We start from the raw sequence: 60,948 nt of genomic DNA on the forward strand, positions 1-60,948 counted from the left end.
AGAAAGAAAGGCTTGGTGCAAGTCTATTTCTTCAATCATATCTACAAATAGAGACAGAAATAATCAGTAATATTCTCAAAAATGCCTTGTGTGAGAAGAGTTATAGGAAATTGATTAATAATTATTAGCTATTTTATTATTAACTAATATTATTTTTTCAATTTATTATGATGATTGTTATTATTTATTGCTGACTACCCTATAGCACTTTGAGACTTGCAAAGTTCTTTACCATACACTATCCTACTTGATTTTTCCAATAATTTTGTGATCAAACTATTGTAGATATTTGTTTTACAGAAGTAACAGAGGCTCAGAGATTCAGAGACTTACCCATAGTGATAAACCTAGTAAGCATCAAAGAAAGGGTTCAAGTAAGGTCTCTTCAACCCAACTTCAGCATTTTTCTCCACATGGTCTTTGAAAAGAGATTTCTTGCTTGTGTAGTGAAAGACGAGAGATTTTCCTCTCTCTGAGACAGAAGGGCAATGAAATGTGACAGACCTCTTAAGCAAGTATAAATCTTACTTTGAACTTTCCATCTTTGCAAGAAAAAATAACATAAAGAAAAGGTGTCCTTAAAGACTCAGACTGATTCAAGTGTCAGAGAAGACAGAGAAAAATGATCCATAGATGATCCAAGATGACACTTTTTTTTCAGAACCAAAGGGAGGAAACAGGTTTAAAGGACCAACTTAAGACTGTCCAGTGATGGAGGGAGTGAGTATATAACATTCATTTAAGAAGCCTAATAGGCTTCCCATGAATGAGACTAGTAAATGGAATTCTTATCCCTGAGATCCTAACAGACAAAGCCCATAAGTCATTCTTTGAGTGCTATAGTGGGAAGAGGAAAGTAGATTTAGCTTTGGAAGACTCTTATTTAAATCTGACCTCTCCTATTTCCTACTTGTGAGGCTCTAGGCTAATGCCTTCATATCTCTGGGCTTCAGTTTCCTCATCTATGCAATCATGGTTATGAGCTTGGTAAAGGGCTCTTGAATTTTTTGTGTATCATGGAACCCACTGGAAGTCTGCTAAAGTATATGAACATTTTCTCACAACAGCATTTTAATGAATAAAATAAAATGCATAGAAAAAAAATTATCCAAATTTAAAAGTTCACAGAGTCCAGGTTAAGAACATATAGGCTATATCATCTACAAGATCAGGGCCTAGAGTTTTTATGTAATGACTACAGTGAACTCCAGGTGAAGAAACACTCCCTACCAGTGCAGATTGTCAATTTTTCTGTAACATTCCTTGAGAGTTGCCTAAAGCACTAATAGATTAAGTGACTCATCCAGGATCATAGAGTCAATGTATGTCAGAGGCCAGACTTCAGCCCAAGTTTTTCTGACTTCAAGGAAGGCTTTATATTTGTTACTTCATGCTACCTCTCTACAAGATTCAACACCTCTAAGATCTGAAACCCATGACCAATTGGGAACTATTTTCATTTTCTTTCCTCAGGCTGAGGTTTCATTTCAATAATCAAAATTAAAAAAAACATACAGTAATAAATATCAGTTGAAAATAAGTGATATTAATTTGGCCAAAATGAAAGAACACATGCTTATATGTGAAAATACATAATACATAATTTTATTTTAATTACAAAAACATTTAGGTACATACTATACAAAGGGGGATAGGCACTGAAGATATAATGGTTAAGTAAAATAGGCTCTGCTCTCCAGGAGCTTACTAGGGATGTGGGGGTTGGGGGGGCATATTATATGTACAAAAATAAGTAAATACAAATTAATGAGAGTGAGATGTTAATACCTACTAGAGAGATGGATCAGGAAATATTTCATGGAGTTGACACCTGACTTGTGCCTTAAAGAAAATAAAAGGATTCAGAGGCAGAGACAAGATAAGGGTCCATTCCAGGCATAGGGGGATTATTTCTATAGAAGAGTGGAGGCTGAGGATAGAATGCTGAGTTCAGAGAACAACTAACAGTCACAATGAGGAGTGTGTGAAGATGTAAATGTTAAACCAAAATGGAAAGCTAGTTTAATGACACATATTGAGGGACAGAAATTGAATGTCAGCCTAAAAAGTTTGTGCTTTAAGGCAGTAGGGAGCCACAAAAGGTTTTTGAGCAAACTAAGGATATGATTGCACTTTTAACTTAGGAACAAGATTTGGGTAGCCACATGAATAATGAATTGGAAAGAGGAAAATTCATAAGCAAGGTGCCCAGGAAGACCATTATTACAATAGACTACAGGAAATGTGATAATGACATGAAATAAGGTGATAGTCCAGAGACTGGAAAGAAGGGGATGGAAATTTGGTGAGGGGAGAATCAGTAAGATTTGATAAGGAATTAAACAGGATTAGTTAGAATCAAGGTTCACTCTGAAGTTACGAATCTGTAAGGATGGGGGAAATGTAGAGCTCTCAATTAAAATGTGAAAAATTAGAGAAGCAACTTTTTTTGGGATGTGTTGAAATTTGGCTGCCAAATAGAAATAACAGTAACAACCAAGATTTATTTAATACTTTAAAGTTTGCAAAACATTTTATATATGAGAACATAGTTGATTGGTACAACAACCATGTAAAGTAGATATTATTATTCCTATTTCGCACAAAAGAAAATTGAGACGTGAAAAAGTGAAGTGACTTGCCAAGGATCACACAGCTAGTAGGTGTCTAAGGAAGGATTCAAAGTCAGGTCTTCCTGACTGTAAGTTCCACTTTCTATCTGTTGTACAATCTAAGCTACTATATCCTAGTAGAGTTTTCTACCTAGTAGATGACAATATAGGTCCAGAATTAGGAAGAGAGATTAAGTCTAGAAATTTATAATGAGAAATCTTATACATAGAGATAATGACTAAATCCATGACAAATGATTATCAAGAACATATAGACAGAAGAGATGACAGAGCACAAGACAGAGTTTTGATGGGACCTCATGCTTAAAGAGAAAGAGATACATAATAATGCAGAAAAGATTAAAAGGAAGAAAAAGACATCAGTAGAAGCAGGAGAGCCAAGTGTCACATAAGTCAAGGGTGGACTGTCTTTTATTTTTTCAAGTAACTGGAACTAACATTTGTATATCATCAAGTATCAAAAAAAAAAACCAAAACCACATGTATTTCTTAGAGCTGTATGGGATCTCAGAGTTCATGAACTACAACTCCCTCATTTTGCACGTGAAGTCCCAGAGGAATTGAGAATACAATACTGATATACCAAAGAAGGATCTATATATGATTTATGTGTGAAAGGTACTTAATTGAATTTGTCATATTACTATAATAAGAACTCCTAAATATCAAAACTGCCTGATATTAATTCACAAGGTCAACCAAAATCAGGAGAGATACTCCCAGTTAAGGAAATTTCAGAATACTGAGACTTTTCATAAATTCTTTGTAATAAAATATTTATAGCAGCTCTTTTTGTGGTGGCAAAGAATTGGAAACTGAGAGGATGCCCATCAATTGGAGAATGGCTGAGCAAGCTGTGGTATACGAATGTAATGGAATACTATTGTACTATAAGAAATGATGAACAGGCTGACTTCAGAAAAACCTGGAAAGACTTGTATGGTCTGATGCTGAGTGAAGTCAGCAGAACCAAGAGAATGTTGTACACGATAACAGCCACATTGTGTGATGACTAATACTGATAGACTTAACCCTTCCCAGCAATACAAGGATCTAAGACATCTCCATAGGCCTCATGACAGAAAATGCTATCCACATCCAAAGAAAGAATTATGGAAGTTGAATTAGCATTTTTTTCTCTTCTGTTGAGTTTTGTTTCCTCTTTCTAGTGGTTCCTCCTACTGGTTCCAATTTTTACTTACAACATCACTAATGTGAAAATGTTTAATAGGAATGATTATGTATGGCCTATATCAGATTGTGTGCTGTTTTGGGAAGGGGGTGGGGAGGAAGGGGGAGAATAATTTTAAACTCAAAAGCATATGGAAGTGATTGTTGATACATCAAAATAAATTAACAATTTTTTAAAAATTAAAATAAATTCTTTGTAATAAACTGATCATCTTTATATTTTCATAATTGAAATCTCTTGTTTTGGGGAAGTGAGAGTTGCCATAGGTTATTTTTGTGGCTCTTGGGTGTTAAGGACTATGTCAGAATGACAATTCTCACCATAACTACAATCAATCAGTTATTAATACATCAGAGGAGTTAACGTATGTTGTACTATTAACCACTTCTGGACATGAATTTGGAAAAAAAATTGAATTAGGGAACAAGTGATAAAAAGGAGAAAGTAATGTATCTTGATGGGCAATGAGAAATATATAGAATGTTTTAAACATGGGATCTCAGATCATTATAATAATAATGTATAGAAATTTTCCAAAATAAAAAAAAATTCTTGCATTAATTACTAATAAAGAAAATATCTGATATATTATATATCATATTTTGCCCACAAAATACATGTACTGAACTGATTATTGTAAGATATACTGAAGATCACCTCAAACCATCAATCAGCAAAAAAATTTTTACTAAGCATCAGATAGTAAAAATTGAGTTAGGATCCCTGGGGTTCAGAAGCTACAGAACCTGTCCTATGAATATAAACTTGAGCTACCAAACTTACAGTCTTGTAATTTTTTTTTGGGGGGGAGGCATGTGATTTCAGTGGTGAAAATTGCAGGGAGGAAATTCATTCTTCAGATGCAGACTGGCATCTACTGTGTAACTTAAAAGGTTTAAGGAGTTGTCTGGAACATTGATTAATTAGCTAAATTGCCCAAATATCTATAGTCAGGAGGTATCTGAGATGGGACTTGATCCCAAATCTCCATCCACCGTCCCTTAATTCCAAATTGCTATTCCAACCTTGTAACAGACATATAGAATTTGCTACCCAAAAGGTTGTATAGACCAAAAATATAAATGGATTCAGTAAAAATAATAAGTATATAGAATCCTGAATAATAGATCAACAATGAGTTATTAAAAGAGAGTTAAGTGTGCTCAGTAATAATAGCTAGCATTGACTACTCTGCAGTTTGCAAAGTGCTTTACAAATGTTATTTTATCTTCATAACAATTCTGAAAGGAAGGGGTTATTATTATCCACATTTTATAGATGAAGAAACCAAGGGGGACAGGGTTATATGACATGACCAAGGACATAAAACTATTAAGCATTTGGCTATTAAGTATCAGATTCAAACTCAGGTTTTTCTTTTCTTTGGGTCCAGTACTCTATCTTCCGTGCCACCTAACTGCCTCTCTACTGCATTAGGGGAAGATAGTAAACATAACTGTGCTCTCACAAATTACCCACTGTTAGATCCATGGGTTGGATAGACTATTGATTATATAGCCTGTACTTTTTTTTTTCTTTAAAAAAATAGAAGTAAGAGGAAGCTATACCTGTTGATAGATGGAATCACTTTGCCTTTAAGGCGGTTAGATAAGCTTTCTTGATGGTCTTCTTTTGATGCTTCATCATTACCAAGGCAACAAAAGGCTCTGAAAGCCTAAGATTTCTCCTAAACTGGAAAGGATTGCAGTACAGGGCTAGTGACACACAGTACATCTATTTTGTGAAGAGCAGTCATTGTAAAATTGGGACACATTCATTCAAACCCAGAAGATTGTCTACTAGGTTTTAAATTCCATTTGCTCAACAGGTACTCATGAATACAATCTACTAGTATAGAGGAGAGTTATGAGCTAAACTGACTGAGGGAGTTACATACGAGGAAATCATAGACCCTGGAGGTATTGCCAAGTGCATTAGCAAAAAGTATATTGTGACCCATATGTCAAATGGCTATAGATGTCATAGCTTATGTACTCATAGAATTTAGACATCAAAAAACCTTCAGGGATAATTTAATTTAAAAAAAAAACCCTTCATTTGACAAATGGGAAAACAGGCCTAAAAAGGATAAATGACTTTCCTCAAGTCACACAATTAGCCACAGAATTGATACTGGAATCCAGGTCACCTCGGAATACAATAAGGAACAAAATTGTATGCAAACATATTAAAGATTCCAATAGTATTTAAAAGAGATTGAGAGGACCAATGATGAAGAATGCTACCTACCTCCTGACAGAGAGAAGATAGGTTAAATATTCAGAACGAAACCTTTTTGGACAGTACCAATATGGAAGGCAGCTAAGTCACTCAGTAGTTAAAACACTGTGTTTAGAGTCAGAAGACCTGAGTTCAAACACGGACGCAGGCATTTACTAGGTGTGCAATCCTGGGCAAGTCAACTAACCCTGTTTGCTTCAGTTTCCTCATCTGTGAAAAGAGCTGCAGAAGGAAATGGCAAACCACTCCAGTATCTTTTCCAAGAAAATCCCAAATGGGCTTACAGTTAGACCCAACTGAAAAGACTGAAGACCACAACAGCAACAATAATGGAACGTATTTTGCTTGACTGTGCATATATACTACAGAAGTTTTTGTTTTTGGTTTCTCTCCAACAGAATGGGAAGAAGGAGAAAAAGAAATGGCTCTAAGGCAGGCTCTCTCTCCACTACCCCATATTACCATTTATTGAAAATATTATTATCTTCATTTTGCACTTAAGGAAACTGAGGGAAAGTAACTTCCACATGGAACCATACCTAGTAAGGATGAAAGCTGAGATTAAAATCCAGCTTTCCAGGCTCAAAATCTACTTGTGTTTTCTTTTCCATTGGAGTATATTGCTTCTATTATAACAGTTTGAAGTACTCTGCAAAGTGATATTCAAAGAGAATTGAACAAGCATAATCCATTGGCTCAAGGTAGCTTATGTTCTAAAAGAGAAACTGGAATATGAACAGAACCACTGAGGGTATAAGTTTAAAAAGGCGTAACAAAATAATTATTTTCAGTGTTTGAAAAGCTCCTGGACTGCAAACTCCATGACAGCGAATGTGTCATATATAAACTATTTCTTTGCTACAAATACCTGATATGGTGCTCTGCATCACCAGTTCTCCTATAAGTTTGTTGCATTAACAAGGCAATATGGAATAGAGGAAACAGTGCTGGAGCTGGAATCAGAAGAGCTGAGTTAAATCTTAGTTCTACTACTCACTCCATCTGAAATCTTGGGCAAATCAGTATGAGCTTCAATTTTCTCATCTGGAAAATATGGTGGCTGGACTATATATTTTGAGGTCCCTATCATCTCTAGGCCAGTGATCTTGTAAATGAAAATAAATCTGTAGTGCCTCTATTGAGTAGTAAATGAAGACAAAATAGTCTGAGGAGAACTACCAATATAACTTCAGGGAAGCTTCTTAAAACGGAGGAGGAAGGAGGCTGCATAGGGAGGGAAAGCATTGTTTGATTCAGAAAATGTCGATATCTATTGGAATGGCTGTAAGCATAAAGCTACTTCAGCTGACCCCCTAAGTTTGCTGTATATCCAGGAAGAAAACTTAGAGGTAGTAGTGGAGTGAATTTAGGAAGCTGTGCTTTTTTTTTTCCCCTGGGAAGGACATTGGTTTGGAATTTTAAAAGAAGACAAGGGAAATGAGATAATTGTGAGCATTTTATTCAGGACGTTTGGCTTTTGATTGACAGGGTAAAAGAAAGCTCTAGAAGCCTTAATGAGCTAAGGTGCTGTCCAGAGTTTTAATAAAACAAACATCTATCCGTGATCTGGAAAGACATTTCCCCAGAACTCTCCCCCTCCCCGAGCAAAAAGACGTAGTGTAACAAAGTGGGATTCTCCCCCACCTTCCCAAATCTCCCATCTCTCTCTCTTTCTCTCTCTCTCTCTCTCTCTCTCTCTCTCTCTCTCTCTCTCTCTCTCTCTCTCACACACACACACACACACACACACACACACACACACACACACACACACACCCCTTCCTCTCCAAGTTATTCTTGTGGTGCATTAAAAAGAGCGCACAAGTGCTGTTGTGAAATAAAATCAAATGGAATTGATGCCTAGCCCCTGGGACTGTTTCCATTTTCTCTAGGAGTAAGATTTGGAAATGAAAGCACTAGAGCCCCAATCCGCCTAGTGTGGAAAGGGGGTTAGGGGACGCCCCCATCCGCATAAACACACTTTTAGTTGGTCTGCCACCCTCTCCTCTAAGAGCTGGGGGTTCCCAAGCCGCATAGCTAAGGGACTTCAGTCGGGTATAAAATCAATATCTTTTCCTTTATTGTATCTTCTCCCCAAACCCCAACCCCCCATCCCAGTCCCTGGCAACCACACATAGTCCCATTTTCTTCTCATGTACCCAACGCCAGCTCCTTTAAAGGGCAAAGTGGTAAGCACCACCCATGGTCCCGAAGGAACTGTCAATCTGCGGGGCCGCGCTGCTGTGATTGGTGAGAAGGACAGTTTTGCCTGGTACCTCCCTCGCCCCCATTCGGATTGCCAGCGGTCTTTTGGTTTGGATTTTGCTGGAATGTGGAGAGCGGGCTTTGGGCTGACGCCTGAAACAGGTGCAGGAGCCAAAACAGAAGTGGGCGGCGGGGAAACCCTACTGCAACTGCGTCTTCTAGTCCAGTGGGCTCGGAACCCCGAAGTGGATCGATTTCCTTCCTTGGCGTGTACAGCTCTTCTAGAGCTTCAGGGAGCTGTTGTCCACAGTGAAGAGGAATTACAGACCCCTCCTCTCTGCCCTCATCACCCTCCCTTTCGCCAGGGACAGTGTATAAATCACCTGCGCTTCTGACACCTCTGCTTCTCTCCTATACTCCCTGTACTGAAAAAAGGGATCCTGTTGGAAATCGCAGGTGTAACTGGCTGTTGGGAGCTGTCTAAGGTTCTGAAGCTTTCCCAGGAGCCTTCCTTATGCAAGCCAGGAACTATTGGTAGTTTGTCTTTTCCATCACGTCCCTTCTTTTCCCCCATGCCTTGGATACTCCTGCATTCAGTAATGTAAATGACTGATTATAACATGGCCCAAGTGAAATATTTTCGGATAGCTGCTTCGGGATTTTACTTCTGGGAAGCAGCTGTGTTACTCAGGTGAGTTCACTTGTAGTTGGGCAGATGAATTCCCTCTGTCTCCCATCTGATTACAACCACTTTGTTGTTGGTAAAACAGAGACTGTTCTTCCTATGTAATACTAGCTGAAGGTGTCTCTCCTGCCTCACTTATTTTTCTAGCTTAATTGCCTCTGAGATTTTGAAAGAAAATTAAAAGGAGCTGAATGATTGAAGGTAACTTTCTTCTAGTTGCCCTTATCTACCGATGATTGAATTTCAGTAATTGATCTTTACCTTTCAGTCATTACTTTCCTTTGTAACGGAGGTATCCCTAGAACATTTGATCATTTGGAAAGCCTAAATTGTCTATTGCTTCCCCAATCCCAGATTTTCGATGGAGTTTTTCTTTCCAAATGGGTTCCGAACCCATTTCAGTTTTCCAAGCCTGCTGTTTTATGTACAAAAGTTACAGAAAGTTTGATAACTCACTGTGGATAACTTGGTATTTTTAAAAGTATAAATTAGAGTTCAGGAACATTTCTCAGAAAAGGACAGTTATTAAGGAAAGAGTAATACTGATACCTAGAATAACAGAGAGAAAATTAACGTAAAGAGGTTTGAATTCTCTGTAATGGGATTTTCCTTACAAGGAGTCTTTCATTATATTTACCAGGTCCAGACTTATTTAGTAAAAATGTTAACCTGATAACACACCTCTTCAAATAATTAGTGCTGAGAAATAAGCCCACTTTGTGGTTCCGTGACAATTTGTTGGCTGCCAGCTATTTCTTATAAAATTCTTGCTCCTTTTAAAAATCTTGCAAGAAGGGGCAGTGGGAAGAGTAAGTAAAGAGTGTGGACTCTTTATCATCTTTTTTGGTTCTCAATTTTACATTACAAATGTTCCAGGTTCTACTTATCAAAGTATTGTATGGTGCTTTCCTTTCACCAATGAAAGGTAAAATTCACTGGTATGTAATAGATCCCTTCAGTACTAATGAGCTTGCCATATTACTAACTAGAATTTTGTTCTATAATGAATTTTTTTTTGCATTTAAGGGTGCACTCATCAGCATGCTTTTATTTCTTAGTGTTGGAAATCTTTGAAATATACTTTAAAAATGTTGAAGAAATCATATCAAAGAATGTAGGAGTGGGTAGGGGGAGGGCCCCCAAGCACATCTGAATGTAAGAGGAAAGAATTAGAAAGAGCAAATATGAATGTGTACTTTTAATATCATTGCATACGCTATTTCTGAAATGAAAGGTTAAGAATATGTGCAGCAGGTGTTTGAAGCACAGCTTCAATTCATTCTTGTAAATTTCATACAACTTCACGCTTTCTTGAAACTTATAAGCTGTAGTATTTAAATGGAATAAGAATGCAAGGCTTTCCTAATTAAGACCACTGAGATAATACTTACTGTATTAGGAATCAGGTGATTCCTAATTACTATCCATTCTATTATATCAGGTGACATGATGAATTTTTATAACTGGATATTATTTTACTCTAATATTAAAATGTCTTTTTTCTCCATGAAAAAAAGAAGTGAACAATTTTTAAGGAAATTGACATTTTTTTTTCTGTTAGAAGCATTTTTTATTATTTGGAATTAAGAGGAAAGGATTACTACAATTTCTATAGACAATTAGATTTTTAAATGTGTGCAGTAACACTTTATTTGTGCATGCTATTGGGTCAAAATACCTCTTCAAAGATACCTTAAGTAACCAGGTTCCATGATCTTTATTGAAATAATTTATAATGTGTCATAAATTGGTTGTAGCTTGTGAAAGTTTTTCTGTTACCTGAAACTACTTTAGTCTTAAACTGAACCTATTGAAAAGATATAAAGGACATTTCTACATATATGGAGGTTCAGTGTGGAAGTATCAACTCTACTTTTTTTTTTTACTTCCTTGATCAAGTTTGTTTTGTTTTATGTGGGTTTTTTGCATGAATATGAATATGTTTTCTTGACCCAGTTACAGGTTGGTATTAGAGTAGTCCTTCATCCAATGAGATCCAACTTCAATAGAAAATGAAATATTTGCTGCTTCAGGGTGACCAATGAAGTACAAAACGCCCTTAACTAGTACTGAAAAGAAAAGCTCCCCCTAATGGCAACATCGTATTAAAATGATTTTCATAAAGAAATAGTTCTTAGACTAATATCTTTGAAAAGTAACTACAATTTTTCCTGATATCATTATTCCTAAAACAAAAATATATATAGTTGCCATATGTAAAGGTGAGCTCTAACTTTCGTATTATTGATTCAGAACTTAATTTAGTTGAAAGCTCCATTTTTAAAGACACCATTTTCAGGATCCTTAGGGGCTATCTCATTTGATAAATCAGTAGTCATATATATTAACCCAAAAGGAATTTAAAGGAATAAACTTTTGACAATATTATTTTTGATCACTATGATATGAGTGTTACGATTTATTTTATTTTATTACCATGCTATTCCCCTTTGTTCAGGCTGTCTTCATGTTACCCTGTACGGTGGTTTTATCAATCCTTGTGCTAATTTAATATTATATTTGATTTACTTGAATAAGTAATAACCTACTATAATTTTTAAAAATATTATTAGGCTAGGAAAATGTAACGGAGAAGCCCACTGTATTAATTTTATGTCATTTCTATGGTATTACTTATTCATTTATGGGTGTTTCCTTTACATTCTTGTATTTTTAATTATCATAATGATCTCCAAATTAGGAGTTGCTATGCAAAGGTAGTTATCTCCCCAAATGTCTTTCACAGATCTACAAACACTCTGTGTCTATAGAGTTGGATGGGAAGTTGGGAAGTGATCCTATTAACTGAGTCTTCAAGGCAAATAGAGACGAAGTGGTGGTGGTAAGAAGGAACACCATTCCAGGACAGAAGAAAAATGGAGTTAAATATAAGATAATAATAATAAGACTAGTTTGATTGCAGCATAGAGTGTGGGAAAGAGTAATAATTTATAATAAGGGCAGAAATGTAGTTTGGGGACAGACTGAGAGCTTTAAAATCCAAACAGAAGAGTATATGTTTAATTTACAATCTCAAATATGAAGTCACTTAAGTTTATTGTTGGACAACAGTGAATAATATGGTGTGCAATACAGTCAGGCCTGAACTTTAGGAATATCAGTTTGGCAGCTATGTGGACAATGGTTTGGATTAGGGAGAGACTTGGGATTAGAAAGCAATTTAGGAAGTTGGAGAAATTTTTTTAGGTGAGAGATGATGAGGGTCTGAACAATGGCAGTGGTTTTGTAGGTAGAAAGAAGGGGATGTTGTGGAGGTGAAGGTAATAATATTTGTCAACTGGATTTATATGTGGAATTAGAATGAGGAGTTGAGAATGACCCAGTAGATGTGAATTTCAGTGACTAGAAAGATAGTGTTGACTTCAACAGAATTAAATAAATTTGGAACAGAGGCATTTGTGGGAGAGGAAGGCTTAGTTTTGTTCTAGAAATGTTGATCTTGAGCTATCTGGTGAACATCTAGCTAAAAATGTCCAATAGATAATGATGTGGGACTAGAGCTCAATTGACAAAGAGCATGTTGAGATGATTAGATAATTAAAATCTCCTCTGTATATTCATTCTCCATTGAATGCCTCTACCATCCACCAGAAATGAATTCTCTGGGAACCTGGTAATTAGTATGCAAGACCAGAAAGACTAAGGGCATAATAGATGAAGTAAAATGGTGAGATCACTAATATGTCATCCACAGTATCTACCTGCTGACTTGAAATTTTCACCATTATGGTCACCAAAGAGCAAAGAGTAAAGATAGCCATTGGCTTGTAAAGGACAGATAAACTACATAATAGGAATGTATATAAACTTCACAACTTTTCTGAGGGTTCGCCCTAAGAAGGAGGGTAGGCTTGAAAGAACCTGTTTTAAGAATGGTCTGTGCCAGGTGGCATTTTTGATTCTGTGAAGATCAATAGAAATATGCCTGGTAAATGGGAAGTGAAATAAGGAATCTTTCTGTGTGAAAAGGTTTGTATAACATATATAATGTTTAGGACTTCAAGAATACCACTGTTTAGTTATCAGATGAAAACAATTATCCATCTCATGTAGATTAGAATGCTTCTAATAGAAAAAGAGACTGATGAGCTAATGAGGTGGTGAAATTAGTAGAGCTACAGGCTTAGAAAAAGGAAATGACTTCAATGTCTTTTCCTTTATTCTTTTATTTCTTAAAACTATACTTTTATTTCTTCCTGCTCTAATTTAACCTCCATATCTGCCAAAATGATCTTCCTCAGGCACAATTTTCATAACTGTTTTTTAACTCAAAAACAGAAAGGCTATTTCTTGACAATTTTAAAATCTAGGCTCTTCAACCTATTTACCTCCTCCACTGTGCTCAACCAGCCTTTCATCTTCCCCTTAAAACAATTCTTAAGGAAGCAAAATAAGCTGTTTGTCTCCCTCAGCACACAACTTAATTTCCCTCACTATGTCATTTATGTTGAGTTTAAGATATCTGAGGAGCAATTTCTCCTCTCTATACATGAGGAACACCCTTCCCTACAACAAACCCTCCTTAGAAGGATAAAAGGTTTAAATCGTAAGGATGTAAGGTGCAAGAATCACCCTACAATTTGCCATAAGAAATTTTACTTGATAAATCCCATCTGAACACTATAATTCTTACATTCTCAATTTGGGCAATATAACTTTTATGTATTGATATGTTTTCTTTTATGTGTTTACATTATTCATTTTGTATATACTTTGTCTCCCTCCATATAAGATAACCTGAGATGGCCTCAGAGATCCCTTATGGCCGGGTATATTTTTGTGTATGTATATACACGTAATATATGTATATGTGCGTGAGCATGAATATGCTCCTGGAACAAACAACATGCCACTAGCACAGCACTTAAAAGAAACTTTCTGAGTGACTGAATTCTGATTGTCTGTCATTTTCATAGTCTAGTATGGCCCTGGGAATGAATACGTCCATCATTAATAGATTCGCTTAGTTAAGTTTAAAGAATCTCATTATGGTTGTCATGGATATGGAATCATGGACATTTCAGCTGCAACATCTACTCTGTGACTAGAAGGAGCTCCAAAACTAACAAATGCATATCTCTTGAAGCTTTGAAGTAGAACTGGAAATGTTCAGAAGCATGAATATAGCTATAAATCAATAATCCCCACATATCAAGTATCTCTAATGTACCTCGCACTGCATGACAGCGACTAACTAAAAGGTATGGTAAATGTTTGGAAAGAGTTGGATAGATAGGTATGTTTAGGTTGAGGAGAGACTTAAAAATCATATAGAGGAATTTGAATAGGGCACTTCTATTGTTACATATGCCCTCACAGTTTGAGACCTTTGTTCTTTATGGATCTGCCATAAGTTCCTGGACAGAGGAGCAAGGTCATTTATAAAATAATGCTGTCAGATTGATTAAATGATTTCCATGTGAATGATCTAATATCACCACAACCAAATCTCCCCACACCTTCAATATATTTTTTTCTTCCCAGTTATTTATGTTGGTGATACAACCATACTATTATCTAGGCAGAAAATTTGGGGGTATCTTTGAACTTTTCCCTCATCTTTATACCAAATCACTAGAATCTCTTGTTATTGTTCCTCTGCAATGGCCCACAAATTAATCTCTTAACCCATTCCAACTCCCTTTCCTTTCCAATACATGGAAATCAGTTAATCAATCCAGGTTGTAATCCCAAGTGAGAGATAAAGTTTGGACAGTCATCTGCATAGCTTTACAGTTAAAACCACCAGAGCACATAAGTTCATCAAAGGTGAAATAATAGAGAATGGCATAAGGAAACACAGAATATAGAAGAAACATATAGTTGAAGAATGGAAAGATATAAAGGAAATGAGGAAAATGAATGGCAAGATAATCAGGTTCAAGGGGTTCAAAAAACACAGATATAGACAATTTGCCTTAGTACAACTATAAAGTTTGATGAATAGCATACAAGGTACTAGTGGAATATTCATTCATTCCAAAAGGGTATAAGATATACTGCTATGCATGTCATTGTCATACTTTGCCTCCCACTTTGCCCTGGTGGAGGGAAGCAAAGTCATACATAAAAGCTGAATATTTGAAAGGTAATTTTGTCCAGAGACTAGACTGGTCTTGGATGGACCCCAGATACTAAGAGACTATGGAGTTTTATCTTGCAATAGAAAAGGAAATTAGAATCTCGTACAAATGAACCAAGGGTAGATGTTAGTAAAATTCCTTTGAAGTAAGGGTCTGAAATAATGAATATTCATCATTCTTCCTTTTCCTATCTACGTATTCCCTCTATACTCTAGAAAAGAAACCTACTTCAGGTAATCAGAGAGGTAGGTGGAGACCAAAGTGTTAGAGAAGCCAAAAGAGAGCTTTTTAGGGAAATGTAATTAGTAATATCAAGTAGTACAAAGATTTCAAAGAGTGTGAGTAGTGAGGAGAAAAGATCATCATATTTGGCAAGAAGGGACATATTAGTGAACAATAAAAATCCAGTTCAGTGGATTGGTTGGAGTGAAAACAAATTAAAGGGAAAAGGATGAAGTCAAGGAATAGAAAATAGAACTAGTAGATGAGGGTGAGGAAAGTTGAATCACAAAGTTATTAAAAATTATACACGTTTATATAATGTTTTAAGGCTTATAAAATGAGCTTCTCACAAGTACCTATGAAGCAGGTATTGTTATATAGTACTATCTTAAATTTCAGACCAGGACTCAAGAGAGATAAGGGACTGATTCGGTTATGAAACAAATAGACATCTAAAGCAGGACTGGAATTCAGATCATCTGACTTTGAATAATATTCTAATTTGAATTATTTCTAATCACTATAACATTCTGTAAGGAATAGACGTAGAGGTCTGTGCCTGGCCAAGGCAGAAATGTGTTTTTATTTAATTTTTGGCATGTCTTCATGATGGGGTGGTAAAAAGAAAGATTCCCATAAAGAAAAGGAGTTAAAGATGCAATGTAGAGAGTCAACAATTGTGGAGGCTGTGTCCTTTAAAGGCTGGGAAGGGATGGGGTATGGAAATTAGTAAAAAGGTTAATTCTAGAGTAGGAGAAATAAATCTTTTCTGAAATTGGGAAGATAAAAAGGCAGACATAGGTACCTTTTGAAATGAAGATAGAGATACAAAGAGAAATGCAATGTGAACGCAATCATTTCCATAAAGCATGAAGCAGGATAAATATTAAATCAGAGAAGATGAATATATGGAGGTGAAAGACATTTTAACCATCAGAGTTCTACATGAATTTTTTTGGCACGGCATCACAATTTACAAAGAAGCATGCAATGTCATAGATCTGACAATGTCATAAATTTGGCACAATTCTGCCTACATGTAGTTATATCTTTCTGATTATGAAAATCAATATCATAATTAAAAGAATTTTAATCATAATTTTATATGTTATCAAAAGATACAACCTTCAGTCTAGCAGAATATTGGTGTTCATAATGTAGTGATTTATAAAATAAAAAATTGAGGGAACTCATATTTCTAAAAACTCACATGTGATATGGGTACTGACTAGATCAAGCTCTTAAATTACAAAACTTGCCTCTATATTTTCATCCATTGGCTAGACTCCATCCATTTGATGGCTAAACTGCAATCCCTATTAAAGAACCTGCTTCTCTTGGCTATATTCCTAGTGGACAGAAATCTGTAGTCACAGAAATCACCTTCATAATTAGCACCTTTACTACTTGAAGTTTCACCCAAGAGATCAAGAAATGAGTTTATATAGTAGTGGCAGTTTGAGAGATAGTACTTTTAGAAGACAATTCTAAAGTGCTATCAGATAAACTCACATTGCTGAATGTCATCGAACCTTCTTTCTAAGAAAAAGAATTTTAAAACTTGAGAATATCTCTCTTCCCCACTCTTCTCTTTTTCATTTCCCCTTCCCACTGATATATAAACATAACCATATCCCTAGCTGTGAGTTTCTCTTTTGCTATTTGCACACCTACACAAGTTGTATCTTAGCTACGTTTTATATCTCTCCTGTTGGCTACCACGGTTCTCTCTACATACATGGTTGCAGCTTAATGCATGCTTATTAAATTGATATAATTTCAATAACTTATTAGAAAAAATGCTTAAATTTCTTTTCTGTTAATTTGTTAAATGTGATAGATATTTTGTCATTTTCTAATTCGACATGATTTTATGAAAGATCCCTAGTGGGAAATGGGCTAATATCATGTCAGATATAGGAAAGGATAAAAAGGTATAGGCTTTCAAAGAAGTTATCTCTTGAAATAGGTCCAAGTGAAAGGCTCACAGAAATCAAGGTTAGAAATCTGAATATGGAAGTCTTACAATTCTAAAAAGTCTTCACTCAGTTTGGGGGAGAAAATGTCTCTACAAAGCTTTTCTTCACTTTGGTCTTCATGTTCTAGTTCTTATAGTAATAAAGCAAAGAACAAAGCTTCAGTGTTCAAGCTTCTTTGAAATGCAGATAAGTGATGATTATGAGGCAAAGGCAGAACAAATGACAGAAGGAGGGAAACTGCCAAAAATGTTTCATTTAATTTTATTATTTTCACAACATACAATTTTATTTTCCGTTATAACAGTTCCATATCAACACAGAGTTGGGATTTGCTTAAATTAGGATAAATAATTTTCTAAAAAGTTGAATGCATTCCATGTCAACCTGAATGTGCAAATTATCTGACTCTATCATAATGAGAAAGAAAATATTTTCTTGCTTTGTTTCAAAGCCTAGAAAGTGAATTCTGGCACAAAAGTTTTTTTCTTCATATCTTCTTCCTTGGAAGCAAATTATTTCTGGAGATTTTTATTAGTAATGTTTTTTGTTAGACAGTGAAGAAGATCATGCAGCTAGGTGACACAGGGACTAGAACATTTGATCTAGAGTCAGGAAACCTGAGTTCAAATCCAGCATCGGACATTTATTAGCTGTGTGACTCAGGGCAAGGCTCTTAACTGCCTCAATTTCCTCAAATGTAAAATGAGATAATAAAGCATCTACCTCCAAGGGTGGTTATGAGAATAAAATGAGATAATATTTGTTAAGCACTTTGCAAACATTAAAATGCTATATAAGTGCTGCCTATTGTTAAGAGACTGACTTTCAAGAACAAGAACAAAGAACAAACTTTTTTTTTACTACTTACTAGACTGCAGTCATATTGATAGTATTGCTGGGTGAGGTTTAGATGAAAAAGGATTTCTTGCCAAACACTGGGTAATAAATAGGTTAGTGAAGATCTTTCTAAGTATAATGGGAGGAAAGCCTTACCCTCACCTTACTGTAATTCTGAGAAAAAGCTAATGAATATTTCAAGTTATGTTCCCATGAAGCTTCAGGAATAGTCATTAGGTTTTTTTTTTCCAAGAGGTATAAGTGAAGAAAGATTTTTAAAGTGTTTATGGAATACTTACTATATGTATGGCACTGTGCTAGGTACTTTGGGGGAGTCTATACATGTGTTTAAGCATCTAGTTATGCCACTTCTCTCCTCAAATATCTCCTGTGGTTCGTTATGTCACTTTGCTGATTATAAAGCAAAATTATTTGTGTAGACTCAAGGAAAGAATATGGGACAAGATATATTATAAAAGAGATATAGAACAAGAGATAGATAGATAGATAGATAGATAGAAACATGTATATGCCTAGCTCCCCCAAATCCACCTAAAACAGCACAACTAAAAATCTTCAAAGAAAATAAATTCATATTCAAGGAAAAGGAATAATGAAAGAAATGAACAAGCAAGGGAAAAGAAATTCTACTACAGTGAACAAATTTTATGAAGTGAAAGGCACCAAAGACAAAATCATAAAGGAAAAATGCATTACCATTTTTCACCAAAGCTGGAAACATCACAAAACTCATCATGATGAATATATCATCTTTGATAAATATATCAAAATAAATTTTTTAAAAGTTCTGATTTCACTAAAAGAGTGAAAACAATGCAAGGCAAAATAAAACAAGGGGAGGAGGGTGACGGGAAGTCAGGGATAACTTTAGAATTATCCATAGATAATATAAACAAAAGTATGGGATCACCTGGAAATGCAGATGTTATTTCAGAACAGTTATCAAAACAAGCAAAAAAATTACTTAAGTAGATGCAAACTTATAAACTAGAAAAGATGACAGAACCAAAAAGTAGAGCTCATAGAGGGCATAAATATCATTGGCCTCCAAAAAAAGAAACTGACTACTATACATGTAGAAATTATGAAATAAAATTATCCATAATTACTGAACTCAAGGGACAAACTGTTGATCAGCAGAATTCAAAAAACATCAAGAAGGAGGAGACCTGACCAAGTGTTGTTAAAACTCAAAAGTGTAATGAGAGATAATTTCATAAATGGACAAAAAAACCCCCATCTTGAACAGTATCAAAAAGTACATTTAAATCATGTAAAATTTTCTGCTTAAAATGAGATTGATAAAATGGGCCTACGCTATATTACAGATCTACGTATTATGAGTTTCATTCCAAAATTTGCTACCCAATTAGGAGTATGCTTCTGTCCCCCCCCCTGAAAAAATGTAATTTAACACAACAAAAGAATTCCAATTGCAAAATTGTCGTATCTTAGAAAACTTTAATATGCATTAAAATTTATATAGGAAGATTTCACCAAAGAAAACTTAAAGTAAATATTAAAAATGTGAATAACCAATTATTGACAAAATAGAAATTCCGTACAGGGAAAGCAAAACAACAGTAGTGTAGGTAGTTTCAGTCACAAACTTTTTCAAAATAAACATTTATTATTTGCAGAATAGCACATAAATATTATTGATATAAAACATCTCAATGTAATAATCATGTGGGACATCAAAGCAATTATAAATTTGATTTAACAAATACCTCTCTGCAAACCCCACTGAAGGAAAGCAAAGCAGCTTCAGGATTCTTTAAACCATTTACTGAACTAAAAGGCTAGTAGTTAAGTTTGGTAAAGGGGATAATGGGTAACAAATGAATAAAAATAAACTTTTGAAAATTAATCATCATGGTCTAAATTTTAAGTAAAAAGGAAAGGTGGTGAGTAATAATACATAGAGGAAGGACATAGTGATTATGTAAGATAACCTTTCATATCTAGGGAAATGCAAAGCAAGAGCTAAAATTAAGGGGTATAAAACCTAGGTAGAGCAGAAAGTTGGGAAGTGCCCTATAAAATTTATTTTTATTAGTGGGAATAAATAGGTTATGTGTCTTTGTGACATGTGTGTTATACATGTATGTGTATACATACACATACCGATACATACACACATATGTAATATGGTCTAGGGAAAAAAACTCTTCAAGTAATGATGTTAGAAAAGAGACTATCTGATGAAAAAGTACAGTCCAACAATATGTTGCCTACGAGAAACATGTAAGACAGGGAGAAAAATATAGATTTAAAATGAAAGAGTATAATAAAATCTATTGTACTTACGCTTACTTGAGAGAAGTAGAAGTTGCAATCATGAAATCAGACAGACTACTGGATTTAAATTATTTTTTTTCAATTAACAATTAAATATTTATTTAGATCATCATCTCTCTGTCAGGATATATTTAGCATCATTCCACTTAACGATGTATCAGTTCATATAATTCTAAGGTTTCTTTGAAACTGTCCCCTTTATCTTTTCTTACAGTAAAATATACTCCATTACTTTCACACATCCTAATTTGTTTAGCTCTTCCCCAATTGAATTCAAATAATAAAGCATCAAGAGTTAAACATGGGAAATTATAGGTACCATCGACAAAGGAATATTATGTGTGTATGCATGCACCTAACAGCATTGCATTAGCTTTTTTAAAGGACAAGTTAACTGAACTGCAAAAAAAAAGTAAAAAAATAATAGTAAGATACTTCAATTCCCCATCAGTAGAATGTGACAAACAAAAGGAAAGCAAAATAAAACTGTATTTCCTACATGGAGAAAACAACTTGTGTACAATTGGGAATTTACTTTTTCGACAAATTTGTATCAAACATTATAGAAGGTATTCCAATAAAGTGCTTGAAAATGTTGCCTTTCAATATAAAAAAATGAAAATACATTTGCAGGCCATAATCTAAAAATATCATTAAGGGGAATCTTATCAATAGATACAAGCCCAGGTGGAGACAAAAAAAATCCTTTTCCAAATAAAATTCAGGAAAAAGAACAGATTACATGAACAATGAAAATTATGTTAAAGATAAGTATAATATTATTAAAACATATTGGGGCAGTTAGGTGGGGCAGTGGGTAGAGTACCAGCCCTCGATTCAGGAGGACCTGTGTTCAAATCCAGCCTCAGACACACATAAAACTTACTAGCTGTGTGACTCTGGGCAAGTCACTTAACCCCACTGCCTAGCCAAAAAAAAATATGAAAACATAAAAGATTCAGCAAAAGACTATTAATGATTTTTATTTTGGACAGGACCTGTGATGCCACTGGAATAAGAAATTCTAAGTGAGGGAATTCCCTCTACTAGTACAGATCAGTAGCTGCTCCCTATCTTGTAGTCTCAGAAATTAGTTAGGGTTCTGCAAAGTAAAGTGATTTACCCACAGTTAGAGAGCTAGTATGTGTTGTAGTTGGGATTTGAACCTAAGTCTTATTAACTTTGAGGCCACATTGTATCTTGTCAATCAATGCACATGAACACAGACACAGACACAGACACACACAAACACACACACACACACACACACACACACACACACACACACACACATGCACACACCCCAAAAGGTCTCAAGTGAATTCTATAAAACATTCAAAGAACAAATAACCTCTCTGTAAATTATTTGTAAAAATAAATATGGCACTCATTCTCTAAGTCAAATATCTCGCAAAGAATGGTAGAAATATATATTGGTGTCATTGGTTAATATTGATAGAAATTAGTGAACAAGAAAATTTAGTGATATATTTAAGTATTTATTAAGTCTAAGTTGGATTTATACCAGGAACATCAGGATTATTCAATATTTTAAAATATTATCATAATAAATCATGTCAACAGAAAAAACCTTTGATAAATGACTTCACTCATTTATTACACCGAATACTAGAAACCATGAAGATGAAAGGATTTTTAATATGATTACAAATCATGTTTTACATACCAGAGTCAGAATTATGTTACTGAAGAAATATCATCAGCTGTCTAACTAATACTAAGGGTGAAGTAAAACTGTTCCCTTTCACCATTATTATTTGACATTGTTCAAGAAATAGCTAAAACGATAAACTAAGAAAAATAAATTAAATGAACATCTTTAAACAAAAAAGTAATAACTTTAGCAGAATAATGGAATATAAAAGAAATCCACAATTCATTAGTAGCTATTCATTTTTTAAAACTTAATGATGATAAAAATATTAAATATCTGATTTTCCTCAATATTTTATTTTTACTCAGTGCAAGAATTCAAACATATAAAGAATAATGAAAGACCAGAAGAAGTAGCATATAATTTCCTTAAGGGAATGGAGTTTTTCCATTTTTGTTTTTATCTAATATCAGTTGGGCTTTCACTGTTATAAGGCAATTCCTTTATTCTTCCTTAATAAACTCTCCACTGCATTCCTTATAGAGGCTTATAATCTTCTTATAAACATTTTTATTACTCTTTATATAGATTATCAAGCTTTTCTGTACCCAAATTCTCCCACAATATTGTTTCTTCATTACTCTCATCAGCTGACCTCACCTCACATTTTACTAAGAATGTCGTTCTCCATGAACTCCTTCAAAGGTACACCCAAAGTACCTTTTGGCATCATTCCTTTTTCTCTCCTTTACTCTGAGATTAAAGAAGTGGCCCTTCTCATCACCAAACCAAGCCCTCTACTTGTGCCTTAATGCTCATATTCTGCTCTGAAAGCGATGGCCCTACAATCACTCTCTCTGTCTCTCTTATGCTCATCTTCACTCTATTTATTGACTTCTCTCCTATAACCTACAAATATAATCAAGTTATCCTCATCCTAAAAAAAATCCTCCATTGATGCTATCATTTCCTCAAGCAACAATCCTATATCTCTCCATTTTTTCACAAAGTAATAGGGTAGGGGAAAAAAACGCCTCTACTCATTGCTTCCACTTTCTTTCCTTTCACTTCTCACTTCTGTTTTTGTTTTTTAGTTAATAAAGTGTGAAAATGGTTGTGGTGCATTTTAAAGCTGTTAATGATCTTTGTTTTAGACTGGATCCATAATAATGCTGGTACGGGAATTTCCAATGAATAAACTCCCTCCTCCAATTGAGATCAACACCTACCTACTCCACAATCTGTAGTTTTAGAGAGGTGCCTAAGATATCAAAAAATTAAATGACTTACTCACTTTTCAGCCTCTTACATTCTGTCTTCCATCATCATCACTCACTTGAAACTTCCCTCTCAGAGTTATCAGTGATGAAATCTGATGGACTTTTCTCAGTCCTCATTTTTGTTGATTTCTGTGCAGCATTTGACAATGTTTAATTTCCTCCCCTCTGAGTTTTCATGACACTGCTCTCTTGGTTTTCTTTCTACCTATCCAGGCTCTCCTTGATATCTTTTGATGGCTCATCATCTATATCCTACCACCTAACTATAGTTATATGTCAATAGCATATAACCAGGCCTCTGCCCTGGGCCACCTTCTCTTTTCCATGTTTTCCATGTTGGTAATCTCATCACTTCCCATGGTTTCAATTATAATATTCATGCAGGTGACTCCCAAATATATTCATCTAGTCCTAGTCTCTACTGACATCCAAGCCCCATCACCAACTACCTAACAGGCATTTCAAACTCTGTCCTGCAAGCATCTCAAAATCACCATGTTCAAAACAGAGTTCACTATCTTTCTCCCAAATTCCATCCCTCATCACTTATTTCTGACAAGGTTATCATCATCCTTCTAGTCATTCAGGTTCACGGTCTCAGAATCATCCTTGACTCTTCATTCTCATTTATCCATGCTGTCATATCTGTTGGGTTGTCAAACATTACCATTTTCATGTCTTGTGTCTCTTTCTCTCAACACTTATAGTGACCTTTCTAGTTCATGCTCTATCTCTCATCTGGGCTATTGCAATAGCCTCCTTAGCAGAATTTATCTTTAAAGTAACATTAATATAGAAGAACATCATCTTTGAACATTAACATTATCTATAAAATAACATTAATATAGAAGAACAAGAAGATTATGTAAATGAGAGGGAGATCTATACTTCCAAATGTCTAATTGTATAACTAAAGCTATAATTATAACAGTCTAATAGTAGATTAAAATTTAAAATTAGATCAACAGAAAATATTAAACGTGATCTAGAAACAAATGGATATAGTTGACTAGACTTCTTGTTCTTAAGTTATTTCAGTCAAGTCTGACTCAGTGACACCATTTGGGTTTCTCTTGGCAAAGATAATGGTGTGGTTTGCCATTTCCTTCTCCAGCTCATTTTATAGATAAGGAAAACTGAGGCAAACAGGGTTAAGTGACTTGCCCAGGGTCACACAGCTATTAGGTGTGTGTAGCCAGATTTGAATGTAGGGAGATAAATCTTTCTTCCTGATTCCAAATTTGGCACTCACCCACTGCACCACCTCATGGTAGCCTTCTCTTTTCAACTGACTAAAATACTTTGCCTTTACTCATTTTCCTCTCCCCCACCTCTTTTTCATTCCCTTAAGACCTGCAAAGATTTCTTTGGATCTGACATATTAATCTGAGACAAAGGATGATTATGAATTAACATTTATCCTTTTAATTAACATTTATGTTGTTACAGGGCATTTGGGAGTAGAAGAGGGGTAGAAATATTAGGAAAAGATAAGTCCATCATTTTCTTGAAATCATAACACATAAAAGCATCTGTCTACTCAGCTTATATACATAGTGGTTTTCCCTATGTTCTATGCTAACCTTCAAACTCTCAACTTCCTTATTTCATGGGCTGTGTAACAAAGCTGTCCTTTCCACAGTTTGGGGGTAGGAGGAGGTAAGGAGGTTGAGAAAGGACTGGAATTATAGTATCAATATAAGAAACTCCTGATGAATCTTATTCAGCACTACTTTGTCACTGGACATCTTAGAAAATTGCCTGGAGATAATAAGAGGGTTAGTGACTTAGTCAGGGTCACACCGCCAAGTAAATGTCAGGCTAGAGAACTAAATCCTGTCTGGCCTTCCTAACAGCTCTCCACCCACAACGTCTCTTGCCCACTTCCATTCTTCATTTAATAAATATCTTTATAGCCAGGATGCCACTTTTCATTCTATATAATTGCATGTGTTTAAAAAAAAAAATTGCAAAGGAGTCATCTACCAGAACAGAATGAGAGGAGGCAAATTTAGAAAGAAAAGCTTCAAACTCGGCTATAAAAAGAAAGGAAAGGGAGATAAGGTAGTAGGCTAGTTAACAGAAGAATCATGATTACGCCTACTTCATGGATGGAGGTTTTTATTACTAATGAGACAGGGATAATGTGTTCTTTGAAGCATCAGGAACCAGCAACCTGGACTGAGTTTGGGCATAAGTACATGGTCAGAAGTAATCACATATGCATGCTTATGAACATACACCCACATACACACAACCTCTGTCTTTCCTTCTTTTTTTCCCTTCTCCCCAAAAGTGGATAGAATGCCAGGCCTGGAGTTCAGAAGATCTGAGTTCAACTACAATCTCAAACACTTAATAGGTGTGTGACCCTGGGTCAGTCACTTAACCTCTGTTTGTCAAAGGGTTGTTGTGGCGATCAAATAAGTTTATAATTGTAAAACACTTATCACAGTACCTCACACTTAGTAAGTGCTGTATAAATATCAGCTATTAGTAACTATTCCTTCTAACCTGTCTTTCACTCCCTGTTTCTCTCTTCCTCCTCTCTATGAGGATGAGGGAGATGTTGAAACTAGGCTGGATTTAGAAATGGAGTAGCCACTAGTTTGAGATTCAGGTTGAAAAACTTCCTACTAAGAGTTATCTCCTAAAATCAATGGGACTAGATTCTATAAGTATCCTATGTACCTGGAATTTTCCCATTGCAGGTACTTTTTGCTCCTCTTGGTTGTAAAGGTGACTGTAAGCATTTGACCTGAGTGTGATTTTAGGTGATTCAATAATAATCTTTATACCTTTTAAAAACTTAAAAACAGTTATGTTATTTAATATATATTATGTGGCACTATTGTTAAATGGTTATTGGTTGATTTGTAATTATATTTAACATACATTTAAGTGGCTAATACGTGCTCAGCAACATTCTACATGCTAGGATAAAAATTATGTAAGCAACTAACTTGGGAAGGCTAAATATATATTAAGCATTACATTGGTTATTCTAATCAAATAAAATGACTGTAATATTCAAGTTGTATATAATATTCATAATTGAGATTGTGCTACATGATATCTAGCTATAAACAATAGTCAGTGTGTACTATTACTGTTACTTTATCCCAGGTAAAATAATCATTGCTTGATTCAATTGGCAAATGTTAGGAGTGATACCTAGGTGATACCTAGGAATGGAGAAGAATTTATTAAGCACAGTGCTAGAGTAGAAACTGTTCTGATAACTCGGTAAAAACCCATGACCCCATTGGAAGAGAGCTACAGGTGATAATCCTCTTAGTTTTCCTAATAAAGAGCATTTCAAATAAATTTTTGGCCAAGGACACACTGAAAACCATTTTGGCTTCATGCCAAGGGAATAGCTCTCTTCACTATAATTATTCTTCACTGAGTGATTAAAAGAAGAAAGGAATCAAGACCACTTTGGCAAAAGGTTCTTCACAGACAGGGTATGGGGGATAGAATCAAAGAAGTTGGCACCACCCAATTTTTATCTCTAAGCACAGAGATACTCTATGATTTAGGGGACAGAATTGTATGAACATTACTTTCCTCCTTTTCTCCTGGTTTTAAGGATCCAAGTATCTATCAGATTTCAGAGCAGTTTCTTCCCCAACTGTTTCCTTAACTATTTTACCCAAGGTTAAATATGTGTCTTGGGAGTCACAAATGTTTCTTTTCCTCACCTTCTACAAGGATGGGATATTATGGGTCTGAATAATAGAATTTACTGGAAAGCCTACCATTGACCACTCCACAGAGTCTAATGTTATAACAATTAGAGACTGATTGAGCTTAATAAGTAAATGCCTACATAGGAGCTAAGATGGATATTGATGATCAATGATTCATACCTTAGTGTGGATGAGTTTAATTGGGGTGCTTTTTTCTTCACATCCTGCTAAGACACATGCTGGAGGAACAATGAATGTTTTGAGAAGATGGGGTGGAAGAGTATTCAGTAGGCAATTTTAAATCACAGGGCATGGTGAAAGAAGGTAGCCTGGGGTAGAATTCATCATTATGGGACAAAGAACGGTATTTGGTCATTAACTTTTGGAAGACAGTGGAGGAAGGACTAAGAAATGGGGACAATCAACTTAGGGTGAGCCTTTCTCATTCCCCTTTGCCAAGAAGCCAAGGACAACCTCCCAATTGTCCTGTGATCCCTGCAGCCTTTTACCTCTCATGCTGTCCTGCCAAAATTATTGATTAAAAAAAGGATGAACAGGATAGGTCAACAGTAAGAGCCTTCAAAGACATACTTGAGCTTCTCAGGTTTGGCTCTGGGGCTAGGCATGCAAAAACACAGGTCTCCGGAACATAAATAAAAATACACAGTCAACAGAAAACATGCACAGAGGAGGTTATTGTGTGACTAAGTACATAAAGCTATGTGCACATAAACAGATGGGCATAGAAGATGAAAATAAATTCGTAGTATTAGAAAACTGAAACAGTGATTCCACTGGTATAAGGGACTCCCTCTTCCAATGGTGTTCTTTACAAGTTATTACCTTTTTTTTAATATTTTAATTATTTATTTTTAGTTTTCAATATTCACTTCCATAAGATTTTGAGTTTTAAGTTTTCTCCCCTTCCATCTCTTACCCCCTCCCCAAGATGGCATTATATATAGAAGAATTATAAATAATGGGAGGACCACAAGAAAGAAGAAATAAAATAAAACAAAAAAAAAAAGAAAAAGAGAGCAAATAGTATGTTTCCATCTGCATTCAGACTCCATGGTTCTTTTTCTGGATGTGGATAGCATTTTCTATCATGAGTCTTTTGGAGTTATTTTAGATTTTTGCATTGCTAAGAAGAGCTAAGTCTTTCAAAGTCAGTCATGGTACAATGTGGTTGTTACTGTATACAATGTTCTCCTGGTTCTGGTCACTTCACTCAGCATCAGTCCATACAAGTCTTTCTAAGGTTTTTCTGAAGTTCACCTGCTCATCATTTCTTATAGCATAATAGTATTCCACTACATTCATATACCACAACTTGTTCAGCCATTCTCCAATTGATGGGCATCCCCTCAGTCTCTGATTCTTCACCACCACAGAAAGAGCTGCTATAAAAATTTTTCTTCATGTGGATCCTTTTCTCATTTTTATGATCTCTTTGGGATATAGACCTAGAAGTGGTATTGCTGTGTCAAAGGGTATGTACAACTTCATGGCCCTTTGGCTACAGTTCTAGATTGCTCTCAAGAATGGCTGGATCAGTTCACAACTTCACCAACAATGCATTAGTGTTCCAATTTTGCCACATCTTCTCCAGCTTTTATCATTTTCCTGTTTTGTCATGTTAGCCAATCTGATAAGTGTGATGTGGTACCTCAGAGTTGTTTTGATTTGCATTTCTCTAATCATTAATGCTTTAGAGCACTTTTTCATATAACTACAGATAGCTGTAATTTCTTCCTCTGAAAACTGCCATTCGTATCCTTTGATCATTTATCAATTAAGGAATTACTTGTATTCTTATAAATTTTCCTCAGTTCTCTATATATTTTGGAAGTGAGGCCTTAATCAGAAACACTGGCTGAAAAAATTGTTTCCCAGCATTCTACTTCCCTTTTAATCTTGGTTGCATTGGCTTTGTTTGTGCAAAACCTTTTCAATTTAATGCAATCAAAGGCATCCATTTTGCATTTCATAATATTCTCTATCTCTCATTTGGTAATAAATGCTTCCATTCTTCACAGATCTTATAGGCAAACTTTTCCTTGCTCTCTTAGTTTACTTATAGTATCAATCTTCATATCTAAATCATGTACTCACTTTGACTTTATCTTGGTATAAAGTCTAAGATGTTGGTCTGTGCATAGTTTCTGCCATACTATTTTCCAGCTTTCCCAGCAGTTTTTGTAAATCACGAGTTCTTATCCCAGAATCTGGAGTCTTTGGATTTATCAAATAGTAGATTATTATAGTCATTAATGTTGTGTCTTTCATACCTAACCTATTGCACTGATCCACCACCCTATTTCTTAGCCAGTACCAAGTAGTTTTGAAGGCTGCTGCTTCGTAATACAATTTAAGATCTGGTACAGGTAGGCCACCTTTCCTTGGATTTCTTTTCATTAGTTCTCTTGATATTCTGGACCTTTTGTTCTTCCAAATGAATTTTTTTTTCTAGCTCTATAAAATATTTTTTGGTAGTTTTATTGGTATGGCACTGAATAAGTAAATTAATTTAGGTAGAATTGTCATTTTTATTATATTAGCTCAGCCTACCCATGAGCAACCAATGTTTTTCCAATTATTTAGATCTGATTTTATTTGTGTGAAAAGTGTTTTGTAATTGTGTTCATATAGTTCCTGAGTTTTGTTTTGGCAGGTAGACTCCCAAATATTTTATAATGATTACAGTAACTTCACTTTCTATCTCTTGCTATTGGGCTTCATTAGTAACATATAGGAATGCTGATGATTTATATGGGCTTATTTTATATCCTGCAGCCTTGCTAAATTTATTTCAAGTAATTTTTTACTTGATTTTCTAGGGTTCTCTAGCATACCATCAATTTATCTGCAAAGAGTGATAGCTTTGTTTCTTCTTTGCCTATTCTAATTCCTCCAATTTTTTTTCTTCTCCTATTGCTAAAACTAACATTTTTAGTGTAATATTGAATAACACTGGTGATAATGGACATCCTTGTTTCACCCTCAATTTTATTGAAAATGCTTCTAGCTTACCCCATTGCATATAACTTGCTGATGGTTTGAGATAAATGCTACCTATCATTTTAAGTAAGACTCCACTTATTCCTATGCTCTCTAGTGTTTTTAATAGGAATGGGTACTGTACTTTATCAAATTTTTTTTTCCTACATCTGTTGAGATAATCACATGGTTTCTGTTAGTTTTGTTGTTGATATTAGTTTTTTCATCAAACCAGCTGTTAGTTTTATTTATTACTTCAATAGTTTTCTTAATCTCAATTATATTAATCTTTCCTTTGGTTTTCAGAATTTCTAATTTGGTATTTAATTGGGGATTTTTAATTCGTTTCTTTTTATAGCTTTTTTAGTTGCATGCCCAATTATTGATCTCTTCTTTCTCTATTTTATTCATGTAAGCACTGAGAGCTATATAACTTCCCCAAGAACCACTTTCACTGCATCCCATAAGTTTTGATATGTTGTCTCATTGTTGTCATTCTCTAGAATGAAGATATTGGTTGTTTCTATGATTTGTTGCTCGACCCAATCATTCTTCAGGATTAAATTATTTAGTTTCCAATTAATTTCAGTCTATCTTTCCATGGGCCTTTATTACATGTAATTTTTATTGCATCATGATCTGAAAAGTGTGCTTTAATATTTCTGCCTTTCTGCACTAGATTGTGAGGTTTTTATGCTCTAGGACGTGGTCAGTTTTTGCGTAGGTGACATGTACTGCTGAGAAAAAAGATATATTCCTTTCTATCCCCATTCATTTTTCTCCAGAGGTCAACCATATATAACTTTTCTAAAATTTACAAGTTCTTAACTCAAAGCATTTTCTAGGGCCTTGCAAAGTTCATTGTCTTACTTAGGCCTATACGGTTAATATATGTCAAAGGTAGGGTACTGTAAAGGCTTCAGAATACTTTAGCTGTCTGAAAAACAAACAAAAAAAAATGGGATTTCCAAAGACCATGACACATCTTTATGACATCTTGGAAGTTCTACTGAAGAGCACCTTAAAATCCTTAGATAGTGACTACAAAGAAAAGGTTTAAGAGATAGAAGTTTCATATAATGGCATTCCTGTCATTTTGTCACAGGTTACAAGGCCAAAGTTGCATTATTATGTTTGCTTATGGGTTGTCATCATATCATTTAGTGCATGGAAGTAATAGTTATCTATATGGTAATCTAGTGGTTTAATATGCTCATAATATTTACTCGTAATATGCTTTATTTACTCCCCTATAGGAAACAGTTCTGTCATTGAAATAATATTTCATGAACCATAAAATCTTTTATTTCATTGGTGTAGGTACTTCTTTTACTGACACACATTATAATCCCCTACCAGACACACTTCATGATTCTGGTGGCCAAAAAATTAATCACCTCTAGCCAATCTCCTGGTGCTGAGCTTGTCTTTATAAACTTGATTTTGCTTGTCTTTTAATGGCAGCAGCACAGCTTATTACCTAGTTTGGACTCAAAGCCTTTCCAGTTTGGTTGGACCAATTACAGCTTGTGATCCATCAACATGGCTTCGAAGAAGCAGAAAGAGTTGTGGAATTGGAATCAAAAGACCTGGGTTGAAGCCCTGGCTCCACCACTTACCATTTGTGTTACCTTGAATAATTTAATTAACCTCTACGGGCCTTAGTTTCCTCAATATTAAAATGAGGGAGTTGTACTATATGGCCTTAAAAGTCTATCCCATCTCTAAATCTATTATTGTATTGATTCAGGGTGACATGCATACCACATGAAGCATCAGACTATTAATCCAGCAGAAGATGCACTTCTGATCCTATAATCATTTAGGGATTTTGGTAGAGCCAAGTCCCTGGGCTCCTATTTTTCCTAACATTAGTATATGCCCCACACTGACTGGTATCCTACTTGATTCTATTTGATTTTTTTATTAACTGGAGTAGGGAAAAGAATTTACTCTCCTTTGTGAAGATTTGTGCCCAGGGGCCTATCATAACTAATTTCAGGATCAAAGAAATTTCCTTAGGAAATGTCTACAGCCCCAAGACTCACAGTGATCCAAATGTTGGCTGACAGTATCTAACAAAAAAATGACTATATTCTACCTCTCTTTCCCTCAGCCTTACTGAAAAATAAAGCATATATTTGATGATGGAACTGGTCCTTGTGACATTGCTTCTCCACATGTTATTATCCATTCCTTGTTCTTGGACAAGATTTAGTAAAAAAAAACAAAACAGAACAAAAAACCACTAATTTTTAAATGATGCTTTATTGATCTAGATACCCTTAGCACTTAGTTTAGGTGCAAGAATTAAGTTTGATACTTTGGAAGCTGCATTAACATGTCAGAGTCTCCACAGGGCACTTTAGCTGTCTGAAGGAGCTAATGGAGCTTTCAAGATTGCTCATTTATTCCCTGGGGAATCTGGTTCATTAATGTGGCATAATTGTTGAAAAAATTTGAGGGCTGGTAGTGAGGGCTTGAAGTCAGGGTCTTCTTATTGAATCTTAAAGATCCAGAGCCCTACTTTGTGCAATATTACTAAAACAAGATAAATTACCACAAGGAAAACATTCTAAATAAGGACATTTCAGTGTTCCTGCTTCTGAATGAGTGATAGAAGGATGGTAAACTTGAAGAACAAAAATAGATTCCTTTCCTGAATAGGCATATAGTGGTTTCTTTATAATAATAATAATTATTATGTAATAATTATTATTATCATAATTATCATCATCATAGTTACAGCATACATTTACAAAGCCTTTCAACACTGTAAAAGTAAAGACATAGCCACTCTGTGTAGAAGGTAGAATGAGAATGAATAGTCCCATTTTGCATATGAAAAAATAAAACCAAGGAAGATGATATGACCATGAGCATGGACTTAGGAAGATTTAGGTTTAGATCATGCCTCAGATATTTTGGTTTGATCATCTATAAAATGGAGTTTGACATAATTTCAATTAAGGTTTTCTTCCAGCTGTAAATCTAAGCCAATGGAAGGCCCATGTTCATACACACACACACACACACACACACACACACACACACACACACACACATATATATGCACACACATATACACATACACACACACATATGTATATATATGCACACACATATACACACACACACATATATATACACACATATACACACACACACATATATATATACACACATATATATACACACACACACACACATATATAGATATATATATATATACACACACACACACACACACACACACACACACACATATCTATTTATTTAGGGTTAGGATTTGAAAACACATCTCCCAGTCTACTTTTGTTTTTACCACTGTATCATATGGCTTCTCTTCTCATTTTGCCCAATAACAGAATACCTTTCATACAATGAACAGACTTTTTAAAAGTTTTTCCTAATCTGACAGTCTACATGATGATAGATTTTTTTTTGAACACTTCATGGACTTTGGGATATGAATATGAACCTCTTGGGATATCTTTGCCCTGAGGTAGAAATATTCAGATTATGGTGACAGTAGTAATTGTGAGAATGACATCACTAAGAATCACAATAGAGCTTAACTCAAAGAGTAAAGAGTGCCACACATTTTACAGTTGTCTTCAGAAGAGTTATACTAAATAGAGAGCTGAGATTGGAATGTTATGTTTTAGTTCAGGCTACCTTGCTATACCCTTGGATACTTCCCTAGGTGAGCTGATTACATGTATCATCCATACTGGAAACAGACTATATTTATAGGCACCATGAGAATGAGCTGGTAGGGTTTTTTCTTCCAGGAGAAAAAGCCCTTTATCTGAATACTAAGCTATGTGATTTTCCATGTATAGCATAACAAATTGAAAAGAAATTGGTTCCTTAACAGGGTGAGTTGTTTCTGGGTTTTTCATTTGTGTTCTTGACATGTTGACTGGATATATATTTCTAGCTGCTCTTGAGCCTGACAGGAAGGAGTAATGTTGGTAAATATAATTAGTTTTTGTTTGATGTTGATGACCAGTGGAGCCCTACATGCTTTGGGAAATGGCTAGACATTAACAAGAAAGGATACCTTGTAAAAGCAGACAGATATGAACTTATTTTCTGTTTTTGACAGAGTTGCAGGGTAAAGGTCAGAGAAATGTTATAAATATAGTATGCTTGGATTTCAGCAAAGCTTTTGAGAATAACACAACATTCTTATGGACAAATTGGAGTAACGAATTTAAATAAGAGTACATATAGGCAGAAACAGGACCCATGGATTGATGTTACTCAACAAGAACACATTAAGGAACTGATATCAAACTGGAGGAAGATCACTAGAGGAGGTTGAAAGAGATCTGTCCTCAGTACTATTCAGCATTTTAAAGGATATGAATTGCACAAGTGGCATACTTACCAATTTGTAAGCTGAAAGGATCTGAGATGTATAACTAGCATAATGGATGACAAAAGCAGGATCTAGACATATCTCAAAAGGCAAGAATAAGGGAAATCTAATTAGATGAAAGTAAATAGGGACAACATGGGAAAACCTACACTTGGGCTATGAAATCTTCACCAAAATACATGACTAGACAATAATTAATGTTAAAAAGACCTGAGGGTTTTATTGGACCTCAACACTAATCAAGAATGTGCCACAGTAGGCCCAAAAGCAAAGTTGATCTTTAGCTGTTTTTAACAGAAATATATTGTCTAGAACAAGGGAGTATACAGACATGCTTTTCTCTTTCTTGGCTAGATACTACACAAAGTAGTGTTTGGTTTTAAGCATCGCATTTTAGAAAGCATGTAAATAAACTGGAGCTTACCCCGAGTAGAACAACTAAAATGGCTAGAGGAATGAAGACCACGTCCTATGAGGATCATTTGAAGAAACTGGGGAAGGGGGGTATTTAGACCAGAAAAGAAGAGACTTAGGAAGCTGTCCTCATGTATTTAAAGAGTTGTCATGGGAAAGAATGATTAGATTGTTTTTCCTTGGTTGCAAGGGCCTTTTCTCAATCCTCACTTTTGCTTCTTTGAAGCCCTTGACACTGCTGATCATCCTCTCTACCCTGATATTGCCTTCTCTCTAGGTTTTCAGGACACCACACTCTCCCCTGGTTCTCTTCTCCTACCTATGTGACTGCTCTTTTGTTGGACACTCATCTAGGTCACACCCTCTAACAACAGGTGTCCCTCAGGATTTTGTCCTGAGCCCTCTTCTTTTCTCCCTCTCTACTACTTCACTTAGTGATCTTATGAGCTCTCATGGATTTAATTATGATCTTTATGTTGATGATTCACAAATCTTCCTATCCTTCCCCTCAAAACCTACATCTCCAACTAACTTTTAGACTTGCAAAAAAAATGGCTTCCCAGTAAAGATCTTAAACTAAGCATGTCCAAAAGATAACTCCTGCCTCCTACATTTCCTCTTACTGTAGAGAGCATCACTGTCTTCTCAGTTTATTAGGCTCACAACCTCGGAGTCATTCTCCACTCCTCACTGTCTCTTATACCCCATATCCAATTTTTTGCCAAGGCCTATAAATTTCACTTTATAACATATCTCAAAAATGCTCCCTTTCTTCTCTGACACTACTACAGTTCTGGTACAGGCCCTCAAAAACTCACTTAAACTACTGCAACAGCCTTCTAGTAGGTCTGCTGCCTTATTTCTTTTCCCACTCCAATACAAACCCCAGTCAGTCACCGCAGTTATTTTCCTGAAGCACAGGTCTGACCATGTCACATGTGCACACTACTCAAGAAACTTCAGTGGCTGCCTATCACCTCCCTATCACAAAGTCCTCTATTTGGAATTCAAACCCTATTCTTACCATACCTTTTGAGTCTCCTTACATCTTACTCCCTTGCATTTACTTTTCCATCTAGAAACTCCCTTGTTTCCACAAACAAAACACTCCATTTGTCAGCTTTAGGCATTTTTTCTGGTTACACTATGTCTGGAATGCTCTCCTTCTTCAACTTTTCCTTTGAGTTCCCAGCTTCCTTTAAGTCTCCACTAAAGTCCCATCTCTTAGAGGAAGCCTTTTCTAACCCCTCTTAATTCTAGTACTTTCTCTCTGTTCGTTATTTCTTATTAATTGCGTATAAAGCTTGTTAACATATATTTGTCTGGATGTTGTCTCCCACATTAGATTGTGAGATCCTTGAGGGCAGAACCTGTCTTTTGCCTCCTTTTGTATCCCTAGTGCTTAGCATAGTGCCTGGAATATGGTGGGTATGTAATAAATATTTGTTGGTTGATTGATTGTAGGGAACAGAACTAGGAAGACGGTAGAAATTACAGAAAGGCAGATTTTTTTTTCAATATGTGGAAAGGCTCACTAAAATCTAAAAAAAAAAAATTAACTGGTTTACCCTTGGAGTAGTGATTTTTTAACAGTAAAGATCTTCAGGGGAAGGTGGTATGACCATTTGGCAGACATTTTTTTACAAAGATGAGACATGGGTCAAACTAGATGGCATCTCGGACCTCTTCCATCTTTAAGATTCCATAATTCTACCAAGGTTTCAATGTGCTCAAAAAGATATTACTGCAAATGAGGCAGTGAGATAGCAAAGTACATGAGAAGGACTCAGTTTCAAATCTTGACTCAGACACTTCCTAGCTCTGTAAACCTTGGCAAGTTATTTAATCTGTCTGCCTCTGATTCTTCAGCTGTAAAATGGTGATCATAATATCACTTACCTCACAGAGCTGTTGTGAGGGTCAAATGAGATAACATTTGTAAAGTACTTAGCATGGTATTTGGCACATGGGAGGCCCTTAATGAATGCTTGTTCCATATTACACATTATTAGAAATTAAAATAATATAATCATATTATTATAAGGTTAAGAAAATCTGGTTATTTCTTGGTAGAATTTCTCTAGTTATACCTTTCTTTTCTCAAGATCAATTTTGGAAGACATAGTATGAAGAAAGAAGGGGAAAAGGATAGGGGTAAGGAGAGCTGGGAAATTCTTCTAACAGTAATTAGTAGATTTTAGTCACTATTGGTATGGAGTATGCCACTGGAAAAGGGTTTTCTAAGCTAGAGAAAGATTGCTTAGAAAAGAATGGCAAGAATTGTTCATGTGAAGAAAATTCACATTGAGTAGGAAAAATCTAAAAGAAAACATTCCTTGAGCCATTTCCCCTGCAATGTTGCTTCATTTCACTCCCTCAGAAGTATAGGGATTTGAACAGGGAAATGAAAGAGAAAAAAAACTTCTCTCTAAAGAGTGGTCAGCTCTATTTTGGCTTGTGATTCCTTTCTCTTAGAATGGAATACATAAACATTAAATATCTTCTTGCCTCACCTCATTATGGATTTTAGTTTAATTTAATTTTCCTTAGCATAAATAGGAAATTTCATACTTTACAGGACTTAGTTATAGTAACTGACACTTGAATTGTTCTTAATATAATTAAAATGCTGATATATATACTATTAGAGTAGTAGAATACAATGGTAGTAGAATAATAGAGTACTAATATACTCTAAGTCCATTATCACATTTGATATAAAGAATAAACCTATTAGGGCAGCTAGATAGAGCTCCAGCCTTGGAGTCAAGAGGACCTGAGTTCAAATCTGGCCTCAGACACTTGACACTTACTAGCTGTGTGACCCTGGGCAAGTCACTTAACCCCAACTGCCTCACCAAAAAAAGAAGAAAAAAAAAGAATACACCTATTAAGAAAGTCCTATGGGTGCTTTATGCTCATTTTATATAGAGAGAATCTGAGGTTCAAAGAAAAATAGTGATTTATCTCTGGTTACTCAATTAGTAAGTGAACAAGATGTTATACCATGTTGTTTCTCTAGATGAATGCAGATTTGTTTGATTATACCATGACTCTACAAAGTGTAATATCTTATTGCATTATTTCTTACAGTTTTTTTTTATTAATGCAAAGTAAATGTTTTTATTTTTTTCAAAAATCGTGTTATGAATTCATTGGTATAAAAAAGGACCTTGATATCTAGGCATGCCAATAAAAAGGAAAAGTATCTTTTTGCTATGTCCATTTTTAGTGACAGTGACAATACATACAGGTGGCAGATAGATAACACAGATCTTATCTCTCACACTAGACTTTAAACTCCTTGATGGAAGAGACATCCTTTCATTCCCTTTAGTGCCTTGCACATACTACATATTTGATAAAGGTGTCTAGCTAATGAATACTGTAAAAGAGAAATAAAAGTGAAGCATCTAAATGGGAAAAGATGGGTGCTAGTGAGTTGAAGCACTAATGGGGTCAGTACCTATATTCTAATGCCTCACTATTGTGGTGATAGTAATTTTATAACTTAGAATTTAATTCACAACCTTGACCTTTCCATTACTCAAAAGATAAACTTTGAGATATGAAATTCCACCATCTAATGAGAAACATGTTGATGAGTCTCCCTGAACTCAGGCTGCTTTCTGAGTAACTGGAATACAGTTCACTTTCAGACATATAATTGAAGCTTTTGCAGCTTAGTAGTGCCAATTAGATGCCATTTTTATGGCACAGCCTTCAAGAATGATAGGGTTGCTATTATACCATGATGAGATAATGAATAAAACTATTAGTAGAGCTGGGGAAAAAAAATAATTAAGAGAGAAGGTCTAGAATTACAAGGAATTGGAAAAGTCTTCCTGGATTTTACTTCAGACTTGAAGAAATACCCACTACAAAATCTCCGATAATGGTCATCAAGCCTCAGCATAGGGAAGAAAAATGTATTTCTTTCTGAAGTAGCCTAATGCACTTCTGAATAGCTTTAATTGTCAAGTATATGTTTCTTTCATCAAGATTTAACCTTCTACTACCCTGTAATTCTTATTTCTAAGTCTCAAGGTACTCCAACAGCCCAACTGCCTCTTGTAGACAATATTGATCATGGTAACTGATTTTAGTAGAGCACTTTTAAAGTTTGCAAAATATTTCATATGTTACCATACTTGATCCTCACAAAAATCCATTGAGGCAGGTACTATCAGTATCACTAACCCCTTTTTACAGATGAGAAATTTGAGATAGGTCAAATTCCCTAGGGTTATACAACTAAGACACATTTAACAAAATTCAAACCCAGGCATTCCTAACATCAGGTCCAATATTCTATCCAGCTTATCAGTCAATGCCTTCTTAAAATGTGATATTCAGAGCACAATACTCCAGCCTTGATTTGATCAGAAGGAAATACAGGGAGAGTATCATATTTAACACTATGCCTTTTAAGGTTTAAGATCTCATTTCAGTTAGACTTCCAGAGGAAGAACCAAGATAGTGGAGAAGAGAAAGCAGTAAGCTGAGCTCTCCCAACATTCCCCTTCAAACAACTTTAAAATAATCCCTCAAATAAAATTCTGGAGTTGCACAGCCAACAAAAGGTCAGAGTAAGACATTCTTCCAACTCAAAACAATTTAGGAAGCCAGAGAGATCTGTGACACAAGAGTGGAGACTAGTTCAAAACCCACATAGATGAAAAACCAGTGTTTATTTGTTTGTTTTTATTTTCTGCAGTATGACTACCATGGAAAAATGTTTTGCATGACATCATATGTATAATCAACATAAAATTACTTGCCTTCTCAAGGAGAAGATAGGTGCCAGGAGAGAAGGAGAGAATTTGGAACTCAAAAATGTTAAAAATGAATGTTAAATAATTTTATATGGGCTGTCTCTCTTAAGGAGCTATACCCCCTCCCCCTTAAGATGCAACCTCCCTTGAGGGGCAACAACCTCCCTTAAGTAAGATCCTACTTGGTGTTTTACCTGCAATAAATGTCTTTACTTGATTTGGAGATAGCCTGAATGAATTCTTTTGAGATGACCCTGCCACACACACACTTTGTATCTCATCATTTTCACCCTGAACCTCAATATTTCTGGCACCTAATGTGGGGGAACTGTCTCAGCCCCAGGATCTCTCCAAATCAATATAAGGCCATAAACCCTTTACTGTGGTAGTTTGGGATCTATGCACCCTGCTTGCAAGTTCTCTGTAAGTAGGGGGACACTCTATTTGAGAACCCTTCCTGTAGGAACATGGGAGAGGTGGGGAGGTGGGTCTCTGCATCCTGTGGTGAGTAGATAATGATATTCAAGTAGGCTGGTCAATGAAATGTTGAAACTAACAGGTGCTCCTCTACCCTGGGAGAATGGGCTGAACAATGGAATAATAATGTGCCTAGATATGCTCAACACTCTGAACTAATGCACCCCCCTTTGCATATTTGCCCCTGGTTACCTTACCTTGCTGTCCCTATTTACCTTACCTTTTTGTCCCTGGTTACTCACCTCCCTACCCACAGCAGGTTTTCCACTACAAAAATCTCTAGCTTCTCCTGACTAACAGTGGGGCTGAATCCCTTAAGGAGCTGCACCCCCCCCCCCTTAAGATGTGTTGACCTCCCTTAAGGAGGTAACATGTTACTCAAAATAAATGCCTTTACTAGATTTGGGAAAAAATTATATGTTATTGGGAAATATATAACAAAACAAATTATACACACATACACACATTGTCTTTGTCAGCTGTCATGTCACACTCTCAACACATTCAGTCAACATACATGAAAAATGGAATAGGATTGCTTTGGGAAAACACAATATTCCAATGCATATTTCTTATGGTTAAGTTCTGTAGATACTTAGGTAAGAGCACAGCAATAACGGATAGAGTCTGAACCTGTGATTTTGTTGGTATAGAGAACTATACCACCAATGCAGGTTATTTTCCTCTCTGGTATTTACATTCTTAGAGAGTTCCCCAGAACACTGAGAGATTGTGACTTATCCATGGTTACATAGTCAATATATGTCAGAGGCAAGATCAGCTTTCTATCCACTATATTAAAATGCCCCTCTAAAAGCATGTTGAATAATTAAATGAAGGCTTTTCTTGGAAGATTGAGAGTCCAGTAATGTGGTCTAGGTAGATTACATTTCTTGGTTTGACTTGATTGAGCTTTGAAAATTGATTGAGAGTCCAGTAATGTGGTCTAGGTAGATTACATTTCTTGGTTTGACTTGATTGAGCTTTGAAAATTTAGAATAATACATTGATACCTAAAACATTCCATTCCATTGATAATTGTTGATAAGGGGTAGGTGTCCTTGTGATCTCATTGGTGTGGGTGTTATTTCCTCTGTTGCAGATCATGCTTCTTCAATCCTTTTTATCCTGAGATTCTTGTCCATTTCATTAAATCCCTTATGTGTGACCTATCCAAGGTGCTGAAAAACTTCCATTATGTCTTTTAGTAGTCTGTGAATACCAATAAAATATTTTAATAGTCCATCTCTTACTCCCACTACAGGAGTCACCTACCTACTTTTTTACAATCAAACATATCCTTGTGAAATATGTAAGGCTTTGTGGAGTAGGGAGGCCATTTCAATGTACATTATGAAATTAATATAGACATATTGAGCACCTACAATAGATTTTTAAGGATGGGATTTTAACAGATGAAGATGTAGAGGAATCCAATTCTTGTTTTCATGTTAAGAAAGCACAAAAACAAGAAAGTAAAAGAGGGCAGGTCAAGATAAGAGAATATGGATAGTACAGCTTAACTGAGGATGAGAGTACATGAATTGTGATAATCCAATATTAGGATTAGACAATGGAGGCAGGCAATGGAGGACCATTAGAGGATTTTTAATAAGGAAGTAGGCAATGGAGGTAAGCAATAGAGGACTATTAGAGGGTTTTTAATAAGGAAATAACCTAAGATGTTTTCATTCAGAAGATCACCAACACAATTATGTGAAGGAGCAATTGGATAACAGGGAGATCAGTGGCAAGAAGATCAATCAAGGAGCCATTATGAGAGCTTAACAAAATGTGTAGAGCAATGGTTTTGAAGCTAGGAATTGAAGTAGGAAACTGGTTTCAAATACCAGTTCAGACAATAGCTATGTGACCCTCCTTACATCACACTGAACCTCAGTTTCATCATTTGAAAAAAATGGAGAAAATAATACTATCTAGCTTACAAGAGGGGTATAAGGAGCCAGTAATATAAGTAAAGTGCTTCTCAAACCTTGAAGCACTCTATAAAAGTGAGCTATTACTAATAATTCAGGTGAGGAACAATGAAAGCCTGAATTAAGGTGGTAATAATAGTAGTGTAAATTGGAAGGAAAAGGTAAACATGAATGAAATTTAGGATAAAGACAGGATTTAGAAACAGATTTGTTCTTCAAGTGTGGGTGAGATGAAAAATAGGGAAAGGGAAAGGATCTGAAGAATATTTTTAGGCATCAAGGGAAACAGATCAAGACTAAAGATGAAAGAGAGGGATAGTTAATGTCCTAAAGAAGATGAAAGAAAATAGGATCAAGAGCAGACATTGAAGAGTTTACTTTGGTAAGAGGGAGAAGCATCCCTCATCAGACTAACAGAAGAAGGGATTGGGAGCAGATGCAGAGAAAGTTTAACATTTAGATGAAAGGGGTTGGGAGTTGAAGGATCTTACGTGGGATGAGCTCAATCTTTCCAGTAGAGTAGGAAGCACTGATTAAGGAGAGGATTTTTTTTTTGGGGGGGTGGATTTAAGTTAAGAAGAATGAAGAGACTTTATAAGTCACCATGGGAAATGTGATAGGCATAATTATTAAAACTAACATCCTCTAGTCAATCATATACAAACCAATATAAACAAGCTTATTAACAGCATGGAAACATCATGGTTCTGGAATCAGAGGACCAGAGTTCAAATCCCATCTCTGACTGTTACTACTTTTTTGACCTTTGCCAAGTCATTAAATCTTTCTGGTCTTCAGTTTTCTCATCTATAAAATCAGGGTCTTAGACTAGAAGATATCGGCACCCTTCCAAGTCTAGATAAATGATTGATACCAGACAAGCAGTCCCCTCCAACACCTACTCTCCTCTCTTCAGACTACGCAATTGATATGTCCTTATGTGAAATCTGTTTCCTATTCTAGAAATATAAGTAAAGTGATAGTGACAATACTTTGGATTAGAGTAGTGAACAGGTATTTCAAATGCAATGTACATTATGAAATGAATTACAGATATATTGAGCACCTATTATGTGTAAGGCACTGTGGGGAAAGAAGGGAATTCAAGACATAGTATACATCCTCAAAGAAATTATAATCTAGTTGGAGAGATGTAGGGTAAATAAATGGAGAGTTAAAAAATAGGATGAGACAACAGTAGAAGAGTCACCATACAAGTAAAAAGTCTGTGTGGCATGGTAGATACCATGATGGACTTAGAATCAGAAAGACCGGGGTTCAAATCTCTTTTCCAAGATTAATTAGGCATCCATGAGCAAAAGTTAAATGTTCTGAACCTTGATATCCTTCTCTATAAAATGAGGACATTAATGCATATTAATACATATATAAAAAATTTCTATAGTAATTATCTATAATTGCACCAGTAATTATCCCACAGGAATGTTGAGAGACTCAACTGAATAGTGTACGCAAAGTACTTTGCAAACCCTAAAATTTTGTATAGATTTCATTTATTAAGTATATCATTAATTTCCAAGTAATTGATATTCATAATACCATGAGCTCAAAAGACAGAGAAATACATAACAATAAGTCTAAGAAGGCTTCATGGAGAAGGAAAGACTTGATCAGGCTTTAATAGAGATAAAATTTAGATAGGCTGAGGGGAAGGCATTATAGGCATAGAGAGGCAGGAAAGGTGAGAGTTTTTATAAGGGAATATGTGAAAGGTGAAATAAAATGGGAAGGTTGGAGGGTCCAGACTATGGACAGCACAAAAGGACAGGCCAAGGAATTTGACTTTATATATTTATTTATTTACTTATTCATTCATTCATCCATTCATTTGTTTGTTTGTTTGTTTGTTTATGCATGCTAAAGTACCTGTAATATCATTGAAAAATTCTAAGTATTAGAGTTCCATGATAGTTCCATGTTTTTTGGAAAGTAACTGTAGCCAATATGTAGAATGGATTGATGAACTAAGAGCCTAAATATAGTAGGCCCTTAATTTTGGAGGGGAGGGGAAGAGAGCCCTAAACCTGTACTTTCATCAGCGTGGAGAAACTCCCTCTGCCAAAGCACACTGACAACTTGTTTGTGACCTCTAGTCTTAGACAATTGCCTAAGGCAATGATCATTTAAGTGATTTCCAGTGATAATGATAAGTAGCTTAGAGTATTGCAATATGCTATACTAGAAATTGGAATTTTCCATGTCACTTACTCATGATAGTGAGAAGCAACTTGGTGTATCAGAAATATGTAATATTGGAAATCAGAGATAGTCATATTGGAAATATTGTAAACTTTTCTCACACTATGTGACTGTGTAAGCTACTGCTCCAAGCCATTCCATAAGATGATAAATTGCAGAAAATATAAAGACTTTTATTGGTAAAGGCAGTTGCTTCATGCAAGAGCTGCCTAGAGCAAAGAAATCACATATTCAGGTCCCATCCTTATTCCATTCAAGCATAGCTAGTATTTGCCAAAGACTCAACTTGAACCACTGGCTACACTTTGTCTGCTATATCACAGTCTACTCACTACCTCTCAGATATTCAGATGTGTCAGTTAGTACCAACTGCTTTCTAAAAGAGAGATATTTTTTGGATTTGAAGTTCAGGTGGGTGCAGTCTGTCATAAATACTAATAAACAGCATTCATTATATACCCAATCTGTGTCAAGCACTGTGTCAACCACTGAGGTACAAAGAAAGGCAAAAAAAAAAAAAAGAGAGACAGAGAGCTTGCTTTCAAGGAGCTCAAATTCTAATCAGGGAGATGTAAATGATGAGGTCTAGAGGTTTAGGGGTGCTGGGACCCCAAAATCATGACACACAGGTCCTGCCCAAAAGAATTTGGCCCAAGCCTTCTTTCAGCCAAAGACAAAGTTTATTAGAACATCCATCATATTGACCAGACTCTTAAGGAATCTGAACATTTGTGAGCTATTGGCTAGTTTCTTAAGGAATTTGAGCTTTTGGCTAGACTCTTAAGAATCTGAGCATCTTTAATGGAGACAAGATGGACCTTATATGCAGAAATACTGTGAGACAAATCTGGGAAGGATCTTGATGGGAGTGACAGGGAGGTTGAGAATGAGGTCTGGATAGGGTCAAGGGTGGGAAGCAGCCAGGGGCTATAGGAAAGTAAAACAATGGAGGGCTAGGTTGCAAGAGTAACAGAGAATTGGGAGATTGGGCATAGGTGATAATGAAAGGCCAGTCAATAAGATTATAGCCTCTGGGGAATGCCAGAGACATTCTTGATCAAGTAGGAGAATTCAAGGAGAATCCCTTAGACAAATGGGACCCAATTTCTTTTTGGAGTAAGGGGCAAAGGTCTCCTGAAATAACATGCAAACAAATACAAATAAACAAGAAAGGTAAAAGATAAATTAAAAGTTGTCTCACAGGGAAGGTAATAAGTTTGTGAACACTTCTGGCAAAAGGTTAAGACTTTCTTTTTTTGTTGTTTTGTTTTTTGTTTTTGTTAGGCAATGGGGTTAAGTGACCTGCCCAGGGTCACACAGCTAACAAGTGTTATGTGTCTTAAACTGGATTTGAACCCAGGTCCTCCTGACTCCAGGGCCAGTGCTCTATCCACTGTACCACCTAGCTGCCCCCCCAAAAGGTGAGACTTTCTCCAAGGCTTGAAGAAAACAAAAAGATGTCAAGATGAGGAGAGAAATTGTTTCAGTCATAGGAGAGAGCCAATGCTCAGAATAGGGAGCTGGAGTCAGAACAAATTTCCCAATAGGGAAAGCCTGAAGCCTAGGTATATTATGTAAGGTTACAAATCCCCTTTCAGGCAGGAAGGAAGGCAAGAAGGCAGGAAGGCAGGAAGAAAAAGAAGGAAGGGAGAGAAACCATTTTTTCAATGATAAGGGAAATGTCATTTGACCTGGATACCCAATTTATAGCATTTGCTTCCTGTCTTAGTTTTCTATGATGTAAAGCAGGGATTATTAGCCTTTTTTACGTTATAGAACCCTTTGGTAATCTGGTGAAGCCTATAGACTTCTTCTCAGAATAATACTTTCAAATGCAAAAAATAAAAGCATAGAATTATAAAGGAAACCAATTATACTGAACTATAATTCATAGACCCTATATTAAGAGCCCCTAATGTATTTATGACCCCTACCTCATATAGCACTAATTTTCATATAGCCTCCATGTGGAGAAAAAGAAGGAAGGTGAGATTTATAACAATCTCTCCCTGGTAGTGCCCCTCAGTACTTCTGATTACTTACTCATTTTACCTGCTGCTGTTTTGTTAACAGTTTTCAAACAAAATGCTGCTTGATTATGTTGGGATGTTATCAAAATAATGTTTTTCAGGAAATATTTTTACTAATAGCAGTACATTTGCAAATGCAATATTTTTCTACTCATTATCTGATTGTAAGGGAAGAACATATGGTACAAAAGCAGTTTGTTCTGTTTTGGTGTATTTGTCAATAGACACACTATTTTTGTTCATCTGCATTATTCACGTTCATGTTTTAAGGGCAGAATCAGAAGACAGGTATTCTATTATGTAGATGATGAGACACAAGTGTTGTGAATGAAAACGTGCCATGAATTTGTGAACATTTACTCCAAAGTTCCTAAATAACCTTCAAAATATGTTTTCTAAAACACTGAAAAGAAATATACTAGAAAAAACCAGAATTATCTATTCCCTGCAAATTTCTAAGCTAAACGTTTTTTTTCTTCTAAAATAATCTTAAACTGTGTAGAGAATATAGAAAATAATTAGTAAAAAAAATTTAATAACAACGATGAGGAAAGCAAACTCCAACAGGATCTGAAATTTCCTTCTTCTAAGATTCCATCATTAATAACTCTTGTGCATGGTCTTTTAAGCCCTTGTGAATAACCCTAAAATATACCATTATACCATTCACCTATCTAGTAGGATACCAGGTGAAAAAATCTGTGAAGAGGTTGTTCTAGTGTTACTCTTAGTGAATTGATTCATGTTCCAGACAATTAAAAACAAACCATTCATTTAAGAGAATTTTATCAAGGATTGGCCAAAAGATTGTGAGAGGTAAGAAACTATTATATTTCCAAATAAGGAAATAGAAGGAAAAGGTAACTCTAGGTCAGAGGTTCTAGAACAGGCTAAAAGTGGATGAAACTAGTTGCTTGGTTAAAGAAGCTGGAAGTAGGACAAAGGTTAAGCTTTACTTAGAGTGCACATGCATAATGGGCTTATTAATACTAACTTCTCCACCCAGAGGGGAGCAATAGCACAAAACTAGGCACATTTCATGTTAATGGGAGGGAAGACATGTTAAGGAGTAATAGGAAGTGGAAGTATCAGGCAGACTGTAACCTGGAAGAGCAGTGACCAATCCCAGCTCTGAAGGGAGGGACAAAAAGGAACTAATTGCACAAAAAGGCTTGCTCTGGCTTCTGTCAGAGAGAGAGAGAGAGAGAGAGAGAGAGAGAGAGAGAGAAAGTGTGTGTGTGTGTGTGTGTGTGTGTGTGTCTGTCTCCAGGGTACCCATGCACCCGCTTCTTGCAAAAACCATAAATAAATGTTTCCTTCGCTTACTTCAGTTTCGCTTCTTAAAGGACAACAGAACTCAGACGGCTTGTGAATAGGGAAGCAGTGGCCTGCAACAGCTCACCCATAACTCCCTAACCTTACCAAGGATGGCCTGAACCCTGTTTCTAACAAGTTCACTATATCATGATTTGGAGGATCCACTTTTCTTGTTTCAGATTATCAACAGTAGTTTCACAATCACATCTGCAAAACCTTTCAGTAACATAAGGTCTAATTCATTCAGATCAAAAGACTTGAACACATTTACGACCTAATCAGGAGGTTAAGAACATCTCTTAAAACAGCAGTACTTAACTTTTTTTGTTACCCCCTTTAACAGAATAAAGGTAAAGCCTGTGCCCATCTTTAAATAATTTGTTGACTACATTCATAATTGAAGGAAGGGCAAAGTTTTAGTTAAAGATTAGTGAAAATAAAGATGCAATTTTTTCCCCCATCCAAATCCACAGGCCACAGTTTAAGAACCTTTACCTTAAAACAATGGGAGGCAGACAAAAAAGTTTTAATGAAGATTGCCATGATAAATATGGGTCTGGAGAAAAGGATACAAAATATAAAATGCCAAGAAAAGTGCAAGAAAAATGAATTGATATTAGGATCATTCTTACTGAGAATCAATGATATTTCACCATTGTGGAGATACTCCCTAACCTAATGCAGCTAATAAGCTACACGTGGATTTTCTTCATGGGATATTTTTGTCCATTTCCTTCCATAAATTCTCTATCAAAAATTTATCTACCTAGTGTACTGAAGGCTTTGCTCTAGATCTTTTAATATTTCATTGATATCACATGTGGCTAGGTTGTCTCCTTTCTCTCCTACATATTCTTGCCGATCTGTGTATGTCCCTTCTTGTACACATCATTAGTGATATTTTTCCATCTACTTACATCCATCAAGTGACCCACATTTTGGATTACCCGTAAAACTGATTCCAGGTCATTTGTGCTACCCTATAATTTTTAGTCAAAGAGCACCACTGAAAGAGTACTGCAGTTGAAAAGATGCTCTTCTGCAATACTGGTCAGCTCTTCACCAGTAGGGTGACCACTAGGTTAATTGTTTACCATATCAATCCATGAAACAGAGAAAAATACAAAATTTTCCTCAATCCTGTGTAACCCCTTTTCATCCCATTAGTAATAGATGGTCAGGGTGGGGGAGGGGAGCAAAAGGAGTTAATAATCACAGCATTTTAGACTGTCTACAATTATTAATTTTAAAAATATTTATGATAATTGATGTTTTCCAAAGCAAGAATAGAGCACCAGAGTGAGTGGTCTCAAGTAGAACTAAATGAATTAGACAATTACAGTCTAGTTTAGAGAAAGAAGTGAGATATAGAAGGGTATGTTTAAAGGCATTAGAGCTTGCCTTTAAGGCCTGATTCAGGCCAGAGTGATAGTTCAGGTTTAAGATTGCAATGAAATGAGACACTTGTAGAACAAAAACAGCTAGAAAAAGGAGGTTTATTTACATTCACCATGGAAAGGCTATTCAGCACTGGTTCAGGTAGAAATGATTTTTTCTCATCTCCCTAGAGAAATGGAGCTTATCAGCAGGATGTTCTCGGTTAGATGGCTGTGAGGCCTCACATGGCCCACCAAGTCTGATGGCCACTCCATGTTCATAGGCTGGCCTCTTTTATGCCCTCTGGGAACTGGGGAACCTCAACAGTGGCTCAAACCTTAGCTCCCTGGATCAATCAAGTCTTAATGACACTTCCTTTCCATTTGGGGGAAAAAAAAATTGCCTAGCCTACATGGCAGGGGACCCTGGTAGATATTGCTCCCACCACAAATACCAAGGACAAATAACCTACTTAATGCCCCCCCCCCAACAAAAGCTAATAGAATGCCTTATCTGGCATAGGAAAGAACAGAATCATCTATGTGTACCATGCATATTTAATTTAGGTAGTGATGTTTACAGCATATTCAAAGGGATCAACCCTTTCCTCCTTGGACTCAATAACGACTCCAAACATGCCATATATTTTCCCACCTCTCTGCCTTTGCATTCAAATGACTGGGGATGTTCTTCTTTCTTGAATTCCTGTCCATCCTTTAAAGACCAATTCAAAGGCCAGCTCCTTCAGAATTGATCCCATTCCCATTCTGGCATTAAATCAGTAATGATATCTCTTACTTGGACCTCATTTAGTATATCACAACTCTCTGATAAACTTAACTCAAACTTATCTTATATTTGTTTATGTAGAGATTATGTACCATCCCTCAACTGTTGGTTCCAAGAGGGTAGAAATGATGTCTTTGACTCAGTATCTTCCCCACTGCCTACACTGCACACATATAGCCACTTTAAAAATGCCCAAATCAAATGGATTTTCTCTTTGGGAAATAACTTGTCTCTCCTCAAACCATAGTGGAGAATTAAGTTCAGGAAATGGTCTCAATTTTTTGCTCTCAAATAAAAACTGTCTTGTGGAAGATATGCATTAAACACATTAACAAATTAATGCTATAATCTTAATTTTCTGTTCAAGATAAGTTTATAGTTTGTTACATGATCTTACAAGAACAGCAACATTGTAAAAATAAACATTCAAATACTTAAGAATTCTGATCAGTGCAATGACCAATCATGATTCCAAATTACCAGTGATGAAGAATGTTAACCCATTTTCTGAAAGAGAGGTAATAGACTCGAAAATCAGAATGAGATATACATTTCTGTACAAAGCCAATGTGGGAATGTATTTGCTTAATTATGCATACTTGTTAAAACTTATTTTCCTCCTTTTGGGGGGCAGGGAGAAGAAAGAAAAAATAAATGCTTGAGCATCAGAAAAATAGAATCTTTTTTAAAAACAAGTTTAAATGTATTTTCTGCCACCTTTTTAATTTGAATGTATCCTATCATATTTTCTCTCTAATATCACTTTCTCCTTTCTTGTGTTTAAATTCATGAAGAGATTAGATTTCCCATTTTTAATGATTGACATTAGTTTAAAAATAAACTAAATATAATTCAAAATAACTAAAATTGCATTATAATGCCTGATCTTTAGTATATGGTTGAACTTGGGTCTTTGAAGACCAGGCCAGTTGTGTGCTAACCTACCAACCTGTAAAAGTTTTTAGTATTGGTCCAGCAAGGAATGTGTGTCTAAGGACCTCTTGAGTAAGGAAAATCCCCATAAAAGTTGGCCATTAGATGACAGACATATTTTGGTCGCAACAATATACTTTAGAGATGAGGAAAACTGAGGCTAAAAGACCTTAAATGATTTACTCATGGTCAGAGGCATCATTCAAACTCAGATGTCTTGTGATTCCAAATCTGGCTTGCTTTGTATTATGCCAAGATTGCCCCTCTCTGGTCATTTGCAATCTGAATGGCTTCTAAAAAAATCATTTCATGTCACCTTTAGATAGATAAAATCAACTTATTATTGAAGAACCAGAATAAGAATTTATGTTTATTACATCAGATTGCCATGACTGCCTCCTTATGGTAGTGTGGTAAATTTAGGCTCCTGAAGTTATTACACATGGCATAGGGATGGCAGGTCTTTTTAAGCTAGGTTTGGCTGTTTCTATTGTCTGAGAAGCAGCCTAACTAGGTTGAAGCAATTCACTACCTGAAGGATTATCATCCAGGTGATTAATTGTTTGACTGTCCCAGTCAAAAAAAGAAATGGTCAATAGTATGTAGAGTTTGACATTTACACATGAAGACAGACTAATGAACTCACATGGAGGAAATCAATATGTTGGCACACTATACAGCGTCCCAAACGTCTTGATGCAGTTTTCAACTCTTAAAGCATAAAATGTTTTAAGACTTTTGGTACGCCCTGAATATATTAGAATGTCCAACAAAGAAGCGAATTTAGCCAAAACTGTTCCTAAGACATATTCAGCATATGAAAGGGAAATCTGGGAATATACCACAACAGGACAGTAGATAATGTACTACAGAGGATAGTGAAGTGAGAAGGGTCACTGCAGCCTAGAAGACATTCTTGTGGCTGTCATTCTAGGGATTTTGCAGTCCTTGCCTAGACAGGAAATGTTTCTCTTCCTGCTGCCCCTCTTTCTTTTGCACTCAGAAAGCTCTTGTGTGAAATATTTTGTCTTCCTAGGAAATTAGAAGCTTTGCACTCCACCAGAATAAACTGACAGTTTGGTTATATAATACTGGTTATGTTTTATATTAAAGTGACAATCCAGAATTTACATTGGACAAAATGATGAAAAAACTTTCCTTTTGAAGGTGCAATCACCCTTTGCCAGTTATCTTGCTACCTTCATGAACAAAATCCTATGGAAAAAAATAAAGAACCTGCAGATAAACTCTGATTTTCAATAGTTTTTTTTTTTTCTCTTCTGAGACAAATGACATAACACTAACTGTAATTCATTGTTTCCTCTCAATTTGCTGTCTCCTCCGTGCCCCATTAAAAGTTTCTTTTCCCCTACCTAGCTATTTTCTTTTCTTTAGCTCTATTTCTCATCATGCTGCCCTTTTTTTCTCTCCTTTTATTTCTCCTAATTTTATCTCCACAGAACACACACACACACACACACACACACACACACACAGGAATATCCTTTGGGAACTCAGAGTTAGGAATTACGTGACACAATGAAACTTTCACACAGAATTTTACTGAGGGATACTGACAGACTAACCAAAAATTCTGATCCTGATCCTTAATAAATGAGTGGGTTTCAATCCTGCTTCTGAAAACTGTTTTTACACAAGTATGGGGCAAGTCACATAAACTCTCTATGCTTCATTTTCCTCATCTGCGAAATGAGATAATTCCTCTAGTACTACTCAGGCTCAAATAAGAAAATCTATGCAAGGCATTTTGAAAACCTTAAATTGCCATTTGGATTTTGGCTCTTATTCTTATTACTATTATAACACATATGAAATGCATTGTAACAGTAAAACAATACATAAATATCAGATATCATCATCATTTTAACCTACCAGAAAAATCTATTAAGTACTAATCCAAAGAATAGTCAGGAAAGGAAGGGACAGCACCAGTAAATATATGTCTATACTTATCCATTCCCTTCAATGAGTTAAAGAATTTTGTGAGGAATCAGTCAAGGATGTTGGCTTAGATTTTGCTGATGCCATGCTCCTCTTACTATAGAACAGGAAATTAACCTTTTTCCATTTCTGCCTTTCAGGATTTTTCAGAGGTCACAAGTGGATCTGTTGCCACGTATACCAGTTCTTTTGGTAGTCAGTGGTATAGTAGTTTGCATCAGACAAGGGCCCAGCACTTACTTTATTCAAAACCTTGCGCCAGAACCAGGAGCATGTTGTACATAGCAACAGCCACATTGTGCAATAACTAACTTTGATACACTTAGCTCTTCTCAGCAATGCAAGGATCTAAGACATCTCCAGAAGTCTCATGATGAAAATGCTATCCATATCCAGAGAAAGAACTATGGAGTTTGAATGCAGATCAAAGAGTACTATCTGCTCTTTTTTTTTCCTTCCGTTTTGTTTTGTTTCTTCTTTCTTGTGGTTTCTCCTATTGGTTCTAATTCTTCTTTACAACATGACTAACGTGAAAATACATTTAATAGGAATGTATATGTAGAAGCCGTATCAAATTGCACACCATCTTAGGGAGGGAGGCGGGGAAAGAGGGGGAGAAAACTTAAAACTCAAAAGTTTATGGAAGTGAATGTTGAAACTTAAAAATTAATTAATTAATTAAAAATTAAAAAAAACAAAACCTTGTGCTAGGCAGGATTTCCCCTTGACACAAAAAAACTGAAGCAAAACTAGAAATGAGTAGTTCTGCCTTCTCTCTTTCACATTCTACCCTGAGCAGCAGGAATATACCTTTTTCGTTCTTCCTGGTTTTCCCCAATATACCTAAAAAAATACATAAACCAAACTCTTATTTTTTCCTGACCAGACTCCACTCCAAAATTCTGTAGTCCTGATGAAAAAATCATACAAATTTAATGGGTCTGACTGAGGTTTTCATCGTATCTAGCACTACAAGATTCATGCCTCTCAAGAAAGAAAAATTATTATGTATATATCTTATTGAATATTCATTGTATGTTATTTTTCAGCACCTGAGACTCTCTAGGAAAAGAGAATGGTACTTTCAGAAACCTGTTGGATACCTTGTTTTAATATCCTGAATGTGATTTATTTTCAAGTTTATAAAAATGTGTCATCATGGCTGCAAGTGCTTTAAAAAAGAATTAAAACAGTTCAAATTAAAGTTAATTTGACCAGAACATAGCCTTTTAAAAAGGTCTCTTACTGTTCAAAAAAAAGTGAAAATATAAGCTTCTCACATGTCCTAAAGACCTGATGGGTTTGGGTATCATCAGTTCCACTTAGACACTGACTAGACAGATGTTTATTAAGTCCCTGATTTTTTCAAGGTTAGACCCTATCAAGATTGTAGTCCTGGGCAAAAACTTCAGTGCAAATATTTCTAATACAAAGTAGTATTTACCTTGTATTATTAGACAGGTTAAAGGTCCTATAGCATGAAAAAATGTTCTAAATCGCTATTGATAAGAGAAATTTAAATTAAAACAACTCTGAGATACCACCTCATACCCATCAGATTGGTTAACATGACAGAAAAGGAAAAGGAAAGTGTTGGAGGAGTTGTGGAAAGATCAGTGGAGTTGTGAACTGGTCCAACCAATCTGGAGAACAACTTGGAACTACGCCCAAAGGGTTATGAAACTGTGCATACCCTTTGACTGGGTAATACTAGTACTAGGTTTGTATCATAAAGAGACCAGAGAAAGGGGGTAAGGGCCTATTTGTAGAAATATTTATAGCTGCCCTCTTTGAGGTGGCAAAGAATTAAAATTGGGGGGATGCCCATCAATTGGGGAATGATTGAACAAGTGGTATATGATTGTCATGGAATACTATTGTATTATAAGAAATGATGAGCAGAATGGTTTCAGAAAAAACCTGGGAAGACTTTTATGAACTCATGAAAAGTGAAGAAAAGTGAACAGAAACAGGAGAACATTCTATGCTGTAGCAGCAATTTTATAAAGATTGTGTAAAACTGTGTAAGACTTAGCTACTCTGATCAAGACAAGGATCCAAGACAATTCTAAAGGACACATGATCTAAAATGTTATCCACCTCCAGAGAGAAAACTGATAAGCCCTGAATGCAAATTGAAGCATATTTTTTTAAAAAACTTTATTTTTATTATTTTATTTTGTTTCTGTTTTCTTTTGCAACATGGTTAATAAGGAAATATATTTTCTTTTTTAAAAATTTATTTATTTTTAGTTTTCAACATTCACTTCCAAAAGATTTTGAGTTCCAAATTTTCTCCCCATCTCATCCCTTCCCTACCCTAAGATGGCATGCATTCTGAACACCCCTAATCTGCCCTCCTTTCTATCTCTCCCCCCCTTGTCTTATCCCCTTCCCCTTCAATTTTCCTATAGGACAGGATAGATTTCTATACCCCATTTCCTGCACATCTTATTTCCCAGTTGCATGTGAAAACAATTTTTTTAAACTTTTGTTTTCAAAATTTTGGGTTCCAAATTTTCTCCCTTCCTCCCTCCCCACCCACCCTCATTAAGAAGGCAAGCAACTCAATACAGGTTATACATGCATAGTCACGCAAAACACTTCCATAATAGTTGTGAAAAACTAAGTATATTTCCCTTCCTCCTATCCCACCCCCCCATTTATTCTATTCCCTCTTTTGACCCTGTCCCTCCTTAGAAGTGTTTGCTTCTGATTACCCCCTCTCCCAATGTGCCCTCCTCTCTATCATCCTCCTGCTCTCTTGTCCCCTCCCCCCCAATATCTTCTGTAGGGTAAGATAGATTTCTATACCCAATTGAGTGTGTATGTTTTTCTCTCCTGAAGACAAATCCGATGAGAATAAGATTCACTCATTCCCTCTCACTTTCCCCCATAAAAGGCTTTTCTTGTCTGCTTTATGTGAGATAATTTACCCCATTCTATCTCCACCTTTCTCCTTCTCCCAGTATAATCCTCTCTCATCTCTTAATTTTATTTTCCAGATATCACCCCTTCATCTTCAACTCACCCTGTGCCATACACACACACACACACACACACACACACACACACACACACACAGAGTTTTTCCCCCCAACTACTCTAATACTGACAAAGGACTAATGAGTTACAAATATCATCTTTCCATGAAGAATGTAAACAGTCAAACCTTAATAAGTCTTTTATGAGTTCCCTTTCCTGTTTACCTCTTCATGTTTCTCTTGAATCTTGTACCTGAAAGTCAAATTTTCTATTCAGCTCTGGTCTTTTCATCAAGAATGCTTCAAAGTCCTCTATTTAACTGAATATCCATTTTTCCCCTGAAGGATTATGCTCAGTTTTGCTGGGTAGGTGATTCTTGGTTGTAATCCTGTCTCCTTTGCCCTCTGGGATAGTATATTCCAAGCCCTGAGGTCCCTTAATGTAGAAGCTGCTAATTCTTGTGTTATCTTGATTGTGTTTCCACAATACTTGAAATGATTCTTTCTGGCTGCTTGCAATATATTCTCCTTGACCTGGGAACTCTGGAATTTGGCTACAATATTCCTAGGAGTTTTCCTTTGGGGATCTCTTCCCAGGAGGTGATCGGTAGATTCTTTTAATTTCTATCTACCCTCTGGTTCTAATATATCAGGGCAGTTTTCCTTGATAATTTCTTGAAAGATGATGACTAGGCTCTTTTTTTTTGATCATGGCTTTCAGATAGCCCAATAATTTTTAAATTTTCTCTCCTGGATCTATTTTCCAGGTCAGTTGTTTTTCCCATGAGATATTTCACATTGTTTTCCATTTTTTCATTCTTTTGAATTTGTTTTACAGTGTCTTGATTTCTCATAAAGTCACTAGCTTCCAATTGCTCCATTCTAATTTTTAAGGAAGTATTTTCTTCAGTAAGTTTTTGGACTTCCTTTTCCATTTGGCCAATTTTGCTTTTTAAGACATTCTTCTCCTCACTGGCTTTTTGGACCTCTTTTGCCATTTGGGTTAAGCTATTTTTTAAGGTGTTCTTTTCTTCAGCATTGTTTCAGGGTCTCCTTTAACCAGCTGTCGACTTCTTTTTCATGATTTTGTTGCATCATTCTCAGTTTTTCCTCTACTTCTCTTACTTGGTTCTCAAAATCCTTTTTGAGTTCTTCCCATGGCCTGGGACCAATTCATATTTTTCTTGGAGGCTTTGGATGTAGGACCTTTGACTGTGTTCTGATCCTTTGTTACCAAAGAAAGATTCTGTGGTCTGACTCTTTTTGCTCTGCTTGCTCAAGATCCCAGCCAATTACTTGAGTTATAAACTCTTTGTTAAAGTAGGAGTTTGCTTCCAGGGTGGAGAATTCACTGTCCCGAGTTTCCAGGGTTTTGTGTAGCTATTTTCAGAGATACCTCTAGGGACTTAAAAATTTTCAGTTCTTCCAAGTGCTATCTATGATCAAGGGTGAGGAGTTTACCCCTTTCCTGGCCTGTGCTCTGGTCTATGACTGACCACAAGCACTCTTTTCTGTCTTGGAACTGTGAGGAGGATTCTCTCTACAAGCTCCATCACCCCAGCACTTCTTGCCCCAGGACCGACATCCAGAACTGTGACCCAGATCTAAGCACAGGCAAAGAAAGAGAATCTTGCACCAGTAGAGATATCCCTGCAATCCCCCTCTGATCAGACACTCTATTCCCTCTCAATCTGTGGGTTAGAAGCTCTGGAGGCAGGTGCAGACCCTGGGGCCATGCTCAGGGCTGATGCTGAGACTGTGACCATGCTTCTCTCTCACCACAGCAGACACAGACTTTTCCTACTGACCTTCTAAGTTGTCTTTGGTGTTCATGGGTTCAGAAGTCTGGAAACCACCATAGCTGCCTGCGATTCAGTCCTCTGAGGCCTGCTCCAGGTTTGCTGAGGCCTGAGTGCCCATGCTGAACTGTGTTCCTCTCCCTGCTCAGAGTAACATACCTTTCTGATCACCCATTCAGATTGTCTAGGGCTAGAAATTTGTTTCACTCTCTCTTTTTGTGGGTTCTGCAGCTTTAGAATTTGTTTAGAGCCATTTTTTACAGGTATTTGGAGGGGTCTGGAGGAGAGCTCAAGCAAGTCACTACCTTTACTCTGCCATCTTGGCTCCGCCCCTGGAAATATATTTTCATGGAAAATGTACATGTAAAAAATCACATGTAAAATCAGTATTAAATTTCTTGCCTTCTCAAAAAGAGGAGACAGCTAGGAGGGAGGGAGAGAATTCATATTCAAATTTATATATATATATATATATATATATATATATATATATATATATATATAGTTTAAAAAGTTTTGCATGTAATTGGGAAACATTTAATGAAATAAATTTAAAAAATAGTTTTAAAGTGCTATATTGACTTAGAAAGGGAGATTATGGAAGGCCTTACTGAGGTGGGTAAGCTCTGAGCTAAATATTTAAGGGGAGTAGGATTTAGAAAGGTGGAAATGAGCAAGTAAAGAACATTAAAGGTAGGAGGAATGATATTAGCAATGGTTCAGAGTTGGGAAAGAATGGCATATAAACAAAGAGTAGCCCACTCTGTTAGAGAAACAATAGAGAAATAGTAGATTGTCATCCAAGCTTAGAAGACTAGAATAACAGGCTAAAGAATTTCAATTTTGTTTGATAACCATTTATAAGCAGGGATGTTATGTGATCATAGTGGTGTTTTATACAATAATACTGACATCTGGCTATATCCCAAAAAGGATAAAGATAAATAAGGTTTCAGATAAAAATACTACTAGTGGTACTTTTTATAATAGTAGCTATCTGAAGAAAAAATGACTTCTCATGTACAAGGTAATGGCTTAACAAATTGTGATATATGAATGGCAAAGAAGGAATGACTGGAAAAGCATTTACTTTTCTATGTGTACCCTGAAACTACTCTCTCCAAGGCTACCACTGGTTTCTCAAGTATCAAATCTAATGGCCTTTTCTCAAGCCTTGATCTCTCTCATGATCATCTCTCAATCACACTCTTCTCACTAGGTTTCTATCAAACTTCTTTCTCCTAGTTCTCCTTTTACCTGTCTGACCACTTGCTAGATTTTGATCCAAGTCACACCTACTAACTATGGGTATCCCCAAATGCTCTGCCCCAGGCCTTCTATACTATCTTACTTGATTATCTTGTCAGCTTCCATTCATTCTCTTTTCATCTTTAGGTGGATAATTTTCAACTCTACTAATGAAATCTTAACCTCTCTCCTCACTACTAGAATTGCATTTCCAATTACCCTAAGGACATCTTGAATTAGATATTCTATATACATTTAAAATTCAACATGCCCCAAACTGAACTCCTTATCTTATCCCCCAAACCCTTCACTCTTCATAATTCTCCTATTACTGTTAAGGACAGCACCATTCTTCTAGTCACCCAGGTTCACAACCTAGGTGTCAACCTCAACTCCTCAGTCTCAAGCCTTGGATATATAATTTCTTGCCAAGTCTTGTCAATTTTACCTTGATAATATTTTATATATATATACATCTCTTTCCCTACTATGACACTGCCACCAACTTCATGAATGTCTTCATCACCTTGAGTGGGATCAAGACCACTTACCCAAATAAAAACTCAGAGGTATCTCCAGGTAGAAAACAGAAGGTTTTATTCCAGAAAGCCTTGCTCGGGAGTTGGGCGTCTCCTACCCAGGACAGACTGGTGTAGAGAGGCGAAGCACAAACAACAGCAAGCAATATATATATAATCTTAGACAAATCACTCCAAAAAGCCCCCCTCCCCACCTGTTTGTCTCAGTCTCTTTATCCTTGTTGGCTGAGGCAAGAGACCTCACAGTCTATATTTAGAACCCAAGAGACACATTTTACTCAAAACTAGCTTGGGAGCTAGAGGATTGCCTTATTTGGTAAAGTTAAGGCACAAACCAACAGAGGGGGTGGTTACAAAACAGGGGGGAGCACAGCTGGTGCACAACCCCCTTCCCCAAAAACGAAAGTGAAATTTAGTTCCAGCTCATGCTGAAGCCTCTCTACATTTTGGAGCATGGCTTACATTTCACAAGAGAAACTCTCACTTGTCCCATACAACCTCATGTATAGATCACTAGAACAGCCTGCTAGTTGCTCTTCCTATCTCCAATCTATCCCCATTCTAATTCAGTTGATCTTCCTAGTATATCAACAACCCCCTCCACTCCTTCAGTAAACTGCAGTAGCTCTCTATCTCAAGGATGAAACAAAATCCTCTGGCATTCAAAATCTTTATAATTTGACCTCTCCTGTATTTCTAATCTTCTTACACTTTATTAACTTTACCCTACGTGCTCTTTGATACAGTGACACCGGCCTCCTTGCTGCGCGTTTTTATTTACCATCCCCCATATCTGAAATTTTCTCCCTCCTTGTGTCTTCCTCCTAGCCAAAGCCCCAGCTAAACTCTTACCTCATACAAGAAGACTTTACCGAACCGCCTTCATATTGGCACCTTCCTCTTCCGCGCTGCGCTGTTAAAGCGCCTGGGTTGCGGGCTCATCCCGCGGCTGGGACGCCGACCTTCGGTGGCTTTGTGGGCCGCAGCCTCGGGGCCACCCGTGGGTGTGAAGACATCGCCCTCGGGGGAGAAAATTACCCACACGGGCCAGGGTTATGATGAAGAAGCTTACAGGAGAATTCGCTTTGTTGGTCGCCATGAAGAGGTAAATGAAAACCTTGCAATTGATTTGATAGCAGAGCAACCAGTGACTAAAGTGGAAAGTCCGGTGATATCATGTGATGGTGGAGGAGGAGCTCTGGGTCATCCAAAAGTATATATAAACTTGGATAAAGAGACTAAAACTGGGACTTGTGGGTATTGTGGACTTCAGTTTAAACACCACCAGTTCTCTTCTTTGGGCCTTGTATAATTCTTTGCATGTGAGAATTTTAGTATTTTTTTTAATGCTTATTTAATAATCATAACATAAGCTTTGTTTTAAAAATAATATATGATAAAATATAATTATTGAGTATAATTTAAGTTTAAGGTGACTTTTTTCCCCACGGAATACAGTTCTTGAACTGCATTATTTTTTATGGATGTATAGCATTCAGTTAATCTTTTAACTCACTGGGTTGCTCTCTTTCAAGAAAAATTAAACCTGTCAGCAAATGTTAAAATAAAATTTCATTACTTTAACCCCAAAAAAGAAAAAAAAATTAGTATCTTCCTTTTGCTGATTAACTCCAATTTCTCCCATGCATTTTTTGTTCGTAGTTGTTTGCATATTGTCTACCCCATTAGACTGTGGGTTCCTTAAAATCAGGGACTTTTTAAATTTTTCTTTGTGTCTGTAGCACTTAGTACA

At 36.0% G+C, this 60,948-nt stretch overlaps 1 pseudogene; it reads left to right on the top strand.

The window, feature by feature from the left end:
* The first annotated feature begins 8,891 nt into the window (after nt 1–8,891).
* Nucleotides 8,892–60,507, top strand: LOC144455437 (NADH dehydrogenase [ubiquinone] iron-sulfur protein 6, mitochondrial pseudogene; annotated as a pseudogene).
* Nucleotides 60,508–60,948: the final 441 nt, after the last annotated feature.

Source organism: Phascolarctos cinereus, unplaced genomic scaffold (assembly GCF_003287225.1).
Source record: "Phascolarctos cinereus isolate Bilbo 61053 unplaced genomic scaffold, phaCin_HiC Scaffold_9;HRSCAF=440, whole genome shotgun sequence".
NCBI classification, from domain to species: domain Eukaryota; kingdom Metazoa; phylum Chordata; class Mammalia; order Diprotodontia; family Phascolarctidae; genus Phascolarctos; species Phascolarctos cinereus.